Here is a 63,429-nt window from a genome sequence, read left to right as displayed (position 1 = left end):
GCTGGAAAGCTACTCCTCCTGCACAGCTTTGTTTATGTGTGTGTGTGTGATTCCACTCATGGATTACAGGAGGTCCTTGTACAGGCATTCTATAACTTCAAGATTGCTTTGGCCTCTCAGCAGAGTAAGGACTGGGCCTTTGGGCAAAGCAGTTAGCAGCATCCTTCCAGCACATGCATTTTAAAGGATGACTTTGAAAGGGGTGTGTGTGTGGTTTTGCGTGTTGTGTATTTTATACTGATAAAGCGTGTGCTGGATATACTTTATTTGTTCGCTGGTTGAACAGAGATATTTGTAGTGTGAAAACCTCCAAAATCGAAGAAGAGCTGAGCTCTCTAGGAGGAGGATTTGATGCCTTTTCTGGATTCTTTTGTGTAACACATGCACCCTCACCTCTATAAAGAAAAAATGCTACGGGTGACAGTGTCTCCTGAAATGCTTTACTTGCATGGGTGTAGTAAAGATAAAAACTCTTACACTTTAAGAGTACTGGATAGTCACTGTCCTATTAATTTTTTGTTTCACCTATACTTAGCTAATAACTGTAAAGAAAACAGCCTTGAGGTACTACATACAAGCCAATTCTGAACTGTTTTTTGTTCCTATGTGGGGCTCAAGCCAAAGATTTGCATTTATAAAGGTTTACATGTGATTTCAGGTGCTTGGTTTGGGGGCTGAAATATAGTTGTTTTTGTTAAGGTGTGTCCTTGTCATTTCTTATTAGCAGTTGGACTGTCTTGTTGGTACGCTGCAAGCGGAACTAATAATAATGTTCATGTGACCAGCTTACAGGTATTTGCAAAAGGCAGAATGAACAAGGATGCCTCAACACCCAGGTTCCAAACTGCCTTTTTGCAAAACTGAACACTTTTGATATACTTAGATTTCCTTTTCTGGGTCCAAAACTTCTCAAAGACCTACCTTGCTTAATAATGAGTCAGAGCACGGGGCCGTCTAGCTCAGTATTGTCAACACAGTATGCAAGTGGCACTCCAGGGTTTCAGGCAGGTGTCTCTCCCAACCATACCTGGCCATGCCTTCCGCTTGCAAGGCAGATGCTCTACAACTGAGCTATGGCCCTTACCTGTACAAGCACAAAATAATTTAAGAGGGATACCCTCATCAGATCCTGCTTCCAAATCTATGTCACCAAGGTGCAATGTTTACAGCCCCCATTTCTTTTAAGAAGCCCTGTCAGAAAAACGTTTACACATTTTGTTTCCGACCTAGAGGATTAAAAGAAATGCATTCAGTTGCTAGGCAGAAAGAATTCAGCTCAGGCCTAACAAAGAGGCAGAAAGCTAGACAGCAACAAAAGAAAAATTTAGAACCAGAAATTTATTGTAGCTCAGACTTTGCCCCCAAAACTTGACCTATTTACCAATATACACATCCGAAATGTTAGATCCATGATGGCTACATACTGCATCAGAAAAAGTGTACAACCTTTCAGCATTAGCATTTAAAAGAGAGAGAGAGAGTCATGATCAGGTTTACAGTCTCTAAAATACAGCTGCTACAGTGATGGTATCATGAAAAAGGGGGTTAAGGAGTCTTCTCTACACAGTGACATTTAAAGCACAGGGCAACTTGGACATAAGTTAAAAGTTTTCCCATTTTGTTTTGTTTTACTTCAAACTAGCACTTATAACAGTGGTCAAAACCAACTTCCTTGCCCCTTAACATTTTGCAATTAAACAAGCCCCCCCAAAGGGAGCAGGAATGAGTCGAGTTGTTCAGGCCTTTGCCTTTCCCTACCGTCAGGTCCACCCTATTGTAAAAGGCACTCCAGAGAGACTTTCCTCTAACTGAGGGATGGGGACTCTGCCCCTGCAGACACAGCTCCCATCACCCCTGACCATTGCTCATGCTGGCTGTGGGGCAGGAGCCCAGCAACATCGGGAGTGCTGCAAGGTCCCCATCCCTACGCAAAAATAAACCCTGCTGCTAGGTAGTAAGAGATTAAAAATGCCAGGTCTAGAAGCATCTTGTAGGAAGCTGTCTTATACCAAGCCAGCCATCTAGCTCAGTAATATCTGCACTGACTGGCAGTGCCTTCCCAGGACTTTGAGGAGGGACATCCCTAGCTCTACCTGGAGATGCCACAGGGGATTGAAGCTGCAGCCCTTCTGCATTCAAAGCAGACACTCTACCAGTGAGGGGAGGTCTCACTCTATTTCCTCAATGCTGTCTCCAACCACCTGGATCAAGCCCTCCGCCTCCCTCACAGACATACATCCCAGCAGCCAACATTCTCCCCCGGCCCTACAAATCCAATGCTCAAACTCCTGTTCTGTTTGCCTAAAACTGCAACGCAGCCAGATTTTTTTCCCCTCATGCAAAGCAGCCAGTCAGAACTTGGCTCACCTTAGCAGGCAACCCACAAAACAAAGAAAAGCTACAGCAGAACACCCCCTCAGAGAATAAATCTATTGTAAAAGCAATAAACTCGAGGCTCTCTCAAGGAATAGTAATTTTTAAAAAAGTTAAACCAAGGAGAGGGAGGACCACATGCCTAATGAAAAGCCCAGCATTCGCCACTGCCATCGGGGTCATAACTTGCTTTTCGGAAAACCACTCCGGTCCCTTCCAAATCCGGGCGAAACATTTTACTGGGCACAGTCTTCCCACTGACAACCCCCTGCCCAGTCTCTAAACCTCGTGGACTACACTGCTAAATTAAAGAGTATTCACAAGGTCACCACTGGGAATAGCTTATGCCCTAGTTTTGACAGTAAGGTAGCGCATATGTTCAGTGTAAACAACGACCGAAAGAAGAGAACGGAAGCTTAATAAAAAGAGACCCAACATCCCCACATTAACTGTACCAAAGGAGCAACAGGGAATGGACAGGAGTGTTCATTTGTGGGTTGTTGTTGTTTTAAAGAAAAAACAGGAATGATGCCAGCAAGGAAAGTCGACCTGACCACCTCCTCTCCAAAATGTATGTTCAAGTTCACAACTTAAGACAGGCAGCCAAGACAGAAGCACCCTTCCTGCGACACTGTCCTTTTACAATCAACCAAGCCACCTCTGTGACTAGTAGAGCACCAGGCCCAAGTGGTCCAACTGGGCTGTCTCCCTTTGTGCAAAAGAAATTGTGTGATCTGGCCAGCCCACCTTACTGTCTCTAAAACTGAAACAGACCAGGACCCAGAATGCAAGAGGCAGGACAGTTGGACACAGAAAAAGAGGGGGTCCATGAAGATGCCTTCATGGTCAAATCACTTTTTGCCTCCCCCCTCCCACAATGAAATATTAAAAATAAAATAAAAGGGGGAGAAACCCATCAGTAGAGTTGGGGCAGAGTGAAGATGGCAGTCTAATCCAATGCCATTGGATCATCGTTAGCTTTTCCTCTACATTAATTAAACTTGCCCCATGCTGCTGCTGCAGGAATTTTTTAGGGGGAGGAAAACCCAAAACATTATTACATCATGCGGCATGATTTCTGATTTTAAAGCCCTAGCATGGCTTGTGTCCCCCCTCCCCACTTTCCCTGTTTTCACTACCACAAATGACGTAATTACATAATTCCAAGATTATTTACAAAATATTAAAAAGTCTGTTAAATCTTCTAACATAGTTAACCTCATTCTGCCACTTTACACATGCACTAGAGTTCAGGAAGAGGAAAAGAAATGCATTTAAAAAGAAGAATCATCACAGGGATGTAACAAGCCACAAAATAATAATAAAAATAATAAATCCGACCCAAAAGTTTAAAAAAAGTTAATCTTTTTCTGAGAGAAGGATCCTGGCATTATTATTATTATTATTATTTTTACACTCAACCACCCCAACAAGAAAGCATGAGAAACGATGCCGGAAGCCTAGTGCCAGACCAAAAATAAGATTAAAAAAACCTCAAAATCATGGTCTAGCATGTGCAATGACTAGAGGGCTGGTCACATCCCTTAAATGAGATGACACAAGGAGTGTGTGAGTGAGAGAGACAGACAGACAGATAGCACAAGGCAGTTCCTTGCAGAGTACAGTGGTGCTCCGCTAGACGAAAATAATTCGTTCTACGAGTCTCTTCGTAGAGCGAATTTTTCGTCTAGCGAAGCGGCAATGCAGCGCGGAGCTTTTCGCACAAATTTTTTTTTTCCGTCTTGCGAGGCAGCCCCATTGACATTTTCGTCTTGCGGGGCAGCCTTCCGCTAGCAAATGGCTTTCGTCTAGCGAGTTTTTCGTCTAGCGGGGCACCACTGTAGAAAAAAAAATAATCCAGTCATTGTGAGGCGAGGGAGAAATAGGTACTAAATAAATTTCTAGAGGTGCGAGATTTTGACTGGCAAGATTAGCCAGGAAAGAAGAGACAGGACACCAGGACAGGGGGTTGGGGGGGGGGGGGTTGGTCAGCCCTGGGGGCCCAAGCGACTCTATTCACGCCATGGATTCTCAGGAGCGATGGAGTGGTTTTGCCGCGGAGTCTTCTAGGGCAGAAGAACAAAGGAGAGAGACAGAGAGACAGACAGAGAGAGACATACAACAGTGGAAGGAGCTGGGATCAATAGGTGAGCGTGGAGTCATCCCATTCTAGCTGCTGCTGCCTGTTCACGTTCTGCTGGTCCTCTTCCCGCTCCCCCTCCTCTTCATCGCTGCTCTCGGACTCTGCGCTGGTGATGTCGTCCTCCTCCTCCCCATCCTCGCTTTCCTCCTCATCCTCTTCCTCCTCCTCCTCACTGCTGTGCTGGTCCTCGTATGTCTGGCAAGGAAAACAAAGACACAAAAAAGGATGAATGGCATTGCAGCCAATGCTAATTCTACTTGGAGCAGCCCCTGCTAAAATTAAGAGAGGCCACTGGGCAGGGGTTGTTTTTAAGGAATAGCGCTCTGCTTGTTTGCTATCTGTATTTTAACAGATTTACCTTTTGTACCGTTTTAATTCTATTAGAGAATGATTACTTTTCTACTTACTGCCTTTTATATGATTCTAGCTTTTTGAATTTTATCTGAGTTGTTTCAGTTTGTGAATGCTGCCTTTAGTCCCAGTCAGGGGCGAAAGGCAGGAGATAAATAAGTACAGTAATAATAATAATAATAAAAACCAACTACTTAGATCAATTAGATTCAAGGGGTATATTCGGAGTAGATGTGTAGTCTAATATGACATAATAATGCAAGGCACCTTCTGTTGCAACTTTTAAGTGCCTACTGAAAACTTTTCTATTCTGCCAGGCTTAGGCAGGCAATTAAGAATCCACATTTCCACAATAGTTAATTGATGCCTGTTTTAAACCTTTGTTTTACTGATTTCACGCATTTTTGTTGCAAACCACTTTGATTTTTTTTAAATGAAAGAGTGGTAAATACTTTTATAAATGGGTAAGAAGGGCCATGCTGTTCTCACATTGGCCAACCAGATGCCCCAATGGGCAGCCCACAAGCAATGACCCATTGTGATGTTGTTGTTTTTTACTTCTGAGGCTTTCTACCCAAGTCCTTTCTTCTACGTCTCCTCTGGCTTGCTCTTCCCCACACAGGCAGAAAATACAAGCCCATGACTCCAGCCGAAGACCAACGCAGCTCCAAATGCAGGCAGGGTAATGCACCTCTCCTACAGAGTCCAGCGACAGGCAATCTCTTGTTCAGGGGAAGGAGAGAGCAGCTGAGTTCCAGAGTCTGGTCAGCCCAAGTAGATGTTTCATGCTGGCCAGGAGCCAGGAATGTTCAGGGAGAGAACGAGTTGAGGGGCTCTTTTGGAAAATTCAGTTGCCTCAAGATACAGCAGTTTAATGGATGTCTTGTGTTTGAGAGATGTCAATTGCTGGTGTGTTTGCCTGTACAACTTCCAAGAGCTGGCTCCCATTAGATTGCATTCCATTCAGGGATAAAGGCACTCAGGGAGAGCCAGTGAGGGGTGTGGCTTGGGAAGAGTCCTGAGGACCGGCCTGGAGGTCCAAATGATGTCCTTCCACCACCACCCTTTTTCAAATCAATTAGTGAAGGGTGAAATGCTTCATAAACTTTAGCATCAGGCCCGCCTCTCACATACAAGGCCTTTAAAGAAAAGCCAGAGGAAGATGCTGGAGCGCTGGTGGCAGAGGAACGCCAATGATGGGGAGGTAAGGGTGGGCCCCCTTGGAGGGCTGGCTGTAGAAGCTCAGCAGGCACGATGCAAACTTTGGACCACCTATTGAAGAATGAAGCCCCAGAGGAATCTGTACCCTGCCCTCTTGGATAAAGTGCAAGAGCGAAAGGAGGGGAGGAAACCCACACAGAGAAACCCACAACACCGCACAAGCCTTACCTCCATGGGGTTGACAGTAATGGTCAAGGCTGAGTCGTCCCAGTCCATCTCGTTCTCCTTCCCAGAATCCTGGTCCCGCATCGTCCGCTGGTGGGCAGCTCTGATCCGGAACACACCCAGGATGATCATGAATACTAGGAAGCTGACGCAGACCACAATCACAACAGTGGCAGTGCTTGGGACCACTAGGAGAGGGTTGGAAGATAGAGGCAGATTGCACAGTTAGATGGTCACAGAAGAGGAAGAAGCAGGCAGCACATGCCATGTGCTTCCTTACCCAGAGTGGTGAGGAGATCAGGGGAATCTTTCTAGGACTACTCAGGTTTTTTTGGAGAAGGAAGCACTAGAGAATCACACTATGTGCGTGATATGGGAAACCCCCCACCCCCAAAATGCTGCTTGCTCAGTTTGCATGTTTATAACATGTAGTTACAAAAAGGTGTACTAGTTCCCATGCAACCATACAGTCAGCTCCTCTACATTTCTGAAGCATAAGCTGCTCCTAACTTCTTCACTCCAACTTCCAATGCTATTGGTTCTCTTTGAGGCCCAGCCTCATGACAAGGCTGCTAAGGGGCAGAGGTCAAAAGGTGACTGGAACCCACAGTCTCTGGTTATGAATGCCCATCCCGGGCTCCCTTCACTGGTTTGTGAATTACAGTGGTGCCTCGCTAGACGAAAATAATTTGTTCTGCAAGTGTCTTCGTAGAGCGAATTATTCGTCTAGCGAAGCACCAATGCAAACCGCTTTTAGCGACGAATTTTTTTTTTCGTCTTGCGAGGCAGCCCCAGACTTTTTCATCTTGCGGGGCAGCCTTCCGCTAGCGAATGCCGTTCGTCTAGCGAGTTTTTCGTCTAGCGAGGCATTCGTCTAGCGGGGCACCACTGTATTCTGCCAGCCTCTTCCTGATTCTCCATTATTGAAACTGCCAAAAAAATGTGCTCTTGTTCACAGATGGCAGAGAAAGCTTAGCTCAGCTAATCTGATGCCCTCTGGATCTTTTGGACTACAATTCCCATCAGCTTCTCCCATCCCTGGGGCTGATGAAGGCTGTATTAAGTGTGTTGGGGCCAAGGAATGCCCACAAGTAACTCCACACAGTGTAACCTTTTCAGTGAAATCCCAACATCAGGGTTGGCAATCATTTAAAAAAGGAAAGCAAAAGCTCCCTCTTTCCTGAGAGCTCAAGGAGAAACAGGCTGTGATTCCTTTTTTCTTTTTTAAAATAAACGAAGGCTACTTTTAAAGAAATCTAGCAGGCTATCTGTGCCTCATAGGGAGACTTGAATTTCATATCCCCCAAGACATTAAGTGCTGCTCGGATGCAATTAGACTGATACATCAGCCACCTCTGGGAAGAGAGCCAGAGATCTGCCTCTACTCAGTGGCAAAAGAGCCTCTCTGAAGAGGATTTTATCTGAGTGTGTTGGAGGGGACAGAGCAGTCATCAAAGGAGGTTCATCCAAGGCAGGACGAGCCCTTACCTGAAAATCCTGGGTGAATGCTAGCCAGGTTGTGGCCAGAGAGGTCGACAAAGGAATGGTGGACGGGCTGGACAAACTGAGGCTGCGCTGCAATGTGGCTGGCATGGTCCATGGGGTTGGCAGTGTGGATCACGTTCACCTGGTGAAACAAAAGACAGGCGAGTGGGAAGAGAAAAGGGAAAATTAAATTTGGGATTAGCTGAGTGAAAACTAGCCCCCTCATTTCCGCATCCAATTTTCTACATACACCCGACTCATAATAGTAGGACCCAGTAGGGTCACCCAATGAAGCAGAATGGTGGAAAATTCAGGACCAGGATTTCAATGGCTATGAGCCACAATGACTACGAGGGCTAACTTCCATTATTGGAGGGAGGGTGCCTCTTAAGGCCAGTTTTTGAAAATTGCAAGTGGGGAGAGTACTGTCTTATAGGCCTGTGGTTGGCTGCTGTGAGACCAGGATAGCAGAGCGGATGGGCCTTTGGCCAGACCCATCAGCAAGGCTCTTTTCATGTTCAGCTGTAAGCCTACAAAAAGGGTCCAATATAATTTTCTGTATGGCAGATAGGGCTGTGACAACTGCTGTTTCAATTGACTAAAAAGGTGTTTCTGAATCAGTTAGCAGCTTCTTTTTAACAGAAGGAAAAAAACCATGGCTGACAAAATGCCATGTTAAGGGGCACCCTCTCCTTGCAGATGGACTAGCAGTTTGACTCTGCATGAGGCAGCTTCATATTTCAACTCGCAATGCACATTAGTTCTCTCTATGGCATTGGCTGGTGTTTCAGCTAATGGGCCCAGTTCCTCAGAACACCCCTAGGAGTCCCTGTAGAGCTCCCGAAGCCAACATTTGCTGACATACCTCCACTTTAAATTCATTGCTGACGTAGCGCCCGTTCAGCTCCGAACATACCAGCTTGAACTTGCGGTCAAACAGAGACACCGCATGCCAATTGCGGTAGCGAATCAAGTGCAAAACCTCCTCATAGCTGGCCATAGTATCAACCCCTAGAGGTAACACAAAATGCTGGTGAGGGGACTGGAGGGGAGCTCTCTCATATATATAAAAATTGCATTTTTATACAAAACATCCAAACTGCTACCTAAGTACCCCCACCCCACCTGAAATGTAGCCCCCAATACTGCTTACAGCAGAAACCTGTCAAGAACATGAAAAACATCAAAATTCTGGGGAGGTAAAAATGCCAATACAAAACCTTCAGCTACATAAGGTGCCTTAAACATTCCATACTGTATGTTAATTGAGGTGCAGGATTTACACCATTGTCTTTAATGTATACATATGTAATAAGAATAAACCATACTTTAATAAATTATGGTTCCAGAAATATTTTTAATAAATTAATGGAATAAATGAGGAAGTATTCCATTAAGCAGTTTCCTGTTTAACCCGAACTGGAAAAATATAGCAAATTATGGTTAATGGGTTGAAAGCAAGCCAAGACAGTAAGCTGTGGTTTGACGTTGCATGTTCCAAAGCTGTTGAACCACAGTGTTCTGGATCAAATGAAAAGGGAAACTACAGCGAATAGCATACTTCCTGGCTTGTTTGCAGCAGGGTTGGGGAACCTGTGGCTCTCTAGATGTTACTGGACTTGGACCCTGATTCCCGGCCATGCTGGCAGGGGCTGATGGGAGCTGGGAGTCCAACAACACCTGGAGGTTCACAGGCTTCTCCATCCCTGGTGCTAAAGGGGTCCACAGAACTGCCCTTTACCGTATCAGAATCATATGCCTATCTAACCAGTACCAATGCTTTAAACATCCCAGCTAAGTGGAAAGGAAGGGGACAGACACTCCGTGTCTGGCCTAACAAAAATGCCCCCTGCGCTTATTCTGTGGAGATTCTTGTGGCACTTGAATGCTGCCATTAAGGCAGAGCTGTCTTGGCTGATGAACGAGTGAGACACACTGCATTATCTCCAACTAAGTCTAAACCCCTTGAAATTAATGGAAGCAGGACTGACACTAGATACAGCCCACTGTTCTCTGATGAGAGATCAAGCCACCTTTGAGAGGAAGCATGGATGCCTTATTCTTGCTTTCACAAGAGGAACAAAGCACAAAGATACCTTTGTAAGAGAATGGAGGAGCTTAATTTTGCCTACAAATTCTCCTGAAAACCAAAGACCAGTTCCAAAGGTTTATGCAAACTCGTGGATCATTTAATAAGAATGTGTTTTGCAGATGTATATTGTTAAAAGTATAAATTTGTATAAATTTTAGGTTTTTTTGTAAAGCAATAATAGTTGCATACTATTATTTTCTGCAATATTCATTTATTTAAGATAAAACATGTTGATAATTTACATTAAAAACCAATGGTTTTGAAAAAATTATATGGAGCAATTAAGCAAACGGTGTACTAAACATAAACAATAAAACGCCACTCATTATGTGTTGCGTCAAAACATCACATTATACTTAATTACTTAGGTATAAATTGTACTAAATGCTTACATTTTGTGTAATTAATAAAATTATGCCTTATGCACAATATACATTGTACAGTGCACCATATTATATCATGCTTAGAATGTGCTTTTATGCATTACACTAAACGTCTATTTTGGTGCAAAGTCCTTCTTTGTCTCTTGTTTTGGGAATTTAGAGCGATTGTTCATTGTTGTTTTGATGGTAGCATCACGTCTTTTCTCTCCAATAAGTATCCTAGATGTTCTAGTAACCTCCTTCACTGCACGTTCAACCATTTGCGAATGGCACTTGAATTTTGGAATTGTTATGGAGTGGTCACAATATTTTAACAGTTCATTGTTTGTCAAGTTCCTGATTATTGGTGGCTCATATGTGTCAGTTTCTGACCATTTTATCATTTGTTGCCACTTCACTGCTTTAAAATCGAGGGTTGGCACTCGAAATGGACGAACTGGCTATTGCTCTACATAAAACCTAAAATTTATTTTTATTAGTTCACAATTTAACATACTGAGAATTAAATGAGTCAAATTCCTATGTTTTTATCACTCGTGGTGAGGCAAAATTTCAGTTTGTAGGAGCAGGGTCTAAATATTAACCGATTTGTCCCAAATTTGAAATTTAACTATGTTTATACCATACGCCTGAGATAAGATCAAGGGAGGAAACATTTTCATTTTTTTTTAATGACCCACCCTAATCTTTGGGGTATTTGCCTTATTAATGCAATTAGGGTTTCAAGCACATTCAGATACAGAGGAAGAAAGTGCAATACCGGTAATGATCATGCCCAGGTTGGAAGTGCTCATCTCCATCCCCTTCTGCTGCAGCCGGACCATGTCAACCTCCAAGCTCTCTTGCTCCTGGCTGAGCTCATCACCAACCACCGTGACCTCGCAGGTATCCAAGTTGTGCATGATCTCCTCAGACACCAGTGATTCTTGGACTGCAAAGGAGAGAGAGGGAGGGCGAGGAGAAGATCAGGAAGGCAGGAAAACACACACAGAGTCTTCTTTGCTTCCAAGCTTTTGCCAGACACAGGGCTCACCCATTTACCTAAGGCAGGGGTCAGCAACCTTTTTCAGCCGTGGGCCGGTTCACTGACCCTCAGACCATATGGTGGGCCGGACTATATTTTTTTTGGGGGGGGGGAAATGAACGAATTTCTATGCCCCACAAATAACCCAGAGATGCATTTTAAATAAAAGCACACATTCTACTCATGTAAAAACACGCTGATTCCCAGACTGTCCGTGGGCCTGACTGAGAAGGCGATTGGGCTACATCCGGCCCAAGGGCCTTAGGTTGCCTACCCCTGGCCTAAGGGCTTGCTTCAGGACTAGAATCTTGAATGTTTCCTACATTAGGAAGCTGCCTTAGACGTGAGTCAAGCATCAAGCTTAGTACAGTACTGCCTGTGTGACTGACACTGGCTCTCTAGGGCTTCAATCTCTACTAGCCCTTCATGGAGATGCTAGGAAAGGAACACAGGATCTTCCACATGCAAAGCAGATGCTCTACCACTGAGCCACGGCCCTTCCTTTAAGACATAGGAGGTGCCTTACACTTAATCAGACCATTGGTCCATCTAGCTCAATTCTGCCTGCACTGACCAGCAGCAGCTTCCCAGGGTTTCAAAGTCAAGGAATCTTTCCCAGTCCTACCTGGAGGAGCCATTGCCCCTTCCCCCAAACATTGACTGTTTCCCCCACCTTGTCTCTGCCCACCCCTATCCCAGCCTCTCCCCCCAAACCAAGTTTTTCTGATAATCCCTCAAAACGGGCTGTATCAGACCCTGCCCCCAGGCTACTAGCCCATGTATGTGTTGCACAAGCTAGGTGACTGGGCCTTACCTGTGGGGTCCTCATCTCCCTCCCCCTCTGGCTCAACCTCCCGTGTGATGGTGCTGATGATGCGAAGCTCAGGGAAGAGGGACACCCCTTCGGGGCTCTCGAACTCTGAAGCCGAGCGGGCAAAGTGGTTGATGCCACTCAGGCTGATCTTGGGCTCTTCAGGCTGCAGGACCATGATGTAGCCGTCCACAAAGGGGATGGCGATGCAGGCTTCATCGTTGGAACACCTGCCAAAAAAAGGGGGAAAGGTGACAGGAGCCGGTTACCATCAATGCCGGAGAGAGGGTGGTATCCCAGGAGGACAAGACACACAGCATAGGACTAAGTGTAAGAAAGAGGGCCTGTCTGAAATGTGGGCAGTGATCATCTTAGAAACCACACATCAGCTCTGCCTCTGCTTCTGAGCTGTCTCTATGCCAGATGGCGGTTATAACTACTATTTAAGAATTGGTGCCCAAGTTTGCTTTTTCCTCTCCTCCCTCCCTGTCCTTTTTGTGTCATGCTCTGCAGATTGGAAGCCTGCAGGCAAGGACTATGTTGTTTTAATTAATTGTAGGTAAGCCACGGTTCGGATAAAGAGGGGGGCACAAACGCTCTAAATAAAGATAAAACACGTGGGCACATTCAGAGGGTTCTCCTCTTAAGGACATTGTGTGTGTGCCACGTCCAAATAACAAGAGAGCAGCATCCTCCATTATGGAACTCCTTCATTCTCTGCTCAGTGGTGGCTCCTCATCTGTGGAATGCTGTCCCCAGGAAGACACGCTTGGTACCATCCCTTACGTGCTTTCAGTTGCTTGGCAAATATATTTTTATCCCCCCAGGCCTCTGCACCTTAGTTTGGGAGGGTGGATTATGTTTGGGGGACCCTCTTCTTCCCTTCATCTTTTCAATAGGGCGGGCAGAGTTGGGCTTGCCTTTCATGCATGCTGCTAGCGAGTAATTTGGGTTGTTTTTGTTTGCTTCCACAAGACACTTCAGGGCACTTTTCTGAAAAACTGGTTGGCATCTGTCTCTCTTGGAAGACAATGGAAGAGTGTTCCTTTGGGGGAGAAGTCAAACTGTTGAAAGGCTGCAGTGCCTTCTATGGCTGTAGAGACCGATACGAGAGAGACATAATTTGTTGCAGCTAGGGCAGATGAAGGCATCTAGTTGTGCTGTTGCAGATGCAACACGCGTTTCTTCTGATAACCATAATAATCTTACCCCTGAGATGTGGAGGCATCTTCAAGACAACAGAGTAGAGTTGGGACCACAAGGGTAATCTAGTCCAACCCCATCTATGGAATGCTCTCCCCAGGGAAGTCTGCCTGGCGCCTTCATTATACACCTTTAGGTGCCAGGCGAAAACGTTCCTTTTTAACCAGGCCTTTGGTTGATCTTATTGACATCCAACACCCTTTTAGAATGTGGCTTTGGGGGGGCGGTTATTGGGTTACTGCTTTTGGTTTGATGTTGTGGTCTTGTTGTGAACCGCCCTGAAACCTCCAGGTATAGGGCAGTGTAAAAGTTGAATAAACGACAACAACAACCCCCTGCAATGTGGGAATCTTTTGCCCAATGTGGGGCTCAAACCCACGACCCCGAATCTCATGTGGCTTGCTCCCAAAGGGAAACTCACTTCACGGTGCTTGTGATCTTGATCCTCCGGATCCCAGGTGTGGGGAACTGGCGGGAGTTTAGGTAGGCTATGTGCTGCATGGCCTTGTCAAACCGGTCAATGTCATCTCCTTCCAAGCTCAACACTGACTGGCTCGGGTTCATGTGGATCTGGAAGATAAGGCAGAGAGAAGAAGTGAGAAGGGGCAGCAGAGGCAGGGGCAGGAAAGAGATCAAACAGAGACAGGAAGGGGAAGGACAGTATCTTAGTGGTAGAGCATCTGCTTTGCATGCAGATGGTCCAGTTTCAATCCTAAACATCTACAGGTAGGGCTGGGAGAGACTCCTACCTGAAATCCTGGAGAGCTGCTGCCAGTCAGTGTGGACTATACTGAGCTAGATGGACCAATGGCCTCAGTATAAGGCAGCTTCCTATGTCCCTAGGTCTTTAGGGAAGGGCCAAAAGTCAGGGATCACAGAACCTGATTCTCCAGGTAGGACTGGGACTGTCCCCGTCTGAAATCGTGGAGAGCTGCTGCCAACCTGTGTGGACATTACTGAGCTAAATGGGACTGATTGTCAGACTGTATAAGGCAGCTTCCTCTGTCTCTATGTTTCTTCAACAGCTACTGCTTAAAGAGTAATTTATTAACCGGAATTTGCCTGCCTGCCCCCAATTAGCTTGAAAAAGTAGCAACACAATAACTGTGGGTGTGTTTCACCATCAAAGAAAACATCCTCAGGACCGGGCAGATTCCTAAGTCTCCGATAATCCATCTAATTCTGCATGCATATTTTCCATGCTGCCGCAACCCCCTTGCCACTGCAAGGTCGCAGTTCTCCATGCCTCAGCAAGTAAAGAGAAGAAAGGTGTATGGGGGTGGGGGAGAATTCTTCTCCCTCAATTTGCTTCTCCCAATACAAGAGAATTCCAAAAAAAAAATTATGGGATGATTATTAATCCCAGGCATGTAGGGAGCCACTTCAGACTAATGGCTCATCCAGCTCTATATACACTGACTGGCAGCAGCTCCCCAATAATATGGCAATTAAAACATAAATAATCCGAATGCATCTTCCATATTTATTTAGACCATTTTTACACTGCTTAATATATAATAAATGTCTCTGGTGTACAGAAAACTGAAGCAGCAACAAACATTGCAGTAATACACAATACAAGTTAAAAACAAACACATGAAGTGCATGTGCTGTGTGTGAGTGGCAAGTGTGTACCCATGTATGCACCGAACACATCCTTCCTGACCATGCCCAAGGCTTGAACGAAGTCCCTGGGCCAATAGGTTATGTTATTGCTTTTGTATACTGCCTTTCTGCCAAGGCATCCAAGGCCGAAATAAAAACGCTAAAATACATACAGTAGACGGTTTACAATACAGAGCAATTGGGTCCTCTCAGGCTGACTGGTGACAAAAGCCCACCCACAGCCTCCCAATGCCAGTCTGAGCATCCTGGATCCTGTCTTCCTGCAGGGCATGCAAGGTTTAAGTAGCCCCAGGGAAGATGGAGGAGTGGTTGCCCTAGCAGTTCAGCTCTGCCGGGAGCTCATGCTATCTGCTCCCTGGCCTTGATTTCCTTCTTTTAGGCGCCCCTGCTTTAGAGACACCAGGAGGTGCCGGGACAGACGTCATTCCTGCTCTCATTAGAGAAAGGAGAGGGGGAAGTGTGTGTGTGAGACACATAACATGTCATCCTAATTGATCTCTGTTCTGCCAATGGATCGAGGGTCCCTCTGATGCACAAGTTTACCTTCAGGCCTTTGCCGACGCCGTCTGAGGTCTGTAAATCCAGTCCTTCCTTGCAGGTGTAAAGGCAGTCAATCACCTTCTTGTTCTCCAGTTTACCAGAGCGGATCATTAAGCCGGCCAAGTTGCCTCGGAAGAACTGGGCCATGCGGAGCTCTCCACCTTTATGGAGCAAAGGAAGACATCTTGAGCATCACACAAGTTTGCTCTGGGGGTGTGTGCGTTTGTTTAAAGTGCCAAGTGTGCTTTTGTTCTTAAAACTGGCATGCGGGTTAGTTTAGTGCCCATTCTTGTGTTAACCTTGCAGGTATGTTCAAGCACAAAGGTGGGTGGGGGGTAGAGAACTCAAAAAGAACGAAAGAAGTCCATTCATGCAATAAATGTGGCTTTTGAGGCGAGGATGGAATGACCCTACTCGGTGCTGAAGGAAAGGGGTACAATCCTTTGGTCATCACAAACAGGATTTTCTCCCTTAAAGCAGACTCTTCAAAAGGCCAAGGCTACCTTCGTAGCTGCAGTACAGTAACTGCATCTCCCACTTAAATAAAATATTTACACAACAGTCCATCCAAGTAACAACCGCCACTCAATTAGACACCAGATGCAGGAAGATACCTCATGCGGAAGCAGTTTCCTTCTACTGAATGTGAGAAGCTGCCTCATACTGACTTGGAAAACTGGACCTTTCGGCTCTGCATTGACTAGCAGCAACTCTCCAGGGGTCTTTTCCAACCCCATTTGTCAATACCACAGACTGAACCTGGGGCCTTCTCCATGCAAAGTAAATACTCTACCACTGAGCTACTGTCCTTTCCCGAAGCTATTAGGAGAAGATGAAGCTAGGAAGACCAATCTTTGCATGGGCTATTCCAACACACCTCCTCTAATATGTTAACCATGACACACTTCTACAGTCTTTAAAAAAAAGGATGTTTTTTACTTTTTGGAACTATTGCTCTCATATGCACATACACAGAGTTAACCTATCAAGATCCACAGAAATTAATCTAAGATTTATTTAATTGGATGACAGCATTCTTCAAAATTAAGTATTAATTCTATTATTTAACAGTTCTCAAAAGCCTAGTTTTTAACTTCACCATTCAAGATGAGAATAATTAGAAGGTATTCTTCTGCCCTGTACAGCACTACATATAAAAGGTGCAATTTAAAATTAACGAAAGTCTTGGTTTAATTGTCTCAAGCAGAGATGTTAAATCCACCGAGCCATTTCTAACAGAACTGGAAATATCAGCTGCAATTCACAAGAGTTTTCCAGCTGTGTATGTAATAGACCCTCCCCAAACATATCGGCTGGCAAGTCATTCCAGTGCTTCCTCCATCCTCTTGTTATGGGACATGGAAATTTATAGAAGAGGCAGCTCTTCTGATTGACCATTCAATTCAAGGGAGCAATCTGCCGCCCAATGAGCACTGCAAGTGACCGTAACAACCTGCCCTCACTTTGCATGCAGCGAGGGCTGAACCATCAAAGCAACTGGCAAACGGTCTCATTTCAAAGCAGCCTCTTAAACTGCTTTTAATCTTGCAATTATCACCAATGGGAGATAAAAATAAAAGAACATTCAAGAAACAATCAAACAAGAAAAAAAAAACCAAGCAGCACAATGGAAGAAAACAAGCCCAGCAACACAATAATAATGTAGCTTCGATGGCCATAATGCAATGCTGGCATGTCATGCTATGTGTGAGATGAAGCGATATCTCGGCTTAGAAGTGAAACGGGGGGAATAAGTAAGAACACCAGCAACCTGCAGGGGTCTCGGTCGCTTTTTCTGTGTCATTCTCATTTCCTGTATATTCTGCAGAAAAGCAAGACGAAAGGATAGGAACAAGGAGAAGAGAAAAAGGAACCGGGTGGTTAGGACCTGGAGGTTTCTCTGACGCAGTGCACATGCCTTGGAGGACGTGCTTTGTTTATCAGATGCCCATCTCCCTCTCTGCATTCAGTATTCTCTCTCTCTCTCTCTCTCTCTCTCTCTGTGTGTGTGTGTGTGTGTGTGCACGAGCGCACACACACTCAACTCCAAAGGGAGACTAGAACAAGAGCAAGCGATGTTCTTAAATTCTCTCCCCTTCCTATATTGGTCCTCCCGCCAAGGAAACCCTTAGCCTGTATCAGGGAACTCCAAGAACACTGCAGAAGGACACTTTCCAGAGGGCACACTTGGAGATAGTTCTTCATGTGCGGCAGAGTGTAGCAGGGATGATGTGAAGGAACTCAGAAGGGGCATAAAAGGAAAGGGACAAATTAAACTGCAGGTTTCAGGTGAAAACCTTTCCCAGACCTACCAGGAGATGCTGCAGGGGCTGAACTTGGGACCTTCTGCATGCAAGGCAGGTGCTCTACATCTGCACTAGGACCCTTCCCTTGAGACATAGGAACACAGCAAGCTGTCTTACACCGTCTAGTTCTGTATTGCCAATGCTGACTGGCTGCAGCTCTCCAGGATTTCAGACAGGGGACATTCCCAGCCCTATCTATGATAGAGATGCCAAGGACTAAAGAATCTGGGAGCTTCTGTATGAAAAGCAGTTCCACCACTGAGCTACGGCTCTTTCCTGCTGGACAGAAGTTTACACAAAGGGAAGCATACAAATCTCTGTCTCCCCCCCCCCCCATAATGCAGTATAAGGTGGTGCATTTGATCTTACTACCTTCCTCATTCCACTACAGGTGTAAGCCTGAGCCACAGCTGGCTGGGGCATGACCCGCCAGGCCTGCTAAGCCTCGCTGCATAAGATGAAAGTGCAATCGCTTAACACACCCAAAGGGAACGGATAATTGCCTCTTAGGTACACCTAAGTGCCATTTTGACCATCCAAATCAGGAAGCACAGATAAAACCATTCTGAAAACCATCAGCACATGCCGACATTGCACCGACAGTGCTTCTAGGCATTCAGGAAGATTCCTCTGTTATTTATATCATTTTCACATTTAAAATTGCATTTCAAAAACTTTAAATATATGCCGGGAAATAGTCTTGCAGGATATAATATAGTTAGGGATTGTATTCTGAAGCTTACCCTGTTCAGAGTAAATCCACTGCAACTAATGGCCATGACTAACTTAGATTCATTTATTTTATTGGGTCCTACTCTGAGTAGGACTTAGCTGGATACTAATCCTACGAATAAATATGCCATTTATGGTGCTAACACCCCCTTCCCCCACCCACTTTTAGCCTAGATACAGCAGGTGTCTTCATTTGGTGATCTACATCCCTTCCTCCACTCTTGGGATGAATCCCGGAATCCATTTTCTCAAGATGCTGACAAGGGAGAGCATCAGTGGCCTTGAAGGCTGTGATTCAGCAATATGCATCTTCGAGGGAACGGCTGTTTAAACCTGCTTTGCATGTTAAAACCTACAGCTACTGCTGTGTTTCTTTTTATAGACATAAGCAGCAAAATCCTCCAACACACAGACACAGAGGGTAAATTACTCCGTCAAAATCCTCAAAACCAAGCGTGTGGCCCCAGAGGGAGGAAAACACAAGAAATTTAGCATTTATGTAAATTCTAACCAAGTTCAAGAGCACAACTTCTTCATTCCAAGGTGAGGTTTTCTCCACTGATGTTCTCAAGATTTACAACAAATGTTTTGCTTTTATTTAACTCTGCCAACAGACTGTGAGCATGCCAATCACTTGGGCTTCACAGACATCCCAATATAATTAGGAGGAGAGAGAACAGGCTGCACAATTAGCTTCTATGCATTCCCCATTGAAAATGCATTGCTATTTTCAATCTCCATCTGTTCTCTTGCACAGCCTCACTGCAGAGATGCAAGCTCAGTGGAGTTTGCCCACAAACTAGAACAGAACGAGAGTTCTGGACAAATGACCTACAACTATTCTGCCATTTTCGAGAAGCCTGCAGCTAAAAAAGGTAAGCTACCTTGCCAGCAGGCTCCGACCACCAGCTGGGATTCTATTTTGGAGGGATGAAGCGGGTAGTCTTCCGTCACTGATAGAGGGTCAAAGGAAACTCCGTCCACGTACAGGGTCACTGCTGGAAATTCAACATTGAGGACATAGTGATGCCATTCCTTGTCGCACACCTGGAAAAGGTACAAGAGTTTTTAAATGACAGGCGGGAGGGAGGGAACCTCCACTTTGCACCGGATGACTTCCTGTCACATCCAGTTCTTGATAATAAAAGCTAAATTTTGTCAAAGATACTGAAAGCAGGAGTGTTACTTTATCGCTACCCCATTACAGTTCCATAACAAACACTTCAGACGGCTGGCCTTTTACTACTGCAAACTGACATACAAAGACTGGCTATTGATCAGTCTAATATTACACCCAGGGCTGCCTCCTCTTATAAACCCACCTGGTTCAGCTTCCAGTGGAATTCTGCTGGTTTGTAACTCTGCCCCTCCGAAGGATCTTGGCGAAAAAGGAACCCGAGACGGCAATTGTGCACATAGAGGGAATAGTGGTGCCGGTTCATATCTGTCCCAAGAAAGAGCAGGAATGTGTTACCATTTCCCTTTCCTCCAGTTGTAAAGCTAGTGAACGTTTGGATCCTGTTATACATGTTACAATCCAGCACATTCTTGTCACAGCGTAAGCATGGGATGGGGAACCTTTCCAGCAGGTGGGCTAGATCCTCATCTCCACACCCCTTCTGGGATAAATCTGATGGGTTGGTGGGACCCCCCGCCTGGGAATCACCTGCTGTCACAGAGACATCCAGCAACGCTGTGCTTTGAAGCTCCGATTGTCAGGACTTCAAAGCTGCCTGAAAGCCCTTTTGCAAGAAGCCCCATGCTGCTGTTTAAATTTCAGAAAACTGCTGTGTCAAGAGTGGGGCAGGGCTGCTTGAATGAGGGCTTTTAAACAGCCCTGCACTCTGCTTTTTAGATGGTTAAGCAGCAGTGCCAGGAAGGAGAATGCAGCTGCCTTACTCCAGCAAAGGAACAATCAGAAGCTCACTTTAAGCTCTCAAGTTTATCTTTGAAGTCTTGGCCTAACCTGCCCCACACCTGACATCAGGTATGACGGCAAGGTGTAGGATGGGTAGGCGTGGCTTGCCCCAAAATACCATGGCCTTGCAGGCCAACTCTGCACCCTTCTGGTTGAGGGTTCCCCATCCCTGCAGTAAAGGGAGGTGCTTAGCAAAAAAGGATGCAGGAGGCCTAATCAAAGGGAGACCATTTCTGTGGCAGAAATGCCTCCCCTTAGGGCAGTTCCATAGTAATTGCTCTTTGACAGTCCAAGACATTTCAGGAAAATGTCCGCTTCTCAACTAATGGCTCAGCCAAATTTTGCACAGAGGTCCAATAAGAAGAAATAGGCAAGCACTGAAGTGAAAGAATAAATGGCAGTATTCTGGTTTGCTAGTCTCGTGACAGCCTTCAGCCTGGAATTTGGAGTCGGGGTGGCTTTTCACACAAGAGCACCCCTGCTTCCCCATTCAGTGTGAAAGGGACCCAGAAAAGCAACTTTGCTGATAAGGGTGCACGGATTTAATGACAGTTCTCCTGTGCTGAAAAGCATGGAATTAGTATCTGGGAAAGGGTCTGAATTACAATGGATTTCAAGAGCACAGGCTTGCTTGACAAGCTGCAAAAAAATCCAGATTGTTCAACAATAGTTGGCCACAGAGTTCAGGTTTTTTTTGGAGCCCTCTGGGAGGAAGGGGCAGAAAAGATTCACAACGTCCCAACACCAACATGCACTGGGGTATGCGTTCACATGAATCCATCTTTAAGCCACTACCACCAAGATAAGAGAAAACTGTCATGTAAATCTGCTGTACTCAGGAATCAAACTCTCTGTGGCCGAGAGCATCCTTCTGCAGAACCACATTCAAGAATGAATGGAATAATTCACCCATGTTTTAAAAGCTTCATCTCCAACCTAATTATTTTCAGAGTCCCAGATGATCTCTTTTTAATTAAGGGAAACATCTTAAGTTGGCCTTACCCCAATTCTTTTAAGTGAAAGCATGGAAGTTTCTGCTTGAAGAGAGCACTTTTGAACACGGCCAGCTTTTGACTGATAAGCCTTGATCTTTTCCCCTTATTAAGTGGAGACTGATCAAAAAGGAGGAAGAGGCCCTTTCCCAAGGTGTCCTCCAGATGTTGTTTGCTAGACTGCCGGGGGCTGATGGGAGCTGCAGTTCAACATCATCTTGGGGAAGGCTAGGTTAAGCTTTGGGAGATCAAAGTTTTAGTTGCTCGAAATGGCTGCTTCAGCCTCAAGATGACAAGACACGCAATTCCTTTCTGCACTGTTGAGGTGCAATGTACAAAACCCAAATGTACAAATGTACAAATGTACAAATGTACAAAACCCAAACATCTCCTTTGTCTCAATACCACCTTCCAGAGTACTGTTGGTATCGTTCAAAGACTGATGTTATCGACAAAGAAATCGGGGAGGGGAAATGCAGGACGGAAGAGAAAAACATGTTTTCCCAGAAAATGTCAATCAAGACTTGTGCACTCCGTTCATTTTTTATGAGCATACTGAGGGATTGTATTGCAACATGTGCTGGAGAAAACTGGAAAGCGGCAGCTCCCACACTTCTGACTGCCACTAACATGGAGAATCAGATATATTTACTCACCATCACCAACCCTGCCCCTCACCCACACCAAACACACAAAATCAGAACAGACTGCAGCATCCTTTGCCATATTATAATGGAATAGCAATGGTGAGCCATGGGCAACCATTCTTACACTGATGCAATCAGGTTCTCCCTCCCTCCAGCTCACAGAATCTGGAATGTTTGCTAACGTTCCGTGGCATTGCAATGGTTCAGCCAGTCCTAAAAGCCCCCCTTTTTTAGCCCAAGGGTTCCCTTCCCCACCCGTTCCAACCTGTCTTGTCTGAGTTGCAGATGATGGTCTCCTTCTCCCTGGCCCCAGGCCCATGCCTCATCCACACCGAAATCACAAAAGGCTCTTTCATGTTGACGGTGACAACGTTGTCTGGGACCTTCACGGCTTGAGTGCCATTGAACTCGAAAACCTGGTCGCTGTCATGGCCGTTGTCAGTCGGAAGGCCTATTGTCCAGTTTGCCGTACTGCTCGGAGGAGGAAGCAGCTCAGCCGTGCCAGAGGAAGCACCTGCAATTAAAACCATCAACAATGTCACAGCAGACTGCCAACAGAGGAAACACGTGTGTGTGTGTGTCATCTGTTGTTAGGGGAAAATGCTAGGCTTTCACAGAATTAGCAGCAAGAATTCAGAGTCAGCATTGTTTGCTAAACTTCCACTGTAGTGGAGCTAGACAGATCCCCACAGCTTTAAAAATGCCCCCTCCTCATTTAACGCACTGGCCAATATCCAGGTTCCACTGCCTTCAGTATCTCTGCACTTTTGTGTTGAGAACTGCATTATGCTCTAATGGCGCTTCTCTTGTTGAGTTCTTGCTTCAAATTGAAGAAGGATCCATCACTATTTACAGCTCCCTCCTCTCATATGGCTTCTGTCATCCAATCCCTCAAGCTCAGCCTTCCATGAGTCATCACTGCTGCTGTTGCTGCTGCTGCACTCAGAGACTGTTTAATTCTCAGGAGCAAGGGAAGGGACCAAACCCTGCCCTAACAATTGCCATCGTTGCTCGTTCCCTTGGAGAATGTTCGGCTGACAGGAGCCATGGAGGAAGACCAAAGCCATCTCTCAAGAGCTTACACTGGGAATTGTTCATAAGGATACTGACACCATGCTATGCAGCCAAGATTGGCTCTGATAGGAGCTTACAGTTAAGAGAGAATAATACAACACTATTAGGGATATAGGTGCAGGTTTGCACCTGCCTCTTCCGGCCTTCTGCACTGTTTATGGCCTAGTTCTGGTCTTTCCCAGAGGAGGCAGACAGCAGGAGAAGCTGTGAATAAAGACTTGCGGGCTAGCTGATGGTGAATAGACCAACTCACATGCAACAGATAAAGACTGCTATAATATCACACTGATATTTCATGCCAATGGTGATGTGCATTAGCCACTTTCAGCACACCAATAAAAAAGGGAGAGTTATAAACCAGTAACACAAATAAATGAGTTACCCTTTCTGGTTTAAAGGCCACATGCTAAAGGGGAGTGCCCACCTTCCTCCACCTGTGGTTTGTCAATGCTTACGACAGGGATGGGGAACCTCAGGCCCGGGGGGCCAAATGCAGCCCTCCAGGGTACTCTCTCTGACCCATAGGACCCTCTCCAGGCTATCCTTCTCACTGGTTTTGCTTCTCACACTCACTCAGCGTTTTTGCCTGGCTGGAAATGTGTCTTTTGGCTCTTTGCTTGCATGGAAGGGGGACAGAGAAGTGTGCATTTGTCTGTCACTTGAAGAACAAGTTACAGACACCAGATGAAGTATCTGCTACTTTTATTAAGAATAGTTACTTCCATCCATAATATTTATTCTAGTTCTATTATAGGGGCAGATGAGGCTCGTCAACCTGGGAAGGTAGCCCATTTAGGAGAAATAAAACTTGTGGAATATCTTCAGGAGAAGGAAAGACTATGGAATAAACTCTACAGAAATCCGAAGTGCAGTCCCTAAGATGGTTGAATGGTGCCTTGTCCTTCTGGCAAGTCCTGCAGGTAAGTTGGTGCCAAATGTATTGCTCCGCAAGAGGGGAGTCTTGTTTTCTGGGCAACCCAGGTCCCCCAGACTTGAACCCTATGGAGGTCACTTCAGTGCTGCTGACTCAGCCGTCTGACTTTACTCCTGGAAATGCACTCTCTGTTGTCTCTCGAGACAGACGGATGATAACAGCAGCAAAATTGTTGAATTTTATAAAGTTTTAAGATTTTAAAAATACTGATTTGTGTGTGTGGGGGGGGTGGTTATGCAGATTGTGCACTGACTATTTGAAATGAGATAAAGATAAAAGGAAGGCGTGGATTTTCGACAGGCCTAAGTCAGACCAAAGGAACTTACCACAGAGCCTGTGAAGGGATTTCTCAGAGTAAGTATCTCGGTCACAGCCCTTCCCGATATGGTTGGTCTCCAGCTCAACTGTGGCCTGCACTGAGGTGATGGGCTCATCGCATGTCTCCAGATGGATGTTGGGGAAGAGAGCGAGGGAGCCAGTTCCAGGTTCGTACTCCATTCTTTTGCTCCAGCCTGAAGTCATAAATGGAGGGGGTAGGGGAGAACAGTAAAGATCCATTAGCAAACCCTGCTACCTCAACCAATCCAATTTTAAAAGAAAGCAGAGAATATAAAGTAGTACAAAACCACAGCCTCAGAAGAACAAAGGTGATGAGTTAGGAACTATAAATATTTTACTTCCTATTACAACCGGGCCTGAACTGAGAACTGAAATGGGTCCAAATGATCTTTTTCTTCCAAGAGTAACTGCAATTACCGTGCCACAACCCTCTCAAACACCTTTCCTAAAGGGAGGGAGGGGTAGTATTGGGAACTGGGTGGTAGTTGTCTTCCATGTGACACTGCCAGCCCTTCAGATATTTGAAGGTGGCTATCATATCACCTCTTAATCTCCTCCTCTCCAGGCCAAACATACCCAGCTCCCTCAGTTGTTCATCACAAGGCTTGGTTTCCAGACCCTTTATCATCTTTTGTTTCCCTCCTCTACACACAGTCCCAGCTTGTCAATATTGCTCTTAAATTGTGGTGCCCAGAATTGGACATGAAACTCCAGGTGGGGGCAGAACAAGACAGAACAGAGCGGTACTGTTACTATTTTCAGGAGTGGTCACATCACTGCCTCATTCAGGATGGCCAGAACCCCACTTCCCTCTGCAAGGGTTGAATAGACCCTGGATCCACCAGGCCTAAACCCAGATTGAAGTGGATCTAAGTAAGAAATGTCTTCCAGGGACACCTACAGCTGCTCTGTCAACACTCTCAACACCACCTTCTCCCCCCCCCAAAAGGGTACTAGCAATGGGCACTGGAAAGCATTTCAGTGCTGTAACACTGCTTTGGCTGGGTGGGTGGGGGGAACAGCACTAACCTTGCCAGCCTGGCTTGCATGTAGGTTTAATGCTAATCTTCACCAGCACATCCTCGGCAGCTCTCTTCTTCCCGCAGTCATAGGCCGTCACGGTGAGCTTATACTGGTGCTCCTTGCCATAGTTCAACTTCTCTGTGTTCTTAATGTAACCTGACAGCGGGAGGAAAGTGTTTGTGGGGTTTTTAATACAAACAAACAAACAAACAAACAAACAAACAAACAAACAGGTGCACTGAAAAGGTTGAGGGGGTGGAGAAGCTGTGAATAAAAATTTACTTGGGATGCCTATGCCATGTTATAGGAGAATTTTCTTGGCGAATGGGTTCTGGAAGCAGTGGGAACACATAGGGAATCAACAGAAAGCAAACCAAAAATGCACGCAGAAAATCCAGTTACAGATATCTGAAGAAGTGTGCATGCACACGAAAGATCACACCAAGAACAAACTTAGTTGGTCTCTATGGTGCTAGGATTTTTTTTTTAATTTTGCAGAAAATCCAGTATTTATTTTTATTTTGCCATCAAATCTTCTGTGCTAAAGAGTGTTTTGCAGTGCTCAGCCTACAGTATGCTGTAGTGCTTAAAAGTGCTGGACTAGGACTTGGGAGAGACCAAGGTTCAAATCCCAGCTCAGCTATGACATGTCACTGTATCTCAGCCTAACTTGCCTCACAGGATTGTTAAGGGAATTAAATGAGGAGGGGAAGAACCATGTATACCACTTAGAGCTCTTTGGGAGGAAAAGGTGGGATACAAATGCACTAGATAAATAAACAAGACACTAACCAAGCAGTTGTGCCTCATGCATGAAGTGAACTTAAAAGAGTCCAGGGCACTCTAGAATGCGGGTTCTCAAAAGTTGCTGCAGACCACTCATTGGGGACCTCAATAGATAACTTAATGCACCTTTTTTGTTCCGTAAATTAAAGGATGTGTGTGTTTTAACAATGTTTTTCGGTCTACAGCTCCAGTGTCACAATAAAACCGCTGAGAAAATTGCAGGCACTAGGCCTTTTTTTAGCCTCTTCAACAACCTGGTCCCGGTCAAAAAGCAGCCTCAATCCCAGTCATCAGAAAACGGAAGGAAAAAAAAATCCATAAAATGCAGGACCAGGTACAATTCTGCAAGCTTCCTGGAGCCCATCAGAATGGAGCTCATGGTCCACCAGCGGTTTGAGAACCTCTGCTGTGGAATGCGTCCATCCCTCCCCTATGACTTTTCATCACAGGGCAGGATGGGCAGCAGAGAGACATTAAGTCTTTTTGGAACTTTCCTTAGACACACCTGATCTCCTATAGTAGCCTATGACAAGCACACGACTAGCTCCAAAGCTCTCCAGAACAAAGTTTGAAATACTCCTATTTTGTAGGCTGAAAATTTGAAGCACCAACGAAAAGAGGTATTTTCTACTGTTGCATCAGTGATGAGGAACATGTGGGTCCTCCAGATGTTGTTGGACTACAATTCCTATCATCCCTGATCACTGGCCATGCTGGCTGAGTCTGATGAGAGCTCGTAGAGGGCAACAGATTCCTCATCCCTCATTTGTATCTAGTATAGGGTTGCCACATTTCCAGACAGTTGTTGAGCTTTTCTCTCCCTCTAAAATCTCAAAAAATAAATGCCAGGTTTAAATGCATTTACGGGACAGGGTGAAATGGAAACTACCCCTGTATAAACACACACAGAGTCAACGGTCCTACTTACCATCCTTGTCAATAGCAAAGGGAACATCTGGTGTGACGATTTCATAGCTGCAGATCTGACTGAACTGGGGAGAGCAGTCGGCATCCACCGCTTCCACTTTCAGGATGTTGTCATACCTCTTGCCCTCAATAACGGCGGCTTTGTAGGACTTCTCTTTAAACACCGGGGCATACTCGTTGACATCGTTCACCTGGATATGCACCGTTGCTCTGGAGACAGAGTAGCAGCCCATTATTGGCATTCAGCACAGTCAAAACAAACAGCAATCAACCAGTTATGGTTTATAGAATACTATTAGTGTTCCAAAAAGATTCTGTAACTCCGAACCTGCACGTTTGCCTTTCACCCCTGTATTTTATAGTGACGTTTTTAAATGTTATAAGCCACCTTGAATTCCAAACTAGGAGAAAGGTGGAATATAAATACATTAAAATAACAGCTGTTGTTATTGAAACACAGAGGGTACTGATGTGTGGGTAGATAAGGAGTCCAAGTCCGAGGTGCGATTTCAACCAACTGCCTATTTTATCTTTCTAGCTATTCCAGTACACGGGAGAGTAATCAAAATGCAGCTTGTTTGTATTTTAGATCAACCCACAGGAAATCATCCACTGATCCCACACTCCCCAGGGCTCTTCTATCTACTTGGGCAAAGGCAGACACCATGCTGCCCTCCATCCAAGTTGGTGGCCATCACTGCCCCCTGTGGCAGGGGACTGCATAGTCTAACTATGCACTGTGGGTTCCTTGCAGAGCCAAGTTGCTAAGAGTCTTGCTGCAATGCAACATCTGGAGGACACAATGTTGGACTACCTCTGTACGAGGGAGGAAGACACAGATGGAGTGCTATCATTTCCCCATCAGAGGACGAGCAACACAGCTGTCTGCAGTTTTCAGCTTCAAGCACCTAGGAGTTACATGCCTGGCAGCAAGCAACAGAGCAGTTTCAAGAAGGCACAATGGGGCAAAGGAACAAGTAATGCCTTGCATCTCTAATGCACATTAAACAGAGATAAAGAAGAATAGGGTCTGCAAGGCACTCGCTGTCCCTCCATGTAACATCCAAAGCTACTCTCATGTCTCAGGCTTTGCAAATGTGGTGTCAGTCATTTATTTTCCCTACTATAAATGGCATCTAATGAATCACGGGAACTGAATAAAGACAGGGCAATTGGCCTGGTCAGCCAGATTTGATAGCTTTTATTACAACTCAAGATTTATTGAAGTAAAGGCCAAGTGAGCTCATTTCTTAAAGGCATGAAAATTTGCCACCATAAAGATGACTACAATAGCTTATATTTAATAGGAAAACCTATAAAGAATATCTGAGACTGCCTCTTGTACTCAAAAGTTATTACAAAAATGTGTGACCCTTATCAGTAAGCAAAACACAGAATAAATCAATAGGGGATTGAGCTTTGGGAATGCAAACGCTGTCTGGATCACCAGTTTCATTTTAAAAATAAATAAACATTATTATTTCATACAATCGAACACCAATATTTAAAGCCTTCAATTTCAAAACTTGCATAGAGTTAAATAATTTTATTATTACAGAGCTAGAATAAATATAAGAGTTAAAAAGGATACTTGGGGCTTTTGACTTTTCCTCATTTGTATTAATTTTATGTCCTCATAAACACATGTAATCAATTCCCTGTCCTGAAATTCCCATCTCTCTTGAGATATTAAGTTACTTGGTTCCATGGATTTATGCTCTCTCTCAGCTTCTCTACCCCCATAGCATATCTGTTAGCTTACCAATATTTGACTTCTCCCATGCTTTATTAGATATAGTTTATTAGGCTTCCGTTTTCCACCCCACACCTTTGCATAAAGTATTCTAGCCACTGAAATTATGATATACAGAGCGTCAGTCTCATTCACACAACAGTTTTCTTTTCAGCGGGAGCCTAAGTAGGTGTACAAAAAGATCCACTACATATTTTGGATTCCTTGAACCCACTGTTTTGTTTCCCATCAATGAACAAATGCTTTTGGCCAGCTTTGCGGACATATGAAAGAGAACAGTGATGTATAAAGACTCTGCTGTGTGCTGGAAAGGGGGGAATTTTTGCATGCCGTGGAAAAAAATGGGGTGCTATGTATACTGCACATCCAGGATGGGCCTGTTCCATACGACATATTTAAAGGGTCTACAGCATCAGGGCCCACTTCTGTGTATTGGAGAAGAGCACTGATGCTTTCATTCATCCATTCCATTCTTAGGCTGCCCATCAAGCAAAGCCTTCTGGACCATGTTAAGAGGCTGGAGAGCAGCTCGGTGTCAGCAGCAGCACTCTACTCTGTCCAAGCTGTACAAGATATGCTCAGGAGCAAAACCAAGAGGTACACCTTAGAGAATGGGATATGACTACGGATTTAGAGATCTAAACCTCGTTCCAACCCAATACGCATCTGGCTCTTTTAGCCATGACAGGTGTATGTATTGAATCCCTTTAATCTGTCTGGTCCTGCTGTAACCAAGTACTATGAAGAGGCTTTGTGTGTGCTGATGACATTAAGCTCTCTAGGGAAGAGGGTCAGTGGATTCTGGGTGGGAAGGGGTACCATTGTTTTTTAGTTCTGAATACAGTACGGTTTTTATTCTGTATATTTTCTGTGTTTATCCTGAAACTCAATAAAAGTTAAATTTAAAAAACAAAGTAATGCAATACCAGTTTTGGGGTGGCATTTGGGAAAGGGCCATAGCCTAGTGATAGAGATCCTACTTTGCATAAAGAAGGTCCCAAGGAAAGATCAATCCCTGGAGTTTCCAGATAGTGCTGGAAAAGACTCCCTTGCCTGAAACCTGTGAGAGCCTCTGCCAGTCAGTGAAGACAATAGTGAGCTAGATGGAACAACTGGTTTCACCTATTAGGGGAAACACACAGAACTGCAGTATTTTAAGCACAGAAATCTTTGGATTTATGCATTGCATTTAGGGAAGCCTAAGGGAAAAAGAAAATCTCTAATAATTTTTGTCAATGCTCAAGCAGTGATAATGATGCAGAATAGACTTCCCTATTTTCATCTGAGGAATGTTGGAGGGTATAGTCCAGGCTTCCTCAACCTGGGCCCTCCAGGTGTTTTTGGCCTACAACTCCCATGATCCCTAGCTAGCAGGACCAGTGGTCAGGGATGATGGAAATTATAGTCTCAAAACATCTGGAGGGCCCAGGTTGAGGAAGCCTGGTATAGTCCACACTGACTGGCAGCAGCTCTCTGGGGTTTCAGACAGAGAGTTTCTACCTCAGCCCTATCAGGAGATGCTGGGGATTGAACCCAGGACCTTCTGCATGCAAAGCAGATACTCTACCACTGAACATACCTTTATTTACCTCTTTCCCTCCTACCCCACGTTTATTATTAAAACCCAAATCATTGTTTATGACTGCAAATGGCCTTGAATGCACTGGCAGCTTATGAATGTGGCAGAATGATTTTAATCAAGAAGGTAATGTATGAGCAGATCAATGCAATTTAGGGTCCGAGTGCAGCTGGGAACACTTCTGGTACCAAGACCACCCATTGAGCATCTATCACTGTCGCCAGCCAGTTTTAATTCATTCATTCAAGGGCAGACTACAAAGAAGAAGAAACCGCATCCTGTCAGGGGAGGAAAAAGAGGGCTAAATCAGAGCCTCCCACCTCCCTCTCTCCCACGCTGTACTTACTTGTGGGATTTCTTCATATTTGCTCCGTCTGGGCCCTTCCCACAATCATAGGCCTGGATGGTGAACGTGTAGTCCTTCTGCAGCTCACAGTCCAGTTTCTCTTTGGATCGGATCATCCCCTCCCCGGTGGATTTATCCACCACCACCGCTTCAAAAGGGACATTTTGGCCATGGATTTTAAACCCACAAATCTCACCTATGAGATTCAAAATAACTCCAGTTAGCATTTCCAGGTAACAAAGCATGCACAGCGGGGTGTTCTTTTGTTTTGTTTTGCTTTTTAAATGCAATTGTATGTGTGTGCAGCCAAGGGTTTGTGAGGGTCTGTGGACAAAGCAAAGAGGCAACTGTGCTTTTAAAGATGGGTGAGTTCCGGGAACTTTGTTTTTAAAATAAAAATAAAAAGGCATACATTTTGCTTTCCAAGCAACTGGTTTTTTTAACTTTGCATCCATTCATGCAGGAATACAAAAAGAGAGAGAGAGAAAGAGAGATGTAGACAGGCATTTCACAGGAGTACTTGAGATGCACTCTAGGGCAAAAGAGTAAGAGATCTTAGGGGAGCGAACAGCCAAGGCCACAGGGGTGGGTGGGAATATCTTCTATGCCAAGCTACTGGGAAATAGCTGGGCAGCTTTGCTGGATTTTGACCAGAGCAGGAAGTTATAATGCGCTGTTACAAAGTCGGGAGAGGGAACAGGGGGAAAAGATGGAAAGAAAAGCTTCAAGGTATATAGAAGATTCAGCACCACAATTAACATAAATTCTGTCAATTGATCAAAAGGACAAAGTCTTCCTGTGCAATGTACCTGGCATTTAAAAAAAAAGTCAGGGAATCAGAATGAACTACTGAATGAGAAAAGGTAGAAATACCAACTTTTTCAGGCATCCATTTCAACCTACTAACTTAGAACTGTCCTCTATACTCTTACTTTGTGGTTCAGCCCTAAACCATAACATAAATAGAAGAGAGTGATATAGGCCCAGTGCAAGGACAAACTATTTCTACTATTGTGCCTACGATTGTGAGATTCGGGATGCCCCACCTGCTCACACAGTCTTTTCCCTCGGCTTCCTTCTTGCACATAATTGCCGTTTCTCTCTCTCCTTTTCAGAGCTAACCATAATACAGTTACCCTGTTTCTCCTAAAATAAGACATGGCCATAAAATAAGCCATAGCAGGATTTCTATGCATTTGCGAAATATAAGCCGTTCCCCAAAAATAAGCCATACCCCGAAAATAAGCCATAGTGACATGGTACCTCCCATTAAAACAGCCTGGGGAGGCGTGGCTATGCAGCGTACCGATGCGACATGGTTAAAATAAGACATCCCCTGAAAATAAGCCATACTGTGTTTTGTTGAGCGGAAAAAAATATAAGACGGTGTCTTATTTTAGGAGAAACACGGTACATCTCCACTAATACTACAAGCACAGTTAAGTTTCAAACTAGAGTGTGCAAGCCTACAGTGGTTATACCACTTTGAAACTAACCATCGTTGCTTCAGTACAGATGTAACCAAGCACCATGGTTAGCTCTGAAAAGGGAAGGGAAGCTGGAAGGCAAGGGAGGCTGAAAGAATAAACATGATAGTGTGTGTCTCCATCTCCACGATTACGAATATTATAACTGCATGGGCTACAACTAAGTCCAGCTTAGTTGTATCCAGCTTAGTTGTATGCAAAGTGACCAACAATCTATACCATGAATTGCTGGTATGCAGTATAGAATTTGTTGCTTCAGCTGGCAAAAGTTTTGAGCTAACTTTACTTTGTTTCAATATATGACTAGAACACCCCCAGAATGGGAAACTATTATAGAAAATGCTAAGAAAACACATTTACCAGAACTATACACAGCCTAAGTATTAAACTGCACAGTTCAAATGGATGTCTGATTTACCGATATTTCTAGCCAAGGGTTGGTTACATAACATTTTTCTATCAATATATTTTGAGGGTGATGGGGTCGGGGAGGAAAAAACTGGGATAATAAAATGGGGTCAAAGAGCATGACAGGATCTTCTGTTTAAGTGCTGATTCCCCATTTCATAACCAAAGTTAGTGGGTTAATATTCATAAAAGGGGGATAGAAAGAACCCTTTATCACCTTCTTTGGTGACTGTCACCTCAAAACTCTCTAAAGGGAGAAAAGATAAACCCAAGTCAGTAATACAGGAAAGACTGAAAAGGGAGCAAATAAGGAAAAGGTCAAAGATGTAGACATTTACACAGAAAACCTTCGAACATTTCTCTTTAAAAAAAATCAGAATCAAATGGTCAGAACCAGATCTTCACCTTACTCCTTTCTTTCAAGTTCAGAGACACCAAAGATGCCATTTCACTTTAACACATTTTCAACATCACTCATTTCCTTCTTCCAGTACTTTGCAGTCTACATACTTGTTCTGAACTATATCTATATTTAAAAGAGATCTAGGTTGCCATCCTATGCCAACTTAACTAGGACCAAGTCCTACAGCCACCCCAATACATTGCCTATTGTATCAATATCATATTCATTTGTAGCCTTCAACACTTGACTGGTTGAGCTGATGTGGCAGTGCAGCAGCCCAGGTGCTAAACATTCTGCAGTTAGACTTCTATGAGGCAAGCTGAAGCTGTCAGTTTGCCTGGGATTAAGAATCCCACAAGGGGGCAGATGGAGGGCTCTGAAAGCAATTATGGGAAACAGGGAAGGTACAAAGGCAGGGCATCCAACATCAGCAGACTAAAAGAAAAACTGGAGATGTGTAGGTAGGGAATGAGGCTTGAAGAGGAAATGGGTGTGATTTTCCAGGAACGGCATGGTAGGTAAAAGTTGGCCCACAGACTGGAGATTAGAAACATAACCTAATAGAAACAAAGGAAGCTGCCTTATACTGAGTTGGTACATCTATTGTGGCTCATTGTTGTCTACAAACAGGCAGCATCTTTCCAGGATTTCAAGAAGGGGTCTCTCCCAGCAAAATAATTGAACCTGGGTCTTTTGCATGCAAGGCAGATGCTCTACCCTTGTGAGTTATGTACCTTCCCCACTCCTGGTCTATCTAGTCAGACATACTATGCATTCATCTCTTGCTGTCTGTTATGCTACAGGACGGCAAACCACACCATGGGGAACAAACGTGCCAGGTCTTGCCCAACGAGCATTAGGAAGGCATGGCTGCAGAGAAAGCTCGGCAGGGTGCAAAGTGGGCTGCCAAAGTGTTTGCTGAATGTTGAACCATGGCTGCCTGAATCTCCAGCTCAGCTGGCTGCCAGGCTGTGCAACTGCTGCTGCCAGAAAGGGTTGTGGAAAGATGAGTGGTACCCATGTGCTTGTCGCAGCTCCACCAGCCCTTCTGCTTTCCAAATGCAAGTGAGTCTGTGCAGCAGAAGTAGCAATGCACTTTACTTTAAATAATGTTTACTCAATTAAGAAGTTATACATGTTACGTAGGTTGTGTGGTTACCAACTTGCAGGTATCTTACAGAGTAACCTAGTTGGAGGAGAGAGCTGAAGAGGGAATTACCGTATTTTTCGCTCCATAAGACGCACTTTTTTCCTCCTAAAAAGTAAGGGGAAATATCTGTGTGTCTTATGGGGTGAATGGTGGTCCCTGGAGCTGAATTGCCCAGGGGCCAAAAGAGGATCATGCTTTTTATTTTACAAAGAGAAAAGGGGGTGTTGAAAGGACCCCGCCCAGCAGCTGATCAGCAAGAGATCGGGAGAGAGATAAGAGTCCAGGCTCCCTTTCAGCCCCGCCCTCCATTGTTGAATGTGCTGCAGAGGGAGGTTGTTTGTTTCCCCAGCGACATGTGACTAGCTGATTAGATTATCTGTCTGGAAACTGTAGAAAAGGCTCCCTTTCCTTTAGAAGCTGCAGAAATGTGAGTTGAACCCCTTTGCAAAAAAAGCTGCAAAACTTTTAGCTGATCATCAAAAAAACAAAACAAACAGGGCTTTTCCCTTTGCAAAAAAAAGCTGCAAAACTTTTAGCTGATCCTCAAAAAACCAGGGCTTTTCCCTTTGCAAAAAAGCTGCAAAAGTTTTAGCTGATGCTCAAAAAGACAGGGCTTTTAGAAGAGGAAAAGCAGAATTTTTTTTTCTTGTTTCCTCCTCTAAAAACGAGGTGTGCCCTATGGAGCGAAAAATATGGTATGTACCCTGGCTGAGTTTTATCAACAGGCAGATAGACCTCTTAATGACTAAGAAACCACCTCAGTAACTATAATCTTGTTTTAGGCTTGAAACCTCAGAGTATCTGAGGCAGTAAGGCAGACATGTATTTTATTGCAACAGTGTAAGCTTTCTGAAAAACACAACTTTAATCATTAGCCCAACCCAGCAGGAATTGTGTTACTTCAGAATTTTGTAAAGCATCAGTAAACCCTGCTGGATCATGTAAAGGCTCATCTGGTCCAGCATCCTGTTCTCACAGTGGTCTAACAGATGCCCCAATGGGAAGCCTGCAAGCAGGACCTGAGCACAAGAGCAGCTTTCCTCACTTGTGAATTTCAGCAACTAGTATTTAGAGGCACACTACCTCTGACAGTGGAGGTAGAACATAACACTGTGGCTAGCAAACATTGATGTCGCATGTCTATCTTAAAGACATCCAGGTTGGCAGCCATTATGCCATCTTGTAACAGCCATTATATGCTGCTGAATGTGGAAAAGCCTTGAAAGGTGACACATGCTACTTCTAAATGGATGCTTGCACGAGGCACTACAACTACCTCTTCCAATAAAAATGACTCTCCAAAGAAATGTATGAAATAGGAATGTCCTATTAAAATTAACTGGACCCAAATCAATGCCGAAACACATGACTTTTTTTTAAAAAGTCACTCAAACAGAAAGTGTTTTCTTAAACAGCAGCTAAGAGAATGCTTCTGCGTGTAATTATACATTATCATTATCATTATCATTATTACTTTATTTCCTACTCTTTTACCAGCAGGTCCCATTCTTCATCTGTTGGCAGAAGGAGAACAAGAGTGTGGGTGATGCAGACCTTCTTAGGTAAGGGAGCTACAAATAGTGGGGGCCATAGCAGAAAAGACCATACCCGTGTTCCCAAACATTTCACTTCTGAAAAGGTGTGAATATGAAGTACGGCCTTCCTTCCTATCCAACAGGACTGAAAGAAATGCCACGGGGACAGCAGATGGCACCTTTCTTGATTTTCAATTAAGACTCACCCAATTATTCTGCCCTCATCGGCCAGGCACAGCAAATATTGCCCTCCTGGGAAAGGAACTCAAGACAGTATATTTGGGAAGACACTGGTCAATTGGGGTACAAAACCTCTTGTTGCACCCTTGCAAGTAGACTTCAGACAACTTCCCACCCAGAGGGCTGAATACAAAAAGCTCATGAAAATGCTAGAGTACCAATAGTTCTGGCACAGGAATGAGTTTCAAGAACGATTTCCAGAGGGAATGGTAGCTGTCTTAGCTTTTACAGCAAAAATCAACTGTATTTTGCCATCTTATGTACAAGCTGTGTTATGGCATAAACTTTCACGACTAGCCATGAAATGGACACTTTTTACAGCAGCAGGCTGGTGACTTTTATTGAGCATTGCAGAGATGACTGCATTAGCACCATCAACGAGAACAGTACTAGACAGAAACAGATATTTGGGCATTGGTTAGCTGATTAACTCAAGCAGTTATCTCAATTTAACTCACAGGGGATGGCACTGAACTTCTTGATGAACTGCAGTTCAGCTATTTCACATTGTATTCTTCCTTATCAATAACTGCTTGTGAACAGTTTCCTGCTCCACTAAGGATGTTCATTTACTCAGCACTGGTGAGAATGATCGTATTATCACCAATCTGCTACTGGAACGGATTTGCCTATTTAACTTACATTTAAAGCTCTTATTGATTGCTGGTTGCAATTTTTACATCTCCTTGCCGCTCAACTCCCATCTTAATGATTTTCTCCTGTACTAGTCCAATGAAAAGATTATGTCATAATAAAACTTTGTTACACCTTTAAAAAGGTTGCCACAATACACTCTGTTGCTTTTGCTTCAAAAACACTATGCTTTTCTGGAAGCAAACATTCCCATGAAAACATTAAGAGCCTAGTCTATGGCTGCAGGAGGGCATGATGGCAAGAAACCCAACAGCGAAGCAGGGTGGGGAGGAGGAAGGAAGGAGAGACAGGCAGACAAGAAAGAAGTGTGTTAATGTGACACAGTTGCCTGGGCTGTGCTTTTGAAAATAAAAAGACTGCACAGCTCTTGGCCACTTTAATTGGTCTCTTAAATTCCTTTGTCAATGCCAATCAATGCCAACCTTTGCCATGAGGCGATTCGAGCATCACACTTCTTGGCATCCCTCTGTCAGAACTAATCTATTCAGGAACACTCCTCGATTCTCCAAACATTGACTGCGGTGGCATTAAGACCAGTACTCAAGATGCACTGAGAAACTCCCCCCCCATTGGCCTATCTTCACTTCATGTGAAGCACATGAGCAAACCAAATTAACAGGCAAATATTTGCAATTTAGGGCCTGGAGTATTGAAGTAGAAATATTTCTTTGAATTCAACTCAGTTACCCTGTTCCAACCCTGTTCTACATCGACCCTGGGGAGAGGGAGGAAAGAAACAAGCATTTAGTTAGACAGATTCCAAGCATGTCACTAATTGGGCTTTGAAGTGTGGCACTCATTTGGCCACTCGCTGTTCTACAGAAAGGCAGGAATTTCACCCAAACAAACATTTCTGAGCACATTAGGGAGTCTTAAAAAACAACACCCATAATCTGGCCAAAAGGAGGTGTTTTTGGGACTATTCTGCATAGTCTAATAAATGAACAGACAAGAGGTCACAGTTTCAATACGTGCTCTAGATTTCCAGGGCACAATTAATGGGTATAATGTTTCTGCCAGAGTTGCACAGTCAAAACACTGCTTAAAAAACAACCACCAGGGAACCAGAAATACAGCTTCTTAAAACAATGCTGAAATACAGCATTCAGCATTGGATTTACCTACAATCAAGAAACGTGGAAGGTCAAGATTGGAGCAGATTATGGGTTCTCATTCTACACTTTATTTCTTTCTACTTTCAGAGATGGAAAAGATGTCCTTCAAGGAAGCTTGCTGACCATTATTTGTCTGCTCAACAGCGGCACCCACTGGGACTGGTAGGCCGGAAAGCAGCCAGGCAACGGAAAGTCATTCTAGATTTCCCCCCATCCTCCTCCCTGCTGAATTCTATCAAAGGGCAACAGTGAGGCTAAGGTAGAGGAAGCTGACAGGCAGGACCAATCTCTAGGCTGATTGTAAGCAAGAAGACAGGCAGGGGCTGGCTGAGGGCAGTGCCATATTCACCTTAATGGCCACCCCCCACTGTTTAGTAGTGGCAGAGGACAGCCCCACACCTATCTATCCTAAACATGACACTTCCAAGGTTCTGGGGTGGACACCAATAACTGTCTAGTCTTCAAACCCTGGTCTGTTCTGTCTGCACTCCAACCTCATCCGTACACAGATGGAAATTCACTGAAAACAAATGACAGCTGGAAAGAAAAACCCAATTTGAAGCCACAGGCCTGATAATTCAAGTTTATGTTTCATTTAATTTTCATTTCACTTTTAATTTGTATACCACCTTTCTAGGTTAAAAGGCGGTTTGCCAGCTGAAGAAATAACAAACATACAAAGATCACACATCTTATAGCACTGAAATTCAGTAGAAATAAGCCATAATAAAATATATGACCTAATTAAATGACTTATACCAAGTAATATTCAATAATCCATTAGAATATAACAGTACACTATAAAATGAACTCTCAAAATATCAGCAAATAGTATTAAACAGAAATTCACTCTCAACAATTGCAACGAATCATTTATTAAATTATAATCAATGAAAATTACAGCAAATTACAATACATAAAATGCCACAATATATAAAAAAAACATATACCAAACCTTTATACCAAGGTAGATTCCTCCTAACATTCCTGCTTGAGTGATCTCAAAAGCTCTCCCTGCCCTGCCGTAAGCCCAATATTATCAATTTACAAATTAGCCAGCAAACCTAGTTACAGGAATTTATCCATTCCTATCTGTTAATTGGAACTGACAAGGCCAACACCCCTCTTGATCACTGACTCAAACAGGGCTGTTTGCTTCCCCTCTTTGCCTATCAATTAAACTCCCATATTACACATTTCGACAGCTGCAGCCCGGATGGCAGCACCCCTCACTGCTCTAAACAACAAGGGCTGGCAGCACAGCCAGGAGAGACGCAGACATCAGCAATCACTCACTGGAACATGAGCTTCCCGTAACTGCAAGTGAGGAGAGAAGAAGGAATACTGACAGAAGCTTAAATTTGTGGGTTGTTTTTTAAAAGATGAATCCACAATGCTTAGACATGCTGCATGAGGACTTTTATATCCTGTACGCAAGCACTTCCCTAAAATGGAGACTTAAATAATGCACAATGGCAAATTTCTACTTTTAACACACAGCTATTAATATAAGATGGTGTGGAGAATCAGCTGGGGGGGGGGGAAGGTTATAGCCAATGCCAGTCCTACTCAAGAGCAGAACCAATGAATTTTAGGTCCATTCATTTAAATGGGACACCAACCCAAAGTAATTCTTCTTGGAAGTAAGCAAGAAGCAAGCTATGTGCACACACTATATTAAAGCTTCTGTTTAACTCCAGAGTTTTTATCTCCCTCTCTGTATTGAGACAGAAGAGAACGGCTGATCTCATTACAGTTGCTGAGAATCGCAAGTGAGGAGAGGGCTGTTGCGGTCAAGTCCTGCTTTTGGACTTCTTATGCATGGCCGCTGTGAGAACAGGACTCTGGACTAGATGGGACTTTGGTCTGACCCAGAGCCACAGGGCTCTTCTTATGTTCACGGCACGTGTGGGAGCATTTTGTTTTTGTTTTTTACTATAGGATAAGGGTAGAGGAACATGTGGGCACTGAGATGTTCCTTGACTACAACTCCCATCATCCCTGATCACTGGGCCTGCTGGCTGGGGCTGATGGAGTTGGAGTCCAACAACATCCAAGTTTATTTGAGAGATCACTGTAACGCTTTATATACTCAGTAGTTCAATGCATTATGCAGGAGAATCATGCCCCAGAATACCAGTTGCTGGGAATCGCAGGTGGATAGAATGCTGCTGCTGCATGCATATTCAGCTTGCAGGCTTCCCACAGGCATCTCATTGGCCACTATAAGTACAGGATGATGGACTAGATGATCCACTAGTCTGGTCCAGCAGGCTTGTCTTACATCCTCATGTCCTAGGAACAAAGGAAGCTGCCTCATACTGAGTCAGGCCCACTGGTTCATCTAGCTCAGTATTGTACACAATGACTGGCAGCGGTTCTCTGGGGTTTCAGACTGGGTTCTCTCCCAGCCCTACCTGGAGATGCCAGAGATTGAACCTGGGATCTTCTACAAGCAAAGCAGGTGCTCTACTGCTAAGCTACAGTAAGGAAATGATTTGTCTGCCTAAGATCTCAGATTCAGTTATTTGTAACTACAGATAAAAGGGTCTTGGACAGGGCAGCTATGCCCAACCCTTAGCTCTCCTTCTGAAGCAAGAAGCATAGCAAACATTGAAACAATAAAGAAATTGGACTGCAACTGTTCCTGAAGCTGAACAAAGTAATCAAAACAACCCCCACCCCTTTAAGCTCACAATAAAGCCAATGTTCTCAATACACAGACTGGTGTGTGTTTGAAAATCAAAGTGTGGCAGGTTCGTACAGGTCAGAATGAAACATAGACATAATAAATGCAATGAACTTGCTATCTTAACATTTTGTCTGGTTGTGAATATTGCCAGACTGATTTCCCGATCAGGGACTTGGTCCTGTAAAGATTTTACTTAGCAAAAGGTTTATTCAGACAAACCACTAATTAAAAGCTTACGTTAATAGCAAGGAATAGACTTGACACCAAATGGTCTCCTACACATAATCTCCTTATGTCTGATCAATCAAGGGGCAACCTGTGGGATGTGTTTTTAATCCCTTTATTGACTAAAGTAGACTTTAAAGCAAAACAAAGTAGTAGCAGAAGAATTTGTCCACAAGTTGGAACTGTTCAGAACTTAGTTGCCCTTTACCATGAGGTCCCATAGCAGGCTACAACAATTTTAAATTCAGTATTAAAAACAGTTTAAAACAAATTAGTCAAGGGAACAGGGTGGGTCTTGTAAATGTATGTATCTCAGGTGTCCAGGGTAAAGAGGTGTGTCGTTAGCATTTGACAGAAACTATATACAGTGGATGCTCAGGTTACGAATGCGATCTGTGCGGGAGGTGCGTCTGCAGCCCCACATCTGTGCGCACCTGTGGGTTGCGATTCTGCGCATGCGCCAAAACCCGGAAGTAACCCGTTCCGGTACTTCCAGGTTTGGCGCAGAGCGCAACCCGAAACCACATAACCCGCAGCGTTCACAACATGAGGTATGGCTGTAATGGTGCTAGATGCCCCTCCGTGGAGAGGGAATTCCACAACCTAGGAGCTGCCACAGGGAATGCCCTCTCCTGGGCACCCACCCCAAATTTCTGAGGGCAGTGGAATTACCAAGAGGGCCCCTCTGCTAATCTAGATGTTGGGAAGAAGAGATCTTAGATATTTGGTAGTTATCCAGTCCAGCTGCTTAACCCCAACACAGTACAGCCCCCTTCTCTTACATAATGTGTGTGTTCAGCTTTTCTTTTCAAAAAGAACTCCCAACAGCTGCTTCATCCATTGTCAAAATGCTCTTCAAGTTCCCACAACAATTATGGCAAATGTTCTTCTCCTCTCCTGTGTTAGAAACTCACCGATATATAAGCGAATTGCCAAATGGCACCTTAAGCCTGGGTTACAGTCACCACAATGGTATATTTGGCATCACCCCCCAACCCAGTGTGGTGTTTGTTGTTGTGTTATTAATTTCATTTCTATACAGCTTTATATTGTAAGAAAAAATCTCAGTGATTTACAGCACACCAAAACATCAAACCAAACAATACAGAATAAAACCATTTTGCTTTCCCCGTATATATTTTACCTACTTAATTTACATAGTTTCCTCCCACAGCATACTCTAGAAGCCAGTGTGGTAGAATGGTTAAGAGTGTCAGACTAGACCTAGAAGATCAGGGTTCAAATCCCCACTCAGTCAGGAAGCTCACTGGGTGACCTTGGGCCAGTCACAGCCCTTAACCTACCTCACAGGGTCGTTGTAGGGATTAACTGAGGAGGGAGGGAGCCATGTACTCCTTAGGATAGAAATGCAATAAATACACTCTTCTGCTTACCTGCTTAAAGAAAGCTGGGGGGGGGGGTGCCTAGCCAGATGGAGATGTCAGTTGCCAACCTGGCATCCAGAGATCTCCACATGGTTGCAATCGGACCCACTCCAGTCATAAAACACGCCTGGCTAATTTCTAGCACTGCTCCCCTCTGCACAATTAGTGCCAGCTCTCTCTAGGCAAGATTGTTGTGTTTCTTCTTGCATTAGCACACTGGAAGTAGCTGCACAGTTCCAGAAGGGTAGCCATATTGTTGCTTTAGCTGCAACAGACTTCACTGGCACATATCCTGACTTGTTAACAAGTAATCACTGTATATCGCATCCAAAACAGCACAGAACCCTAAGGCACCTTTAAAGATTAAAGGGTTTTATTACGGCATATGCCGTCATGGAACAGAGGCGACATCAGACTTGTTTTAGGATGTGGACTCTCACTGAGAAAAGCTTATGCCATAATAGACCTGTTTGTTCTTCAAAATGCCAGAAGCCTCTTGTAATTTTAGCTACATGTTGAATCTTGTCTACATAAAGTGGAACAACTATACTGAAACATGCACCCAGAGAACAGAAGTCGTATTATTTCTTCAATCTTTCATTTCAATTAATGCAATCCTGAATCTATTAAATCCAACACTTCTGCAGTAGACCAAAGACATAACAGTCTCAAATCTAGTTTAGGATAACCCCAAATTCTTCTCGAAGTGCTACTTATTAACCAGGTTGTCGTCCCTTGCACAGGCAAACTGTGGTTTGTATCTAATGCTAGTTCTACTCAAGGTAGCCTCACTGAATTTAACAGCCTAATTTTGGTCTGTTACTTTCAGTGTGTCTGCTCTGAGTACAACTTAAATCATATACAACTTCGTGTTTTCCTTCATTCCTGGGTGTGGATTTTTGTACTTGTCCCTGTCAAACACTATACAGTCACCCCCCGGGTTGCGGACGTTTGAGTTAAGAACGCCCACAACCCGGAAGCGTTTCCGGAGCGCGCGCAACCCACAGATGCACAGAACGCTTCTGTGCACTTCGCGCATGCAACAGACGCTCAAATCGCACTACTTCTGGAGTTTTCTTTGGGGGGGCGCGTTCGTGTTAAGCACGCCCGTATTATGTAGCGCGATCCGGAATGGATCGCGTGCGTAAACACAGGGTACCACTGTATTGGTTATCTCCCCAGCTCCGTCTAATCATTGGTTTGGCATAACAGCACATCAGACTTTAGTCTAATGAGTGCACTGCCATCTTACATGAGTGATTCTGGCCCAAATTTCTCACACTTTCAAAAGACACGCAACAGTTAACAATAAAATACCAAGATGCCCATACCTGCAAAACGGAGAGGTGCATCCTTATCCAGTGCTATTAATGGGGGGTCCAACAGTACTGTGTTGTCGTTTTCTGTAACTATGCCATGGTAAGTTGTTTCAATCCACGGTTTGTGCTTGTTAACTAAGACAGAGGGAGAAAAGCAAGGTGAAGATATATCAAGAAAAAAATTGTATTTATTTAAAAGTGTAACAGATTGTACCCAGCTAAGTCCTACACAGATTCAACCCAAATTAGCCATTTCCATTAATTTTCAACGGATCTACATTAGATGCAATGTAATGTTTCGATGCTATACTTCCATTTGGAAATACCATGTTCACCAGGAAAAGGCCCCCATGAAGCAGCAATTTGACAACAAAGAGGATTCATTTTGTAGTTTACAGAGTGTCTTTTTCCAGCATTCAAGAGGAACTGAGGGACCAGATTATGCCAACAGCAGTAATTTTCATACTGGTAGTATGAAGCATGCATCAAAGCTAATCTGGCCCAAGCTTTGAGAGAAAATGGAAATTCTTACCATGAGCCTCTAAGGAGAGCATTCCTGGTGCTTGGCAAGGGAAGAAGCAGGCCTGTGATTCTGGCCACAAGAAAAGGAGACACAGTAGGTCTCCCTCCTCACATCCCTCCAGCTGCATGAATGCCCCCCAGGAACCCAGGGGAAAGATGACCCTTCACATGCCCTCTCAAATATCTGCTCACCTAGTGGAATGTTGTTACATGTTATGTTTGCTGAGTCCTACATCATGGGTAGGCAAATTAAGGCCCGGGGGGCCAGATCCGGCCCAATCGCCTTCTAAATCCGGCCCACGGACAGTCTGGGAATCAGCATGTTTTTGCATGAGTAGAATGTGTGCTTTTATTTAAAATGCATCTCTGGGTTATAGGAATTTGTTCATTCCCCCCCCCCAAAAAAATATAGTCTGGCCCCCCACAAGGTCTGAGGACAGTGGACCGGCCCCCTACTGAAAAAGTTTGCTGAGCCCTGTCAGCATTTATTTAAACCAAGGCCACATTCCCTTCTGAGGGCCACATGCTAGTGGCCAGTGGTGGATGGGGGCTGGGGCCAGGGGCAAAAGTGGGTAGAACAATGAATACAAATGCTACCGTTGTCTCGTGGACTATTTTCTACACACATTTACCCAGCTCTCTGTCCTCTTTCCTGCCAAGAAAGAGGTTATTATTGGAGCTGAAGGACACATTCCAGCCAGGCAAAAGCACTCGGGATGCAAAGCAGGGCCAGTGAGGTATGTGGCCTGGGGAAAGCTGCAACTGACAGAGAGGCCTGGTTCCCCGTTGCTGCTGTAAACCTAGACAGTCAGTCACAGATAGCAGGACAAGATATGCCCTATTGCTCAGTTTTTATGTAGATTATAGCAGCCAACCAGGAATTTAATCAAGTTAAGTAATGCACAAGGTGTCCCTAATATGGTTTGTTTTTGGACATGAACAGAATGTCAATGCTACAGAGGCTACCCTGCACACTGACTCCAAACTCCACAGCGATGTGCTTTCAGTATTTCTTCTAATCCAACTGCAGCATATAAAAACTCCTAAACATGCAGATGAAGACTAAAAACTAAGGAGAAGCTCAGTAAAATTTCTTCCGAAGTATGTACGGTATGTTTGGCCTTACAGCCTTAAAAGCAAGCCTTGTGGGAGCTGTGGCTTTCCATATGTGATTGGAACACAACTCCCATCATCTTTGATAACTGGTCACACTGGCTGGAGCTGATGGGAAATGAAGTCCAGCAAATATTGGAGGTCCACAAAGGTTCCCTATCACTGCTTAATATTAATGCAGTGCTCCCTATATCAAACATGAAGCCTACCTTTCCACATTTAAACCTCCAAAAACATGCCATATACTGCCTCTTCTACTACATCTTAGCATCTCCAACTCCCACCATAGTTACCAAAAAGAATATTTAAATGCAATTTTGAAACAAGTTTTATTTGCATGATGTTGAATACTGTCATGCCTAGCCATGACATTGTGCTAGGCATGAAGGCCTCAGAGTATGAACTTGACACCACTGAGAAATAGGCAGGGACCCATAACTCCCAATGCTGAAGATCCCCTTGAGGGGCCCTCTGGGTTAACACCTGAAAAAGAGCCTCATGGACATCAAATGAGGTGGAGCCACATCCCAGTCCACAACAGCACCACAAGGTTTAGGTCCCTGCAACAGCACAGTAAGCATCTACAGGAGTCTGCAGGTTACTCATGAATAAGTAATCCATGATACGCCTTCAGGGCCATCAGCTGTGGTTAGGGTGTGGTTTAGGATGCCCAAGTATATAAGGCTTCCTTCTTGAACCTTCCAGTCTCTGGCTCCTGGTACCCAACTCTAGTTACGCCTCCTGCTTGAATTGCACTGTGTAGACTACCTTGAGATAATGACCTTGGATCTTTTTTCCTTGGCCTTGCTTCTGGATTCCCTGTGTTTGGCCTTGGTTTGTTTGAACTGTGCTGCACCAGAACCCCTGTTGGTGCTTGTAAGTATTTTGGTGAGAAGCTGAAATTTCTGGGACTGGAATGAGCTCTTGGAGTGTGACAGATATGGATTTTTATTTACACACCCACCTACCAGTTATATGAAAGTTACAGTGTTGTGCCAGCACATACATAACTGTAGGCCTGACTACAGGTCAGGTGGTCTACAAGTTCTGCACTGCACCACCATCACGTCTGGCATCCAGGCTGCCACTTGCAACTTAGGCTCAATTCAAACATCATGGTTACGGAAGAATCAAATGCTGTGGTTTGACGTGGATTTAAAAAACAGTGTTTGCAATTTATATGGTTTGGCACAATGTCTGAACAAACAGTCACAGGCATCATTACAGAAGCCCCTGGACTATGGACAAAGGGATTAATTTATGAAGCTGAAAGGACTTTTGAAAGCTCCAGCCACAGAGTGGGTTTTATCTGAACCCTAATCAGCTCAAGCCAAGGTCTGACACAATGAATGAAATGAGTCACAGTAACAGCCACTCTTGAAAGTGTGAAATAAAAATGCCCTTTCACCCATCATGAACAGCAGGAGCCAATCGTTTAAGAGGAGTCAAGTCTTTCATGTGTAAATAATTATATTATTTTTGTCATTACTGCATAAATTTGTAGGTGGCAGGGTTCCCCCCCATCCCACAGAACAAATTATCTAGTTGACGTGACCTACAGGAGAAGACTAGAACAATTCTCTATTATGCAGAAACTCTTATCTTGGTCTTACAATTTGATTAATAAATCATCTTTTAGAAAGGTTAATATGATTAAGTGCTTTTCAGGACAGATAATGTATTTAAAAGAACCAGATTTTTGGTGTTCTTGGAATTGGATTATTATTATTTAATCTCTTGATGTTTTCAACAGAAAGCCTGTTAAAATGCAATCTGGATATTAATACAGAGTAGGTTAATTATAACTTATTCCTGTATTTAAAAGAGTGAGGGTGCCAAATTTCAAACTTCAGGAGGGCAGTTTTACATCTGGAGGTCAGAGTTATTAAATTCTAATCCAATCTGCCCACTTGGTTCAGGGTGGGAACTAACCATTTAAAAGTACAATAGTAACTCTTGTTTCTGGATGTTTAAAGGCCCTTTAAGCAGATTGAGATTCTGCAAGAGTAGCTGTGGCAGACAGTAACAAAATTTCACAAAATTCTTAAAACTAAAACTAGAAGTCCTTCACTTATTTGAATGTCAAACATTCTGAGTGGGAAGGGCCCAATGAAGTCCTCTTATTGCTCTCCCTTGCTGGCCTTTGTTCTGCGCATGGGCACATAGTGCAGTACACTGGCCAATTCAGAGCCCGGGATGTTGACACATTTTCTTGCATTTCATCACGTTCATGTAACTAGCAAGACTGGATAAGTGAAGCATGGACGCATGGGTACCCTCATTCCTGCAATAAGCAGGTTGCTACAGCACAGAAATCACAGAAATGCAGAGTTGGAAGGGACCCCAAGCATCAACTAGTCCAACCTCCTGCAATGCAGGAATCACAGCTAAAGAATTTGAATCCACTGGATTTGTATGAATGCATACATGTTCCAAAGGCCATCTAGGGATGAAAAAGAAATGGAAGAGGATTCTACTAGGCGTTACAGAGATCTCTTCCTGCAAGGGGAAAAAGTTGTGCCCCGAGTCATTGAAGACGAGACAAACTAACCAAATTTCCAAAATTCAATGCTTTTATGTCTACACTTCATTCCAAGAGACCCAGTATCCATAACTGGGCTATCTAGAAAGAAAAACCAAATCAGGACAGCAGGTTGTTATTCGGCACAGAACTATTTAAATTAATGGATGTGAGTAACTTGGGCCAATTATTTTCAATAGGTTTACTATGAGCAGGATTTGGTTGGATGCAACCCAACAGAAATTTGAATTTTTTGTGATCAAGTTTGGAAATCTACTTAAGAATTCCCCCGTTTGTATTCCCCCGCGAGCGTCCTCTGGCATATACGAAGGTTGTTGAAACATTTAACAAGAACATAGAGCTAAAAGCAATCTCTTTCTCAAAAAGCATCAACCAAGTCACTGCTAATCTCCTGTCACATAAGCAAGGATAAGTTGTGTTGGTTTGCTTGAAATACAATATTCTGCCCTACCTACATGAGACCTGCCGGAATCTGCTGCATGTGCCCTGATAAGCTATGACAGCGTTACACCCAAGCTCACATTTAATCCATCTGAGGAAAAGAATTGTCCTTGACACATGAGCTGCCTGCAGCCTGAAATTGACTTTTCATTTGGAGCTGACAATATTGAAAGTAGATTCAAAACCTTAATTGATGAAAAGACTGGCTTTCTTCTTAAACAAGTATTTGAAAGGGGAGAACACAAGACTTCAAGAAAAGAGCAAGATAAAATGTACCCTACCTTGTTCTGGTTATTTTAAAATGCACTCCTCACCTCTTAAAAAAAGAATGAAGACTGTGTATAGCAGGCTGACAAACCAACCACTTAGAAAGCCTCCTGGGATGAGTAAGGATCACCATCAAGCACCAAGGAAACGAAGATTTTTGTGAATTGGTAGATGGTCATTCTTCCCTGTTCTGGCTAACAGAGTCACATAGGCTAGTACGTCTGACAAGCATGTAACAGCAAAAACACTAGGAGAAATTGACAAAAGCAGCAGCAGAGATCAGTCGTCCCATGACAAAATCAAAGAGGCCCTTGCAGAATATCTAATTCATCAAAGATGGGGAATCCAGAGAAATGACTTTCCCACAGAGGTCAAGGTTCAAAGTTAGTTTGTATGGGAGATGATGCTCTTCTAGTTATGCTGGACACAGATTCTTATTCTGGAGTCTGGACCAACTAACATTCAAGATGCAATGTACCAACTTTACATTGCAGGCTGCTCCTCATGCCTAGATACTTGTGAAATTTGGTGGGGGGAGGAGATGTTTCTTGATCACATGGCATTTGCCAAACTTGAAGCTTCACTACACAGTGGCCCAGACAATTGACCCTGTTCAGGAAACAGTGCCCTCAAACATAGATACTATCGGACAACTGTCTATATGTTGTTCTTGTTTAATCCATTTGGTGCCATGATTTGTTGTTATTAATAATAATAGTAATGATTTTATTATTTATATCCTGCCCATCTGGCCTCTGAATGGCTCCCAGCACATATAAAAACATAGGAAGACATCAAAAACTTCCCAATACAGGGTTGCCTTCAGATGTCTTCTAAAAGTTGTGTAGTTCTTTTAGATGGGAGGGCGTTCCACAGGGAGGGCCCTACTACCAAGAAGGCCCTCTGCCTAGTTCCCTCACTTCTCTCAGTGAGGGAACTGCAAGACAACCCTTGGAGCTGAACCTCAGTGTCCGGGCTGAACAATAGGGATAGAGATGCTCCTACAGGTATATAGGGCCAAGGTAATTTAAAAATGGCCATTCTTGCCATTTTTATTGCTGGTTTTTTAAATGTTTTACAGTTACTTATATTTTGTGTCAGATCTGTGTTACAAAATACCTGGTGTTCCACCAAAATGACTCATGGAAAAAGAAATACAGTGGTACCCTGTGTTACGCACGCAATCCGTTCTGGATCGCGCTATGTAACACGGGCATGCTTAACACGAACGCCCCGGGAAAAGAACAAAAAACCCGGAAGTTTGCGCGTTTTTGCACTTCTGCGCACCCATGCATCGCGCACGCTCCTGGGAGGACTTCTGTGTCACGGAGGTCCGTAAGTCGAACGTACGCAACATGGAGCGTACGCAACTCGAGGTACAACTGTACAGAAATATTTAAGAAAGATGAATCTTCTGAACCAGCCTCATTAGATAAGCTTGGAAGGAATAGTGGGGTTGTATCCAATGTCAGTCCTACTCAGAGTAGATCCACTGAAATTAATGGAAATGGCTCACATAGGTTCATAAATTTCAATGTATCTACCCTAAGTATAACTTGATTGGATATAACCCTGTGTGTGTTTTACATGCCTCCTAGTTTTTGATCCTTCTACCATTTTTATCACTATAATTTCTCAACTCTTGCTGAAGATTTGTCAGGCTGAAAATGTGCCCTTCAGCTGGTTATTAACATGTAATTCCTACTGATCTTTTAAATTTATTTTTAATTTGATTGCTAGCTAAATTTAGTTTTAATTTGATTGCTAAAATTTCAACACAAAAACACAGCAAGTCATCAGAGAGATGCTTATACAATAATGGTATGCACATTTCTATATAGGTATATTAAACCTACAGATAATTTAGGTGCACCATACCAGTAGTTCTTTTTTAGGTGCAGGTAATGGTCATGCAGACTGCTACTTGAAACGTAAGATAAAAAGCCCCACTAACTTGCATAAAATTGTTCTACTGGTTCTTTGCTTTTCATCATGAAAATGTTACAGGTTATCTTTCCAGCAATTGTGAGGCTTCGTAAGGTTTTATATCACAGCTCAAGAGATGGATTATTTAAATTCCTCCTTTTTTGTGCAATAGAAAGTCTAGCAGCTACAAGAAACCAAGTTAGCAGTTCCTTTGGATAGTTTATAATTATAATTCACAAAATTATATTGGTATTATTTTGCAGGTATTTTTAAAAAGAACCATTGTATTTTTACTGGGTGCTCTATAAAGCGCAGAGATGACAATTATTAAGCAACTATTAAGGCTATAAAGTAGCATTTATATATAAAGCCAGGATTCACAGAAGCTGCTCATAAACTCTCAACCCCACTAATACAAGCATCTTTGAGCATTTTCAGAAATGGCTTGAGCTCTTGAAAACCTCCCATGGCAGAGAATTTAACAAGTGGGGAACAAGTCCAACTGAGCACAGGAAGCTACCCTATCATGAATCAGGCCATTGGTCCACCTGACTCCATACTGTCCACACTGGCTGACAGCAGCTTGCCAAAATTTCTAATAGGGGACATTCTCTGCCATGCCCAGAGAGAATGGGGATTGAACTGGGGGTCTTCTACAAAAAAAGCAAACGCTCAGCTACTGAACTATGGCCTTTCCTATAAGACACAGGGACACAGGAAGCAAAGTCAGACAATTTGGTCCTGCTAGTTCAATACACTGACTGGCAATTGCTCTCTGAGATTTCAAGGAAGCAGTCTTTCCCAACCTTACCAGGAGATGCTAGGAATGGAACCTGGAACCTTCTACATGCAAAACAGGTGTTCTACCAATGAGCTACAGACTTTCCTCCTTGCAAAGAAACGTAACATGATACTGCAGCAATGGACCAGTGAAGAAAAAGCTCTAGCAGAGGTCAAAAGATGATACAGGTTTTTCAGTATGGGGCACTTAGGCACCACCACCACGTTAAAGATGATGAAATATTTCTATACACTTTGTGAGGCCTTGATGATGATGCCCCCCCGCTCCAAAAAAATTCAAATACAGTTACAAAGCATTTTAGATTTACCAGCTCCAGTAGCCAGCACAGGTTTCTTTTCAGGAGGGATAATAAATATAACTTTAATATGACATGTCAGCTGAAATACTGCAGCTTTTGTTAGCAAAGTAGTCCTGAGAGATTAAAAGCAAAAAAAAAAAAAAAAAGCCATCTCATGCCCCGCAGATATGTTCTGTAATTAAGATCCAATGACATCTTTTTCTCAGCACACTGAAAACAACACTAGCCTTTGTCTATTCCCCTTTTTCTTTTAAAAGGTTAATGCAGCTCCTTTGGAAAGGTGAAACCCTTATTGATTATGTTAAATACTGGATGGCTCTCTGGTTTTTTACTGGCAATCTAGGTATGTTATTTCACTCCCTTGAGGTTGTTTTTGTCAATATGCAAGGGATAATCCTCCAGCAGCTTGCAAATCCTGCTTCGGGAATTGGATCCTGCCCTGTCAAGCTATCACATTCTTCCTCCACCAATGCCTCCTTTAGAAGGTCAAATATTCCTGGACCATTATTCCTGGGTTAACACTTTGCTTAGCAGATAAAAGGCAGGGAACCTGCTTTTTGTGGAGAACCTTTACCACTGGCTGGTCAACCTTCCTTCCCATACACCCAAACCAACATGCAACTTCTCCTGGAGGTCTGATCATCTTTTCTCTTGGAAGCAAAAGCAGCTGGAAACCATCACTTGAGGAGGCAAGCTTTCCATCCAGCCCTGCTCCATAGCTACCTGCAGTCCTTGCTCCCAAGGAAGCTGGCCATTTCCCACCACTGGAAGTCTTCTATGGAAGTCTTCTCCACCCAAGCTATTTTGTTGGAGGGGGGAGAATAGTCTGGGGCTCTAGGGAAAGTAAACATGGCTCTTCTCCAACCACCATTTTATTCTTACCAGTAACACAGTGAGCTGAGTTAGGCTAACTGGCTCAATGTCATCCAGTGAGATTCATTACAGAAGGAAGATTTGAACGTGGGTCTCCTTAGTTGCTGTTGGCATCCTTCTGTCTTGAATGGAGTGTGCCTCCAGGGGTGCATCAGCAGTACCCATGTGACCTCCCTAGGGCAGTATGTCTGAAGGGTCAGGCTGCCTAGACAACAAGACACACACACCCTTTGGCCTTGCTGATGTGGTCCAAAGGAAAGCATAGCAATACATTTGACACCAGCTTGGCTGCAGGAGTTGCTGGAAGGAGGAGTACAAGGTGCCATCCAACCACCTGAGGGATTCCACCTCAGTACTAGCCCAACATACTAACTACTATGCCAAACTGTCTTATCATCCTCTAGGGTGCCCTCCAATGCAGCACACTCCAGGTGTCCCTAGGACTAGAACTCCCTTCATCCTGGCTAACTGACCATGCTGACTGGGGCTAATAGATGCTGGAGTCCTACAACAATTGGAGGCTCCATATTGGCTACCCCTGCTCTGGTGACTGGGAGGCTGCTATACATACTGCCCCCACCCCAATGTATCCCTGTTATAACTTAACTTTTTATTTAGAGTTTTAACTTTTTATTATGGATTTTAGTTATCAGCTGCTTTGAGAACCAGTCTAAATTGAAAAGTGGGGTGTGTTATACACACATAATCCTCCCCATTTTGTAAAATCCTGCCCCCCTGCTTTCCCCTTTAACTTACAAGTCTACCCTTTTATTTTAGATTTTGATTAGCACAAGCAGCAAACTCAAGTCAAGGAAAGCACTGGTTCTAAACTCCATCTCCTGTCAGCCTTAGGGAGCAATCAAAAATTATGCAGATGATATAAGCTAGTCTACTGACTGAAAGTAAGGGCTCTTCTAAGACCCATATGGGTCAGTGGTGGGGAATCTTTTCAAATTCAAGGGCAACCTTCAGGGCGACATTCCCTCAAGGGCAATCTTCCAAGAGCCGCATACTAGTAGTGGGTGTGGCAAATGAATGCAGCACTCACCTTAGTGGCTTTTGTACTCACCCCCACCCTCCATCCTGTCAAACAAGTGGTAAAAAGTGTTCGTGGTTAAGATTAAGAAACCAGCCACCAGCGGAAACCACATGAGTTGTTCATAGTCCACAATGACTTCCTGGGCATGACTAGCAGACTAGCTTTTGGCCCCAGTCTGTGATGGAGAGAGCCTAAAAAGTAGAAACTGATGCCCATTCAGCAAAATCAGCAAACAGTTCAAGTGCCCTACCTAATCTATTAAATCACTGCTGAGCCATTTCAACATGAAGCAAATTATAAAGTGACACTCACTTTTTAAAGTTTTGCACTGCCTATTAAAGCACCTGAAGGTTGAAACTGGTCTTCCACCCAATCAACAAACTTCTAAAAAATAAATCTCAAAAACTTAATGTTTAAAGAAAAACACAGCTGAACACCTAAGTTCTAAAACTGAAACAGTATGGATAAAATTGGTCCCTGTGCAAAGAGGACATGCAATTCTCCCCCCCCCCCAACACATGAATATACACACACACACACTTGAAACATTTGGTCAGCCTACCATAGGCTTAGCCAGGATTTATATCAGGGGTGCAGGCTTTATGCTGGGGGGGGCAGAATCTCAGTTAAGTATTTTTATTGATTTACTTGATTGGAGGGGCACCTGCCCCCCCCCCGCTACACCCATGCAGCCTATTCAGAAATATTTGCCTAAGAATGTTGTTGATGGCCTTGAAATACTTTTCTTTTTATCTCCTTTTCTTGCCTGCATTTTCTTTCCATTGAAAGTAAGATGAGCCCGTGGTGCAATTTTGATATGTATTTTCTTCTTTCCCAGTAAGCATCCTATTCCAAGCACCTCTCTCTGATCCCTCTTTCTTCTGCTTTTGTATGAATGTTATCGGTGAAGCTTGGGATTATATCCAACTATGTTTTACTTGGAGCAGATCCATGGAAATTAATGGATCTAAATTTTGTATATTAATTTCAATTGAACTACTCAGAGCATGACTAGCATTGACAGCCACATTGGGCAAAAAGTTCCTACACTGCAGGAGGTTGGACTAGATCAGGCCTTTCCAAACTTGAGTCTCCAGTTGATTTTTGACTACAACTCCCATCATCCCTAGCTAGCAGGACCAGTGGTCAGGCATGATGGGAACTGTAGTCCAAAAACAGATGGAGGACCCCCCCAAGTTTGGGAAACCCTGAACTAGAGGATCCTCCAGGTCGCTTCCAACTCTACAATTCTATGATTCTACAAATCATAATGCTTCATATTGCAATGTCTATAACTGAAAGACAAAAATCAATTAATGAAAGGTATTAAATGAAGCTCATTACACAGCCATGGAAATAATCCAAGACCTGTTCGCTTAGTCACCCATAGCAAATAAAGAGTCCCTGCCAGGCAACCAGACAGTGATTGCTTGAGGAGTGTTGTCTCCTTCATTGTTCCTAACCCCCCCCCCATGACACAAGTGAGTTGAAAAATATATTTTTGCATTGGGCTATGCAAAAGGTAGCTTTGGCTTTATTGTATGTCTCATGGGGACAGATTTCTGTGTGTATATATCCCTCCAGATTGTCCTCTTTAATGTGGTTTGAAAGAAGTTTCCCAGGCCAAACAAAAGCATTCTCCTACCATATTCATGCTGTGCTAACAAATGGAGGACTAAAAGAGCAGAAACAAAAAGAAGCAAACCTGAGTAGAGCTGCTTTCATCACCACAAAGCAGCTAACAGTGAGAAGTGTTGTCCATTTTAAAAGCACGAAGGGCCCTGCCAGTAATTTAGATCCAGCAGCTTCGCAACATTCTTCAACAATACAAGACAGGGGAAAGTGTTACTGATTCTGAAAATGGAAGCTCTCAGGTAGGTGTACAGCCCTCCTCCAACTTGGTGCTCTCCAGATATTTTGGGCTACAACTCATCAGGCTCTGGCTGGTCGTCTAAAACCCCTGGAGGGCACCAAGTTGGTGAAGGCTGATATAAAATGTAAAAAAGAAAAGTAATATAAAAATCCCTCCTTGTAGGATTGGAAGCCATGAACTTTTGGCTAGTTCTGTGTAAGTTAGTTCCTAGGATTGAAAAGCAACACATACATTTCCAAACCTCCAGCTCTCCATAGCATCCTGGACATAGCTATAAATATATGTGGATACCACTACTGGATCAGGCCAAGGGCCCATCTAGTTAATCAGCCTGTTCTCACAGTGGCCAATAAGATGCCCCTTTGGAAGCCCGCAAGCAGGACCTGAACACAAGAGCCCTCTCCCCTCCTGTGGTTTCCAGCAACTGATATTCAGAAGCATTGTTGCCTCCGACCATAGAAACAAAGGCCTGCGTTCATACAAGAATATGAATTAATCTGTTTGGCTTTAAATAAGCCAAGTAAACCTCCAAAACCAGAATGTTTTCGAAAAGCATAGGCAGCTGCCTTCTAACAAGTCACAGCCTTGGTCCATCTGGCTCAGTATTGCCTACACTGACAGGCAGTGGCTCTCCAGGGTTTCAGGCAGTGTTCTCTCCCTGCGGTACCAGGAGATGCCAAGGATTGAATGTGGGATCTTCTGCTCTATCACCGAGCCACAGTCCTTCCAAAATATCCTTCTGAAATATTTCAGCCTTTCCAGATTATGGCCGTCATATGAAAACAGTGATGAACCACACTATGTTAAATGGGAAACCAGAGACTGTCACAACAGAAAATCCTTGCGCAGCCTTGAATCTCTTTGCAACGATAGCGCTTCCATCACTTCCGGGTTCGCAATAAATAGCACAGCCAATTGAGAAAGGCAACTGCCATCTGGCCACATTTAAAGTCAGGCTATAAAAACTCAGCAACTGCTCTATTTCAAGTATATATAAAATCAGTCATAGGAAAAGAAACATTTGAATTTTAACAGCAAAATAACTCCCAAATCACATTTTTGGAAATTGAACCAAACAAGCAAGAAAAAGCCAGATATAGGAAAATGTAGCCTCAAGGTACATTATCTACAGATGAGCAATAAGGCAGGCAAAAAGATTACACAATCCTAGCACAGTTGCCCACATATACCTATTGCTAGTCATTTGTGAAACACTGCTTATCTCAATCAACTTTCCTATACAGAATACAACACTAATAGCAAATCACAGGACATTCATCATTACATATTTGTCTAAGCATATTGCTAGTGGTGAAAACTTGCACAGAACTGAGCTGTAAAATTGTTTTAAGAATATATCAAGGGGACAGCAGTTGTCCCAGAGCTGCAAATAAATCCAAGTTTGCTAGTCCACCATAAACCCTTACTAGCCAAAAAATAGGCTTGATACAGTCTTCCACTGGCTACTATGGAATGCTTCTTTCAAGTTTAATTTCAGAGTAGGGAGGTGTGAGAGGATAGGAGCCCTTGGGTGCCAATTATGCACCCATGAGCACTGTTGGCAACCCATGGCATAAATCAATACGCAATGTGGCAGTACTGAACTTCCCCACTCCCTTACTAAAGTTTTCCCACCTAGTTATCAGTAGGAAATTGTTGGTGATTTCCAGTGGCTGTTTACTTGTCCATGCTATTTCAAATTAAAAAGGTATTGAGTGGTCTTGTGCATATCACATTATTAGAGAGTGTCCTTCTGGCATAAGGATGCTCAACCTAAGCTCATTTCTCATCCATCCCACGCTACTTTTGTCCACATGCACATGCACAAACATAACTGCTTTTCAACCTAAGCTCATTTCTCATCCGTCCCAGGCTTTTTTTGTCTTCTCACTGTCACATATACACATGCACGTGCACATACACTAACATAACTGCTTTTCTGGAATTTGTCTTCATATTTATTATGGCCATAACCTTTAAAGCAAGACAGGGTTCTAGTGCAGCTACACAAAATATGTTGTTGCTGTTGTTTAGTCGTGTCCGACTCTTCATGACCCCATGGACCAGAGCACGCCAGGCACTCCTGTCTTCCACTGCCTCCCGCAATTTGGTCAAACTAATGTTAGTAGCTTCAGGAACACTGTCCAACCATCTCATCCTCTGTCGTCCCCTTCTCCTTGTGCCCTCAATCTTTCCCAACACCAGGGTCTTTTCCAGGGAGTCTTCTCTTCTCATGAGGTAGCCAAAGTATTGGAGCCTCAGCTTCAGGATCTGTCCTTCCAGTGAGCACTCAGGGCTGATTTCCTTAAGAATTGATAGGTTTGATCTTCTTGCAGTCCATGGGACTCTCTAGAGTCTCCTCCAGCACCATAATTCAAAAGCATCAATAATTAAACATTCAGAAGACTGTCACAGGAGGAAGTGTTGCCCGCTGAATAGAGTACCATAGTTCAGTGACAGAGTATCTGCTTTGCATGCAGAAAGTCCCAGGTTCACTCTTCAATAGCATCTCCAGACAGGACCGGGAAAGTCTCCTTGTCCAAAAACACTGGAGAGAGCTGCTGCCAGTCAGTGCAGAGTAGACAATAATGAGCTAGAAGGACCAATGAGCTGACTCAGTATTACGCAGCTTCTTGTGTTCCTATTTAAAACCAGCCCTTTAATTCAAAAATATGAGGACTAAAATCTTGCTTTTCAAGGAAGGAGGCATAGTTCAGTAGTGCAGCAACTTCTTTGCATGCAGAAGGTCTGAGGTTCCATCTGCAGCAACTTCAGGTAGGGCTGGAAATGTGCCCTTGTCTGAAACCGTGAAAAGCTGCTGCCAGTCAGAATAGAGCAGGCTTCCTCAAACTCAGCCCTCCAGGTGTGTTTGGCCTACAACTCCCATGATCCCTAGCTAAAAGGACCAGTGGTCAGGGATGATGGGAACTGTAGTCTCAAAACATCTGGAGGGCCGAGTTTGAGGAAGCCTGGAATAGAGAATACTGAGCTAGATGGACCAATGGTCTTGTTCAGTATTAGTCAGCTTCCTATGTTCTTAGATAGGAAGAACAGGAAGTACCATAAAAACCAACATGTTTATTGTGATATAAACCTTTGTGAACTGGAGTCCACTGATCCAATAGAGAACATGCATGGTAATAAACATGTTAAGTCTTCAAGATGTCAGAAGACTTTATTGCATTGTTGTTGCGTTGCAATATACCAACCCTCTGAAATACCAGTAGGTACAGTGAATGAAATTTAAGAGACAAGCACAGTTGTTCTGTGAATCCATTGGGATGAAAACTAAACATTTCCACAGATAATTGAAAGGTTCAGTTTTTATCAGCAACATATCCCAACATCACCTGAGCCACCTTAAAAATAAATCAGTTGAAGTCAAATGGGTTGTGTCCAATGTTAGTCCTACTCAGTGTAGACCCATTGAAATTTAGACATGACTACGGTAAGTTAAACTTCAATGGGTCTACTCTGAGTAGGACTTAATGAAATATATCTCTATAAAAACATTTTAAATGGCACACGTTTTAAACAGCCATTAAGCCATCTCGCAATATGATTGGGGGGAGCTGCAACTCCACATTTAGGAAAAGAAACATTTGCAACCCCAGACACAGTCTGCAATGCGTCCTCACTTCCCAGCTCAAGGCCCAGCAATAACACAAGAGCTGCAAAAGGTTAAACAGCTAGATATGTGTGAGAAGGGATTGTGTTTGCTTTAAATGACATAAAGCATTTTCAATGAAATTGCAATGGTTTAAGGTTCCCAGAGATTCAGTAAGGTGTCCAATTCCCTGCATCTATTCACAGTTGAAGATCAAAAAACCAATTCCACCATCTAAAATACCATCACTGCTTGGAAAGGGGGGGGGGAATCATACTCTCAACAGAGAAAGAGCTAATGCAAGCCTAGAGACAGACAGTATTTACACCATTGTTAATCTCATCAGATTGGTCCAGTTTAACCTTGCCTTGCCACAAGCAACAACGCTGTCTCTTATCATCAAAGGGACAAACAGAAGTCTAGTTGGGAAATAATTTGTGGAGTGTGAGAGAAATGATTTGCATGACAAAAACAAAGAAAGTGTGTGCCCGCAGAGAGCTGCTGCAGACTCCCTCCCCCCACTCACAAGCAGTGCCATTATACACCCCCCCCCAACACATTCCATTCCTCCCTGCTAACCCATATTATGAGCCAAAGTGGGCAGCGGAGGACAAAGCCTGGACAGCCAGAATCGCCCGCCAGATAAAAACACTGGCAGTCTCTCTATCTGGGGAGTAAGCAGGTTTCCATCTCCAACATGATCAGGTTGCCCTATGGAATTTTTTCATCACTCCCGGGGGGGGGGGGGAAGGAGAGAGGGGATTATACCAAAGCAAAACAAAGCAAGAGGGAGGGGGCACTGCAGGCACTGTGTAAACATTCTCCCCGACCCTGTAGTACAGCATATATAGGGGGCACCTTTCTGTCACCTTCTAGAACAGATACCTAAGCTTCCGCCATCTGTTCCATACGGCACCCCCCTATAGACTTGAAGGGATAAGAAGCCCATCACCACCAAGGACACTGCTATTTCCTTCGCCATTTGGACCCTGATCCAGATACACCGAGCATATGATTTGGGGACATTATTAAGCCTTGTTAAATCCCTATAGGGGAAAGGAGCTCAACATACAGTACAGGAATGCAGGAGGGGAACGGCACAGGGTGGTATAAAAGAGGCATCACTGGAGAAAAGAGGGGTAGATGGATTTAACCAGAGAGATGGATTCATGGGCACAGGCGATTAAATTGTAAACGTAGAGTGAGGAAGGCTATCCATCATCCCTTTCCTGAGGGGGGAAATAGTGCCCCCACACACTAGAAAGATGTATCCCCGAAAAGAGTGCAAAGGTAGGAGGAGTGATCTTCCTAAGCCCCCCACTGCTTACCAAAAGATGCCCTTGCATGAAGGACTCCATACCTCCAAAGCCAGATATATGGAGGGAAACAATTCCTTTGGCAGGGTCCGGAGTCTGGGTCCTTCAAACACATGCGCCTTTCTGAGATGGTTTAAAACCAGGAGGGAGGGAGGAGGAATAGAGGAGGCAGAGAATAGCTTTTATAAAGAATGTGGAAAGGTCAATGGTGGTCCAGAAAGTTCATTTGTATGCAAGAGTGTGGGGTGGTGGACAGAATACTAATAATTAATAAGCACAGTGGGGAGGCAGACATTGGGGGGGCAGAGATGCAGGAAGTACAGGCCCCCTGAGAGGAAAGATACAGGGAACAGCTTCAAAAGGACAGGTTGACAAATGCATGTTCGCCAAGGCATACCTAGAGGTGTCCCTGAAGTGGGGTGGGCAGAATAAGGTAAGTATCCTGTGCATAGGAAGGTGCTGGTTTGGGGGTCTGGGTGAGTGCTTTAGAAAGGGGAAGAGTAAAAGAAACAGGCAAGTGTCTGTATGAAAAGGGTATTTGTGGGGTTAGGAAGTTTGTGTATCTATGTGTGCTTAAGGGAGTGAAATGGACAAATATTGGGGTAGGGGGCTGGAGAGATACCTGCATTTGGATTTACATGTTGGTGTTTCCTACATAAGTACTATGTTAAAAAGAGGGGAGGTATTCTGCTTAGAGGGGAGGAGGTGTTGCTATGAGGTGGAGGAGATGGGATGAAGTGGAAAGGGAATCAAATCTGCCACCCCACCCCCCAAAATACAAGAAACTGAGTGCATGTATGGAAAAGAGAGCATTAGGTGTATTATGAAACAACAATGCTATATTTTTAATATAAGGAGGGATGTCGTGCAGTACGGTTACATCATTTATTAAATAATGGAATGTTATAATATCCTTGTTAAACAGGGACTATTAATGATGTACTGTATTATAATGGACAATATAAGTACAAGGATAAAATATTGCATTATGAAACAATGCAATATTAAGCACTATACTTTATTAGGTATTAATAGTTTTCTGAATGGAACCTAAGTACTTTAAATATATACTTTATAAATTATTCATTTTAATATCTTCCTATTATTAAACAGCTGAGGAAGATTACATATAAAAGTATGAATATGCAATAGTGTCTATATTGCTACTAAACAAAGCAGTATTAAAATATCCTTTATATTAATGGCTGCAATATTAACTTGTACATTCAGATACATAAACACACACATACATACACATACACTACACACACACAACCATTGTATTTATACATGCAGCATTACATCAGATATTATATATTACACACCTAATCCTGTACATATCCACTCAGAAGTACATTGCACTGACTTCCATGGGGCTTAGGATGGATATCCATCTTAAACACATACACACCTATGAAAGCATACTACACTAATAAAAATATATAACATTATCAAATCACGCAATATTTATGATACTATGAGACGATTGCATTTTACAGGAAAAGGACCCTTTAAAAATGTCTCCTAATACAAATGTAGCAAGATCTAATAAATAACAACACCAGGTGATATTCACACAGGGTACACTCATAGGAGACCCACTGAAATTAATGAACTTAAATTGCCCATGTTCACTAACTTCAATGGGTCTACTCCAAGTCGGACTAATGTGAAATGCCACCCGCTGTTATCATATTGTGTGCTGCAATAAGCATCCCAACATAGTTAAACAGACATCTTCCCATTAGGAATATGGAATGAAGCTAATAATTACAATATCACATGTGCAAAAAAGGGGCCCAGTACTGTTTCGAGGCAGTTCTCCTAACGCAAATACACCAAAACACAACACATGAATAAACCACCCCCACCAATAAAACAAACAAGCCAAGACATCACGATATTGCACAGCGCGGTAAGTGACCCACAGTAGGTTCTAAAGAGCAATGCAATCGCAGCGCAGGCACAACAAACGAAGCAGCAGCACCGTGGTCGTCGTCCTTATTGATCCTTTCCATACCAATGCTACGTTATTCATTACTATTATTGCAATGTCACTGCTGTCTATATTAGGGCAACGCAAATTTTCTTTATATGCACATATACATGCGTGCATAAACGCACGCATACCTGTATCTATGTATCCGTATACACAAAACACGCGCACAAACACACATATGCGTCTATCTACATATGCACATGGATACATATTTCTGCAATAAAAAGGCAAAAGGCAAGCACTGTTACGAAGGTCCCTTGGCAAGGCAAGTGCAGCACCGTGCCTAAGGTGCTATCAGTTAACTGCAACGCTAAGGCGTTATCCTCCTATGGCACTAACGGGGTGGGGTGGGGTGGCTGGAGACCTAGACACCCCAACCTATTTTTTTTAATCTCTCTCTCTCTCTCACACACACACACACAATATTAATTGTTGTTATCCCCCCCCCCACCCTCCGCCTCCGCCTTCTGGCTCACCTCGGGCAGCCCGGACTCGTCCGCAGAGCAGCGCAGCCAGGAGGAGGCAGGCGGGCGCCAGCCGGGAGGGCAGCATCTCTGCTAGGCCGGGAAGGCGCTTCTCCGCCTCGCCTCCTCCTCCTTCTCCCCGGCGCCCCCCGACCGACCCCCCGTTGAGGGAGAGGGCAAAAAAAAGGGCTAAAGGAAACGGGGGCGGGTATTAGCGATACTAATAACGACACATTAATAAATAATAGCAACGGTAGTAATAAATAGAAAGGGTGGGGGGGTCCGGGGGCGGAAAATAAAAGGGAAGGGAGGAGAGGCAACCGTTCCTCTCAGCGCAGCCCGGCCGCCGCGTCTTCACCTCCTCCTCCTCCTCCTCCTCAGCCCGGCGCTGGCTCCGCTGGCTTGCGAACTAAGATGGCGGCCCGCTCCGCTCCCTTTCGCCGCTCCCTCCCGCACCAGTTGCCAGGCGACGGAGCTGGGGAAGGAACCAACTGGGGGGGAAAGGAGGGTGGTGAGGCGGAGGGGGAGGAGATACCATCGTGCGGAGTGGTGGAGGGGGGGAGGAAAGTCAGAGGCCGACGGAGCAGCCTAAGCTGGGGAGAGGGGAATGGTAGGAGAAACCGTGATTCCACACACACGCTGGAGGAGGAGAATAGAATCGTAGGTTTGTATAGCGTTGGAAAGGATCCCGTGGGTCATCCACTTCAACCCCCTGCAATGCAGGAATCTTTTGGCCCAACGTAGAGCTCCCTTCCAGCTCTACATTTCTATGACTGGAGAAATCATTTTGCTGAGAGATCTCAGGTGCAGGAGGTGAAAAGCAATAAAAGGGCGTGCAGCTGAACTGCGGAACTATCCGCAGCAGTAGGCAGTGATGTGGCCGTTGGCCACCTGAACCGAATAACTTTAGAAGAGAATTCATGGGGAATGAGATTATTGATGACTGATAGCTGCAGTGACT

The 63,429-nt window shown here is 44.0% G+C and overlaps 1 protein-coding gene across 4 annotated transcripts; it reads right to left on the bottom strand.

The window, feature by feature from the left end:
• Window positions 1-4,217: 4,217 nt before the first annotated feature.
• Window positions 4,218-62,785, bottom strand: CLSTN1 (calsyntenin 1). Of its 4 annotated transcripts, XM_033156235.1 has the most exons (19): window positions 62,481-62,785; window positions 43,399-43,521; window positions 32,886-32,915; window positions 30,774-30,969; window positions 27,097-27,305; window positions 25,389-25,538; window positions 24,347-24,532; window positions 22,278-22,526; window positions 19,778-19,899; window positions 19,340-19,502; window positions 17,189-17,239; window positions 15,421-15,578; window positions 13,673-13,821; window positions 12,052-12,278; window positions 10,974-11,144; window positions 8,604-8,749; window positions 7,742-7,880; window positions 6,257-6,441; window positions 4,218-4,711 (listed from the first exon to the last, which is right to left on the bottom strand). In XM_033156235.1, exons 1-19 carry the CDS (start codon window positions 62,554-62,556, stop codon window positions 4,514-4,516), a joined length of 2,928 nt encoding a protein of 975 aa, XP_033012126.1. In that variant the 5' UTR covers window positions 62,557-62,785; the 3' UTR covers window positions 4,218-4,513. The 4 variants fall into 4 exon arrangements, with proteins under 4 accessions (XP_033012126.1, XP_033012129.1, XP_033012128.1 ...); XM_033156238.1 differs by lacking the exon at window positions 17,189-17,239 and having other exon boundaries at window positions 4,514-4,711; XM_033156237.1 differs by lacking the exon at window positions 32,886-32,915 and having other exon boundaries at window positions 4,514-4,711.
• Window positions 62,786-63,429: the final 644 nt, after the last annotated feature.

Source organism: Lacerta agilis, chromosome 8 (assembly GCF_009819535.1).
Source record: "Lacerta agilis isolate rLacAgi1 chromosome 8, rLacAgi1.pri, whole genome shotgun sequence".
NCBI lineage: Eukaryota > Metazoa > Chordata > Lepidosauria > Squamata > Lacertidae > Lacerta > Lacerta agilis.
This window is presented reverse-complemented; position numbering and strand designations above follow the sequence as displayed.

Coding starts and splice junctions, on each gene's coding strand:
- CLSTN1 (XM_033156235.1), bottom strand. CDS start 62,556: ATGCTGCCCTCCCGGCTGGCGCCCGCCTGCCTCCTCCTGGCTGCGCTG. Junction 25,539..27,096: donor CTTTGCTATTGACAAGGATG/GTAAGTAGGACC, acceptor TCCCGCTGTCAG/GTTACATTAAGAACACAGAG. Junction 12,279..13,672: donor AAGATCACAAGCACCGTGAA/GTGAGTTTCCCT, acceptor TTTTTTTGGCAG/GTGTTCCAACGATGAAGCCT.